Source organism: Siphateles boraxobius, unplaced genomic scaffold (assembly GCF_051911475.1).
Source record: "Siphateles boraxobius isolate OS27281-9 unplaced genomic scaffold, OSU_SipBor_1 6, whole genome shotgun sequence".
In the NCBI taxonomy this organism is placed as follows: Eukaryota; Metazoa; Chordata; class Actinopteri; order Cypriniformes; family Leuciscidae; genus Siphateles; species Siphateles boraxobius.
The window spans coordinates 7,020,586-7,087,500 of NW_027509186.1; the positions used below are offsets into that span (position 1 = coordinate 7,020,586).

Here is a 66,915-nt window from a genome sequence, read left to right on the forward strand (position 1 = left end):
TGTATCCTGGTATACAACAAACTAACGATCAATATAACCTCACCTGTATAATGCCTCCTACCTCACTAATCCTCATTTAATGACTCACACTTTGATGTACATCACCTTCTTCTAGAATGCAGTGTGGATGTGTTATAGCTATTTTAGCATTAATGAAGGTATAATCTTGCTAGACACAAAGATCCATAAATCAACTAAGAGCCACTTTCCCTCTCAGACATGTCCCCTTTCTGTTTGGTCGAGTTCAACCCTTAGGGGAGGATCTTCTCCAGGCCTTATTAGAGACAGTCCACATGTGACCTCCCTCTCTTAGTTCTTTCATCCAGCCGGAACACTGTTCTGGTGATACTGGGGAGCCCCCTCCCCCTCCACAGGGGCCCCAGGGCCCAGCAGGCCTCGATTCCAACCAGACATGGGCTCAGGCAGGAGAGAGATGACTCTCTCACAAAGAACCAAGGACAATCTCAAGAGTTTTGGAACAAAGACTCCAACCAACAACGACTCCAATCACCCATCCTTCCGACTTCCTCACTTCTCCTGGGTGCTCGGCGTGGCCTCAACAGAGTCCCAGGCCTTGTCCAAACCAGCCATGCGTTCCTGGAGAAAGAGAACGCTCAACCAACTTCCACTTGACACTGCCGGAACCATCAACGACTTCAATTTTCAACAACTTCAAGAATTGTTCCCATTACAAATGCAAGTATTCAATTCAATGAAATGTGAAAATGAAATTCTGATGGTTCTTCTCATAGACCCTCTTCCGGTTTCAAATTTCATCCTATCACTAACCTATTTATGCATTCATGTGTGTATGTTGTTTAGTTTATTTATATTCATATAAATATCTATATTTAGTTAATAAAACTTGTACATAATATGTATTTGGTTCTGTTTTGTTTGCAATACAAGTCACTTTACGATCATGGTTTTTGCTACTGGCTCAAAGTACTGTACAGGCGAAGAAATAATTATTCTTCGGTGGCCATGGTGGCCTTTTCTTAGAATAAATTAATAATCAAAAGAGTTCGTTGGAAGAACTGATTAATTGATTGTAATATTAATTCAGCCACATCAAGTTAATCCAATTAACTGACCCAAATATTTATAATTAATAATAACAAGATATTATTGATTATTAATATTTCCAAAAAGCTGAGTTCCTTACATATATGGTGGAGAATGCAGGCATCGTATTAAACATTGTATGCAAGCAGACAGTAATCAATCATATGTTGTCCCATAAGTTTTTATTAACATCTCATACATGCACGTACAAGTTTCTGGGTAAATCAGCAAAACTATAGCTTGAATATGCCTTCCTACGAATGGCAGGAAGTTCACAAATGCTATAATGCATATTTAAATCGTACGATAAGAAACTCCTGATATTAGCGAAGAAAGCCTAATTTCAGATATAAATCGAGCATAAGCCTTCTCTGACAAAGAAATCTCAGATTAGCCGCACGCATAAATGGTACCAGAACAAATTAACCTGATATGGACGAAGAAATCTCCATTTTCAGCATTTTTGAATGTGATCTGAGCGATGTTCCTCAATCACCGATTAAGGCCTTATTATGCGTTACGTCATTGTATTCATATTAAACCGCTGAAGCGCTCATATGAAACAATCGCGTCGAATTCGTATTAGAACAATCAGCTTACTATTAATGTGCCATTGTCTGTGAAAGAACGGTGCTGTTTTGATTTGTTAAAAAGAGTCACTCACACGCAACGTCGTGTCTAAGCGAGAGACTCAGTGCAAACTGTCAGCACAGCTCGATCGCTGCTCCGAACGATCTGTGTTGTTGGTTGGCATTGCGTCCGGAACGCGAGCAGGCGTTCCTATCTAGTTTTTCTGACAACAGCACCAATCTCACAGACCCTCGTGTAAACAAGCGACGGTTGTAGCCAATAGCTCCCTCAATCCTAACTTACAAGTAAAACCCTCTACCTCGAGTGATAGTTTTAGCACCGCCTAAAAACTTAGACACGTTAGAGCGTAAAGTGTAACCTTAAACCAAAGACTATAGATTTTGCATGATTTGAACTGAGTGATTTGAACACGAGTAATGAGAGTCAAAGCTCTTCGAGGCTTTGAATCAAAGGAGTCAACTGCGTCACAAATGATTCTTTGTTTGAAGCGCCCTCGCTGGCGACCCCTGCTGGTCAAAACAGTGGAAGCGTAGCGGAAACTCAAATCAACGGAACACCTTTTACAAACCAATCGCAAAGGTTTTATCAAAAGGTGTAATCAGGTAATGGCAATCCGCGAGCTACCTAATATCGTTTAATATGAGGTGTCTTTCGAGGCACAATATCTTAGTAAACTGTAGGGCTCGTTTTATGAAAGCTTGACTTGAAAGTCAATCAGACCCATTATCAAACGCGTCATTAAATGTGTACGAATGTATAAAGTGATACGAGATCACATAGAGACCAGATACACACTGGTTCACGAACCGTTGAAATTTAAAACAATTTCGAAACAGCTATGACGCGTAACGAAGCCCAGTTTAATAAAATCACGTGACCTTAGCAGTGATACACATTACACACTCCGAATGATTTGAGACGAATGATTCACCGTGGTGTCAGAGCTTCACGAAGCACGTCTCATAAGAGGGTTAAACCACCCTCTTCTCTCTCTCTTTCTCTCTCTCGACCCCTTCCTCTTGGTTTCACTTTCAGATTGAAACCCAGATACTTTGGGTTTTTATTTGTGTTTCTTTTATTTTTACTTAAATCTACCCCTCTTTTATTTTGTGTATTTACACCTGTTGAGCCTGAATCGTCCTATTCAGTTAAGTTGAATTTAATTAAATTGGGAATTTAATTAAATCAATTTGCTTATTCAAGTTCCCCCATAGTTACCAGAGCTATGAGAACACACAATGTTTACATAATTTTATTTTATTTTATTTGAATTTAGTTATTTACTTTGGTTTCAGCCTGAATTCTTATATTCAGCTAAAGAAAAAAAAAGGGCTTAACTAAATTTGAAATTTAATTAAATTACTTGATACGCTTCCCTTTCCTATTAGTTTTCTTAGAGCTATAAGGACGTTCTAACTTTACCTTTACCTTATTTTAGATCACTAGTCACTATCCTCATCTTCTCTCTCTCTATAGGATTACAATATCTAGCGACTGTTGTTTCCATAGTGAGTTACACAGGTCATTAATATCCTACTTCCTGTCTGTGTTTTACCCATCCTCGCTCCTTAGCACCAAGCTAAATACATGAAGTACGGCTAAACACAAACGCACAGTAGGCCCCAGACAGAACTGGAAACACTTCCCATTGTTTCTTCTTCTTCTTTTGGACCTTGAGATGTCTGATGTGTCCCTGGTAGCTTAGTCTAACAGCAGCATAACCCATAAGTGACTCCTGTTTACCTATGTCTCCTAGCTAAACCTAAATAGGTAAAACACTCCTTTCTTCCTCTTCTTTTCTGGTTTCATCCTATTGTTTTATTTTGGTTTTTCTCTATCTGTTACTCTCGTAGCACAACATGTGAGAAGAACCATCAGCATTTTTGAGTAATAGGTTATGACATGTAAGAGCCCAGTCATCAGTCGATGCTGCTTAAAGCAGTCAACTAAGATACTCAAAACTTTTTTTTGTTGTTGTGTGTGCTCACCAACACTTAATTGTAGCTGCTCCACATAGCCATTCTCCCACACAGATAGCTCACCACCTCTGTAGAAACTTGCATTTGCCTTTGCCATTTCTCTCTCGTGTTCCCACAAGTGTGCCAGTAGGCCTCAGACACCCGGCCCTGCCACCAGGACCACCTGAAGACCCGGCAGAGCAGTGTCATGGACATCCTTCAGCCTGAAGCAGGCAACGACCTGCCACGGCAGAGGAAGGAACAGTTAGGCAACAACGAAAGCAGACGTCTGACACCCAGCCTGAGCCACCAAGAGCTGACCAGCATTATCTTCTCCTTGGCCATGCTCCCGCAGGCCTCAAACAGGAGGTAAATGAACTAACGCTGCCAGCCACAGGACTCCACAGAGAACGAACCCTGCTTAACGGGAGAAGGCACAGGACAGATGCAGAAACCCTGACAGCGTGGAGCAACTGAAAGAGATCACCAGTTTTCAAGCGGCTCTGACAGCTGCTGAGCACCTGCCAACAGACGAGAGAGGAACTGGTTGAACTCAAAGAGAGAGACGCTGAAGCCATCGGCTTGCAGCCAGAGCTGAAGTCCCAACACTGACTCAGCGATGCTGCAACATTATAGACCAGCTCGATGTGGTCCAAATAGAACTGAAACAGTCCAACCAACTGCAAATGGACCCCACGAGAAAGATGTACCTTGCTGAACTTCGCATCAGAAGCGTAGGCTTCCCCAGCCCTGCACAAAAGGGGGGGGGGGGGGGGGGGGGAGACAAACCCCTCTGCTTAACTCTCTGGGGTCGAGAAACGCGCCGGCGCGTTTTGCTGTTTTTTTTCCACATGGCAGCAACATAGACTTAAAATACTCCGTCATTTTTGGTCATATAAATAAAATCAATACATGATTATAAACTATAGAGGGTCTTCTTTTTTTGTGTACACTCACATTAACATCAAAACCGTGTGCTTTTGTAAAATGAAGAAAATAAACAGGGTGTGCTTTCTGCCTCTCTGTCTCCGTTAAATTTTTTTCTGGTGCACGTCTCTAAACTTAAACAAAGCTCAGCGAATACTATTCACACAATCATGAGCAAAATATCTTTATAATCATTTAAGTTTGTACTTTTAAAATATATAATTCAAAACTAAAATAAATATTCTCTGTTTATGTAATCTATTAAAAAAGAGAGAGGTGTCAGCCGATCTCATTATCGTTCTCTCAGCTCATTATTCTGCTAATGTGACACGCCCACGGAGAGCGCGCGCTATTCAAACGCAAATGATCTGAAGCAACACATGCAAAGTGTCAACGCCCCTCATAAACGCAACATAAACACAACAAATGTAATCATCAGATTAATGTAGCCTACTATTTCTTCTTGCGAGGCTGTGTGAGGACTAATCCTGGGACATTTACCTCAGAACATGTGCTGGTTTTTTTTCATTACGAGGAGCAACGGATCCATCTGATAAGTAAGTTCTTTATTATTATTGTTCTAATCGTGATATCATAGTGTATGTAAACCGCAAAAAGACTGTTTAAATATGAATCGCGTCTGTGTGTGAATGAATGAACTGAACAGTTTTTACCAAACCCTATTACTATACTGAGATGAGTGAAAATCGACTGAAATATGTTGAAATAACGTTAAAATGTCTTTGTATTAGCAACGTATTAAACTGCAAATTAATATTTATGCCCTAATATAGGCTCATAAAAACAACAAACGATATGCCTATGTTACAGACGAAATATGAAAGACAACATTTTGTTGACTAGTTTTGGATAGATTATTAACTGTTTAATGTAAAATATGCTACTGCCACATCGAATAAGCTTTTGTTCACCAATTTCTGCTCAAATGTTATATATTAGGCTTTGTTTGTTTTGTCAAAAATAGAGTCATCAAGTAGGATGCTATTATAGTGTTTGTTCCAATGTAGGCTTTATTCAAACTAATGAATCCTTAACTTTGAAATATGTATGATAAAATGTATACTTTAGTTTTTACAAAGAAATATGAAATATCCATCTGAGAAGTAAGTTTTTTTATTAGTGTTCTAATTGCGATATCATAGTATATGTAAACCGCAAAAAGACTGTTTAAATATGAATCGCGTCTGTGTGTGAATGAATGAACTGAACAGTTTTTACCAAACCCTATTGCTATACTGAGATGAGTGAAAATCGACTGAAATATGTTGAAATAACGTTAAAATGTCTTTGTATTAGCAACGTATTAAACTGCATATTAATATTTATATGCCCTAATATAGGCTATCATAAAAACAACAAACGATATGCCTATGTTACAGAAGAAATATGAAAGACAACATTTCGTTGACTAGTTTTTGGATGGATTATTAACTGTTTACTGTAGCCTAAACTATAGACTACTGCCACATTGAATAAGCTTTTGTTCACCAATTTCTGCTCAAATGTTAAATATATTAGGCTATGTTTGTTTTGTCAAAAATAAAGTCATCAACTAGGATGCTATTATAGTGTTTGTTCCAATGTAGGCTTTATTCAAACTAATGAATCCTTAACTTTGAAATATGTATGATAAAATGTATACTTTAGTTTTTACAAAGAAATATTAGGCTACACTTGAAATATTGTTATTTTAATTGTTGCTGTAATTGTAACCTTTTTAATAAAATAGCAAATAATATATTTACAAGGTAGATGTAAACAAAATCTTAAAAGGTCAATATAAGCCTTCTCTTCAAATTATTTGTATTGTGTTTTATTAGTGACAAATTTGGGGAGAGGATACATATCCAAAACTTTCTGAAAATACAGTATGAGAATTAACTACACAATTACTAGAAATGTTCACCTTGGATATTATACAATTTGCAAGCAAAAATACAAGTGGAAAAATACTATTTTTTTATAGATGTTTCCAACTGTGAACCAATTTTGTAGTATATATACACATTTCTTTTCTTGTGTCCTTGTATTCTTTCTTGTGGCTCAGTGACACACCTGTGAAAAGCTCATTATGCAGGCTCATTAAGCAGGTCTTTTGTCTTCACAGGTGTGAATCAGACCATTATACATGAGTCACGCCCATTTTGCATATTGCCTTTCCAAACAAAAAGTGTTTTACGAAATTTAAATCAATGTATTGTTTTATGTGAATGATTTGGAAGGATGATTTTCAGATCATTTTGAAGCAAAAATCCTAGGCGAGAACATCCATTAGTCAAAGGTCTTGTGGACACATATTTAGTATGTGTTTTGTGGCCTTATTTCAGAGACTTTAAGTTTTAGTTTTTTCAATAACCATGCATAAACAATATTCTCTCAAAAATACAAACATGTACATACATCTTGCTAACATATTATGGTAGCCCTGTTTGTGCTATATAGAGTGAATTTACACCTTTGCCATTAACATGTTTATAAATAACTGAAAAAAGCACAAATGTTAGAGCATGTCAGAATGCTCCAGGACCCCAAAAACACATAGGACCCCAGAGGGTTAACATGTCATCAGACAATTTCCTTAAAGCTTCTGCAGCCGTGGAAGGAAAAGGATTGATTCAGAAGAATCTTGAAACGACGCCTGTAGTGACACTCAAAGACCTCAACCGAACGGCCAGACAAATCCCTGCATTTACACCAGAGCTTGCTAGACTCTATCTGACCTGGATCACATCCAGCCCAGAGTTGCGACGCTTTCTGGCTCGGCAGCCAGAAAACATCCAGTCTAACTACCAGCAGCTACAAGCCATCACAACAGGATTCTCAGACTTAAGAGTCTGAATGTAGACTGGGCGCGGTCCCAGACACCAACCAGGGTAACCCTGAAAGTCCCTGTGCTACTACCACAGACATCAAGCGAGCTACCTCGGAGCGTGCAACGAACCTGTGATGGAGGAAGACACCAGCTTCAAGAACCTTTTGACTCTGAACTTCAAAACCCAGAAGACACACGACATGACCACAATGCACGACTCTGCTACAAAGTTCCTAGTCAGCATAGGACATAAAACTTTTAAAGTAGATGGAAATGTGTGCTCAAAAGGAAGCTAGAGTTTGCATTAGTAAAATTTGAATTTTACTGATTTAAAGAAAATCTTGAATGCAGGTGTAAGCCTCACGTGCCAACACACTATTCACTGCTTTTTGAAACATACAGACATTGTGCCACCCGTTGAAATATACACTGCTGCACATTAGTTTCCATGACAATGACTTGTTACAGGAAATACAAACAAATAAGGGCATTCGTCACCCTAATGCCAGATAGTAAGCAAACCACCTAAGCTGGGAAAACTAGCATGACCTAGAGCCCCTTCGTAACTACTGTTATCCTAAAAGTGCTTATTTGATCATTCCGATCCAAACGGGACATGATATGCGATACACATTTTGATCACTAGCTGCTGGCTTGTCTAAATGCAGATAAAACGATAGCTGGAATTGACATCTCTACTTAAAATAATAATAATAAAAATAAAAAAAGGGGTCTTTTTTCAGCATTAAAGCGTAAGTCTGTTTGACAAAGGAATCTCATCTCAGCGGCATGCAAACTGTACCGGTATTTATTAGTCTGCTTTGGTTGAAGGAATCCAAATTGCAGTATTGCTTAATCTGTTTCTGACGAAGGAATCTCAGTACAGTGTTATATACACGTAGACTTGGGTGATGCTCCCCTTTCTACAAAGTAAAGACCTTACAAATTATTGTTAGGTTGATGTAAATTCACCTAAATTTTGGCTGCATCTACAAGCAGAGAGCTACCTAGCGATCAAAACTGTTTACTCTCTGAAAAGTCAGTATTTATGGACGAGATGGACGTAACTATATAGGCTTAGACAAGCTTTGACCTACAGCAAATCTATTTCCTTACTCTGTAAACAAATAGAATAAGTTGCGTACAGTAAAGAGAAGAGTTCCATGAGTAAAATTTGCAAATGCCAAACCACATTTGCATTTTACTGAATGTAACATCAAGTTCTTGAAAGACTTAAAGTATAGGCGCCCCCTTTTAACCCGTTTAAACATGCATAACTCATTTAAAATGTGCATACATTCTTCATGGACTGTTGAATTGTTCTGACTTGCACTGGTTCCCATGACAACGACTTGTCACAGGAAGTGCTAACTCGTGACGTCATCTTGTAAACAAACCAGCCTAGGTGGCTAAGCTAACTTAACCTAGCGTCCATCCAGCTTAGGCTAAGCTAAGCTAACCTAGCATCCATCCAGCTTAGGCTAAGCTACATAATAACTTCTACAGTTAGCGGTTAGCATCATTTACTTGAAGCCTTAATTACAGCTTTTATGTATACAGCGCAACGTATTCTAAAATACTTTCTTTAACCCCATTTAGGGTTTCTAATTTTTCTCTTTCCTTACTTTCAATTCTTCTCAGCTGAATTTCACCTTCACTAGTTTAGGCATAGTCCTTGCTGAGCGCTGTAGGCTAAATTTGCAGATGCCCTGTCAATTAAACCCAAGTTTAATTACATGTAAGCTGTGTAGCTAGAGAAGAATTCTTATAGTTATGAGAATTTTCATCAGCATGTTGACTAAACCTTTGGAGGGACACACACGGTGTGGTCTTAAACACGCAACAGCTGTGACCCACTATGGAGTGTTGGTCCAGGCAAATCTAAAGGTTAGTCACTAGTGCTATTGATTACTCTCAATTTCAGATCATTCCCGCTGTTTTGATCACTTACTTAAGCCCTTTTTATTTTTATTTTACTTTGATAATAATAGCAGTCAGCTATTCACTTGTCTATTCTGTCATGTATATGATTTATTTCCATTTCTTCTCTTGTTAAAATGTGGTTCCATTTCCCATAGGGCCCAGAAAGGAACCAGAGACACCTTTATTTGTGATTTTGTTTATTTTCAACAAGTGCACTAATTTTTATGACCCTGCAACACAAGTAACTTCAACGATTACTAGGGCATAACTATAGTCCTGAGGATTGATAATAAGCATAATTTGAATAGGAAAGCTGTCCTTTTTCCTCCTATTCTTCACTTCGTCAAGCCGTAGTGAACAACCAGTTAAGTCCAGAGAAATATTTTAGTCATAAGAACCATCTTAAGTCATTTATTTCATCTCGGCTATGCCCTTTCCAGGAAATACTCTCGGAACCACACAAGTCTTAGCCTCCTAACATCCACAGCTAAGATGATAAGGATACAATACACACTTCACTAGCTAGCTACACATGAAATACCTAGCTTTATGCTACATATCTAGCGAACCCATTAAACCGTGGCTCTGAACTTTCTAGGGTCATGCATTAGTCTCTCACCACAGGTGTGCCAAAATGTTGCAGATCCTCTGCTTAACCTGACCTTAACCGGTTAGGAGAACGAAAAGACTGACAAGCCATCGCGAGGAACACTGTTCCACCCATGGCTGCTGACATCCGACGGCACCGGAGCCAACGGAACTGCACCATGAGAGAAGAGGACAAACGACCCATGACCCAAGCCAGAGTTACAGCCACACCGGGGTGATCAAGATTCTCATCTCCTTACCCCACCTTATGGGTATAAAACAGAAGGTAAACAACCTCACATAATAGATCACAGCGTCCCACAATGAGCGGACCTGTGCCCAAAGCCTTACAGACCAGCTAGACACTGAGGTTCGAAACAGATTCAATGCAGCTGGACTGAGCATGCCCAGGACCAGCACAGAACTGTCACCATGGCAACAACCCAGGTACCAGCCAAGCCCCTTGGAGAAGCCATGGAGGACAGCACCCTCAACCTGCAAACACCACAGGAAGACCAACGGCTGTCAACGACAGCATCCTCTTCCATACCCTTCACACAGGTGTCAATCTGAGGCTCCGCAAGGACAGCTGGACGCACCTGCCTCAGAGTTACTGGAGCCGCTGACACACGCAAAATAGCTCCCTGCACAGGACTCACCCGAGGAGTCCTGTAAGGTACAAGCTTCAGACTCCTTGCCCACCCCAGCTTAGGCAAGCTTGCGTCGGCACCACCAGAAGGACAGAACAACACTTCAATCCTTCAGACCTCTCGTGACTGAGAGGCTAACAACCACCTTCTGACCTCCGGCCACCAGCACCATGTCAGCTTGAAAACCTCTCTATGCTACATAGAGGCCTAACCACTTCCTGCAACCACAAGGAAACACCTGCCCCAAAACTAATGAACTTCAGAATGTCCCAACACCTGCTGCCTCAACACCTGCTGCAGAGACCTGGACTTGGCTACTGTCCACATCACCAGCCGTGGAACGACCACCGCTCCAGAAGACACGAGCAACCAGAGGCCACCATGGCCTTCCAGCCTTCTATGACAAGTGTGTGTCCGATCTCTCTGCACTTCCAACTTCGCTCGTGGTTGTCCTTGAGGGGGGACAACAACGATCGAGAGGGGGGATCTGTAGGGTATGGACCAATCAGACACATACTAATTATTCATTATATACAAAGGTTTATGAAACTCCTCACACAGCCCAAATGAACAAACACAAGGGCAGAAACAGTGTCATGTTACAGGGCATGACAAGGAGATTATACGACCTCCGAGGAATGTGGCCACATACTCAAGAGAGAGACTATGAAACAGAAACCCTCTTTAAAACAGACTTAACTGCATTAATCATAGACTAACTGATCTATAAATGAACATGCATAAAACTGTGAAAGAAACAGTGTAAATGGTTTACTGTCTCGTGTACTATTAGGTATATATTATGGTATGTATCCTGGTATACAACAAACTAACGATCAATGTAACCTCACCTGTATAATGCCTCCTACCTCACTAATCCTCATTTAATGACTCACACTTTGATGTACATCACCTTCTTCTAGAATGCAGTGTGGATGTGTTATAGCTATTTTAGCATTAATGAAGGTATAATCTTGCTAGACACAAAGATCCATAAATCAACTAAGAGCCACTTTCCCTCTCAGACATGTCCCCTTTCTGATTGGTCGAGTTCAACCCTTAGGGGAGGATCTTCTCCAGGCCTTATTAGAGACAGTCCACATGTGACCTCCCTCTCTTAGTTCTTTCATCCAGCCGGAACACTGTTCTGGTGATACTGGGGAGCCCCCTCCCCCTCCACGGGGGCCCCAGGGCCCAGCAGGCCTCGATTCCAACCAGACATGGGCTCAGGCAGGAGAGAGATGACTCTCTCACAAAGAACCAAGGACAATCTCAAGAGTTTTGGAACAAAGACTCCAACCAACAACGACTCCAATCACCCATCCTTCCGACTTCCTCACTTCTCCTGGGTGCTCGGCGTGGCCTCAACAGAGTCCCAGGCCTTGCCCAAACCAGCCATGCGTTCCTGGAGAAAGAGAACGCTCAACCAACTTCCACTTGACACTGCCGGAACCATCAACGACTTCAATTTTCAACAACTTCAAGAATTGTTCCCATTACAAATGCAAGTATTCAATTCAATGAAATGTGAAAATGAAATTCTGATGGTTCTTCTCATAGACCCTCTTCCGGTTTCAAATTTCATCCTATCACTAACCTATTTATGTATTCATGTGTGTATGTTGTTTAGTTTATTTATATTCATATAAATATCTATATTTAGTTAATAAAACTTGTACATAATATGTATTTGGTTCTGTTTTGTTTGCAATACAAGTCACTTTACGATCACGGTTTTTGCTACTGGCTCAAAGTACTGTACAGGCGAAGAAATAATTATTCTTCGGTGGCCATGGAAGATACCCTTTTCTTAGAATAAATTAATAATCAAAAGAGTTCGTTGGAAGAACTGATTAATTGATTGTAATATTAATTCAGCCACATCAAGTTAATCCAATTAACTGACCCAAATATTTATAATTAATAATAACAAGATATTATTGATTATTAATATTTCCAAAAAGCTGAGTTCCTTACAGGAGGTAGGGAAAATCAGGTGGACGGACAGGTGCATGAAGGAAACAACGAGGAGGAACGGCAAACTGATGAAGGACAACCGGAAGAAAGCTTTCAACAAGAAATGGAAGGAGCAGCGAGCATCAGAGAGGAAGGACAACAAGAGAACGATAAAGAACAAACAATGGAGCAGGACACTCAATGGACAGTAATGGACATTTCGGACAGTTTTATAAGTTACCTGGATGACGTGGAGAAAGATGGACATGAAAAGAAGGATCAAAGTGAGACTGAAGGTGAAGAAGATACAACGATGGACAAAGACAGAGAGGGGAAAGGACAATTAAGAAGAAGACTAGTAAAGGTAAAACCAAATATTGGTATCGCAAGAAAAAGGACTATTTTAAAGGTTTTAGATAAAAGTAAAAATAGGTTTGAAGTGTTAAAGGACCTGGAGGGAGAAGATGAAGATTAATGTTTTTTAGGTATTTATTTGTTTTTCTTTTAATGGCTTTTAGTTGTGTTACTTTTAATGCCAGAGGACTTTTAGATGTAAGAAAATTTGAGAAAATGAAAGAAATGTTCAAGAATGAAGATGTGATTTTATTACAAGAGAGTAACTGGAGAGAAGGTTTTATGACTGAAATAAGAAAAAGATGGAACAGAGAGATTTTATATAATAATGGGGATGATAGGCAGGGCAGAGGTGTAGCGGTTTTAATAAAAGAAAACAGAGGTGTAAAAGGTAAAACAATATACAATGATAAAGAAGGGAAATGTATGGCAGTAGAAATGGATTTTGAGGGGAAAGTAGTAGTTGTGGTTAACGTTCATGCGCAAACGGAAGAGAATGAAAAGAAAGAGTTTTTTAGCGTTTTCTATAAAGAAGTTATAATGATGGGTGATTTTTACTGTTTTTAGAAAATTAGAAATGGATGAGAGAATGGTTTTTAAAAGTGACAAAGGAAGAAAAGAGTTGAAGCTTTTAATGGAAGAAAATAATATGATCGATGTATGGAGAGAAAGAAATGAAAAAACGAGAGAATATTCAAGAAGACAATTAGTGGGGAATTTTGTGCAAAACAAGATTTGATTTATATTATGTACAAGGAACATTGAGGATTTTATCAGTAGTATTAAATACGAAGAAACAAGTCTAAGCGATCATAAACCAATTTTTATGCAAATAGACTGGAGTTCTGTGAAAAGAGGGCCGGGAGTATGGGTTTTAAACACAGAGATTTTAAAAAATGAAGATTATATTTTAAATGTTAAAGAGATTATTGAAACTGAAAAGGAGAACAAAATGTATATTGAGGATAAAAGAATATGGTGGGAAAACACAAAATATCTAGTTAAAAAATGTACTATGAAGTACTGCAAGTTAATACAGAAAAGTAAGAGAAATGCGGAGAGAGAATTAAGAGAAAATTTGAAAAAAGAATTAAATGAGAATGAGAAAGATATACAAAAAATAAAAGAATTAGAGGGTAATTTGAAAGAAATGGAAGAGGAGAAATATGAAGGAGCAAGACTAAGAAGTAAGGCAAAATATACGGTGGAGGGCGAAAAATGTACAAAGTTTTTCTTTGATCTAGAAAAAAGTAGAGGGAAAGAGAAAATGATAAAAGAAATTAGAGGAAATGATGGAGTGTTTGTGGAAACAAACGAGGAAATACTAAAGTAAATAAAAGCATACTATGAGAATTTGTTTAGTGCAGAGGGAGTGACAGAAGAAGAGAACAGGAGTTACTGAAACAAATAAAAACAACCGTTGGAGAACTAGACAAAAAAGAGTGTGATGAAGAGATAAGAGACGAAGAGATAAAAAGAGCAATAAGTGAATTAAACAAAAAGAAAAGTCCGGGTATAGATGGTTTGGGGAATGAATTTTATATAGTTTTAAAAGATTTTATAACTAGCATTTTAAAAGAAGTATATTTAGATATTTTTAAGAAAGGAGAACTGAATGAAAGAATGGGAAATGGGTTTAATGAAATTGATATACAAGCGAAAAGGAGAGAAGATAGATTTGAAGAACTACAGACCGATTACGATGTTGAATACCGACTTAAAGATTTTATCGAAAATTTTAGCCAACAGATTGAAGGAAGTAATGCCGAGTATAATTAATACCAACCAAGCGTACGGAGTGAAAAGAAGAGACATAGCAGACACAACATTAAGTATAAAAGATACAATAAGATACATGCATAAAAAGAACAAAAAAGGTACATAATTAGTTTGGATTTTGAGAAAGCGTTTGACAGAGTAGAACACAAATTTTTATTTGACATTTAAAAAAAATTTGGTTTTGGAGGGAATTTTAATGGATTTTAAATGGATTTTAAGGGAATTTAAATGGATAAGAATTTTATACAAAGGAGCAATAACAAAAATTAAATGTAATGGCTTTTTAACACAGTGTTTTAAAGTTACTAGATCCATAAGGCAAGGATGTCCACTTTCAGCTCTTTTATATTCGTTAGTTTCTGAACCACTAGGCCTGGCCATAAAACAAGAAGAGGGAATTAATGGCATAGGTGTTGAGGGAGAAGAAAACAAAATATTTCAATATGCGGATGATACTACAGTGATAGTAAAGGATCTAGAGAGTGTTAAAAAAGCAATGAGAATCGTAGACGTGTTTTGTAAGGGATCAGGAGCAAAAGTAAATGCAGAAAAAACAGTGTATATGAGATTTGAAGGGGCAGAAGATTTAACAAATAGTTTTACTTTTAAGGAAACAAAAGAAATGAAGATTTTAGGGGTTTTAATGGGAATAGATGAAAAGAAGGTAGGAGAAACAATGTGGGAGGAACAATGTGGGAGGAATTATTAGGGGGTATTGAAAGGAGGATGAACTTTTGGAAACTGAGAACTTTAACTTTGAAAGGGAAGGTTTTAATTATGAATGTTTTAATGGTTTCTAAATTAGGGTATGTTTTATATGTGTCATCCATGCCATTGTGGGCAGAAAAAATGTTTTTTAGATTTTTTATGGGAAGGGAAGCCAGCAAGAATTAGATACAACACATTAATAGGAGAAGTGGGGAAGGGAGGTTTGGGCTTAATGGATTTTGAACAAAGAAAGAATAGTTTAAGAGTAAAAATAACACAAAAGTACTTGTATAATGAAGACTATCTAATATTCTGGTGGAAAATGAGCAGTCACAAGACGTCCGGTCAGAGACGTATATCTCTTTAATGGGTAGTAATTTGCAGCCTCAGTTAAACAGTAGTGGTTCTAAATGAAATAGAAATATCTGTAGCGTGATGCGGTGAAGGCAGATATGAGGCTGGATCCAAACGCAGTGCACACGCTTTATTTAAACAAACTATAAACTTAAACAGAGACTCAGAACGTGGAACAAGAAAACTTTACACAGGGAACGACCCACACTCACGTTAATCCTGAAACATACAACAACTCACAAAGACAGGGCAGAAACACAGGGCTTAAATAATCAGGGACAAACGAGCTAACAGGATAACAAGGGGGCGTGGGAAAATCAGAAACACCTGGGAAAACTAATGAACAAGACAGGGAACCAAAGAACATGACAGGACACAAACCCACATCGTGACATAACCCCCCCCTTAAGGGCGGCTCCTGAAGCCCAATAAAACAAACAAAAGTCCAGGAGGGCGGTCTTGGGGGAGGGATGGGGGGCCAGGCCCATGCAGGGGAACGGGACCTAGACCTAGGCAAGGCGGGCCTGGGCCGCAGAGCGTGGGCGGACCAGACTGGACCGAAGGCCAGGGCGGAGCAGGACAAGGCGAAGGCCAGGGCGGAGCAGGACGAGGCGAAGGCCAGGGCGGAGCAGGACGTGATGGCGGCCATGGAGGTGAAGCCCCTGCAGACGACCATGGCGGCGCAGCCCTCATGGTCTCCTCACCGGACCCTTGGCCCCCCCCCAAAAAATACTTGGGGAAATCCACGGGTTCAGGAAAGCCCTCCCGGAGCTTGAAGGGCGCAGGCAGGGCGAGGCGCAGAGGCGGGGCCGGCAGGGCGAGGCGCAGAGGCGGGGCCGGCAGGGCGAGGCGCAGAGGCGGGGCCGGCAGGGCGAGGCATCTGGGAACGCCCTCCGGAGCCTGGCGAGCAAAACGAGTCCTCCTGCGACGGCGCTTCACTGGGCTAGAAACTTTCACTTGGCTGGATTCACTTGACTTGGAACTTGACTCACTTGACTTGGACCTTGACTCACTTGACTCACTTGACTTGGAACTTGACTCACTTGACTTGGAACTCGACTCACTTGACTTGGAACTCGACTCACTTGACTTGGAACTCGACTCACTTGACTTGGAACTCGACTCACTTGACTTGGAACTCGACTCACTTGACTTGGAACTCGACTCACTTGACTTGGAACTCGACTCACTTGACTTGGAACTCGACTCACTTGACTCGGGACTTGACTCACTTGACTCGGTGGCACTTGACTCGGCAGTTGACTCACTTGACTCGGTAGACTCGGTGGCACTTGACTCACTTGGCTCGGCGGCACTTGACTCACTTGGCTCGGCGGCATTTGACTCACTAGACTCGGCGGCACTTGACTCACTTGAATCGGCGGCACTTGACTCACTTGAATCGGCGGCACTTGACTCAATTGATTTGGCGGTACTTGACTCGGCAGTTGATTCACTTGACACGGCACTTGATTCACTTGACTCAGTAGACTCACTTGACTCAGTAGACTCACTTGACTCAGTAGACTCACTTGACTCAGTAGACTCACTTGACTCAGTAGACTCACTTGACTCAGTAGACTCACTTGACTCAGTAGACTCACTTGACTCAATAGACTCACTTGACTCAGTAGACTCACTTGACTCAGTAGACGCACTTGACTCACTGGACGATGCACTTGACTCACTGGACGATGCACTTGACTCACTGGATGATGCACTTGAGTCACTGGACAATGCACTTGAGTCACTGGACGATGCACTTGACTCGGCGCTTGACTCACTGGATTCGGCAGGGCTCAGATGAGGCGCAGGCTCGGCGGGGCAGACGAGAAGTGCGGGCTCGTCGGGGCTCACGTGAAATGCATGCTCGTCGGGGCTCACGTGAAATGCATGCTCGTCGAGGCTCACGTGAAATGCATGCTCGTCGAGGCTCACGTGAAATGCATGCTCGTCGAGGCTCACGTGAAGCGCGGCCTCGGTTGGGCTTACGAGAGGCGACGAGAGCCCGGGAGGTGTCGAGTTGAACAAGCCCGTAATCGAGAGGAGATCATCCAAGGAGCAAGCCTGAGCAATATACCGGTCAAGAGTCCATTCAGTAAGATCCCTCGGCATCCATCGAGCGATCTTATAATCCAGCCCGTTCCAAAACAGGTCCATGAGCTGGATCTCATCTAGCGCTCCCAGATGGCAAATGGACAGAAAATCCTTCGCGTACCTTCATGTATTTACCTCAGATAATCTACCCGATGCAATAAACAAATGCATGCGTCGTAACATCAAAAGATATCAAATTACCGGTTTAACATCAAAATAGTAATACTTGAAATACAACTCGCAAGAGGCAATCAATAACTGAACAAAGATTACTCACTGGTATATGAACGCACTCTGTCAAACCGATCAAAACAAGCAGCATAACTCCATCAAACTTTCTCGTTGTATGCGCTATAGACCACGCCCCAATGACTAAACTGCTTCGTTAATGCACGTCTTCAATCTCTTAACCTAATATTCGTCTAGCCACAAGGGGGCATTAGTGTCTCTTTTATACATCTAGTACAGATTGGAGAGCCTTTTCAACAGCCGCCCCCACATTTGCTCTGTAAATGTGTACCTTAAAAAAGGCAATTGTAATTTGGGCACAATAGTAAGGGTAATCAGTCTGGCAGATTAGGGAGGCTGATTAGACGGGAAATTGGGCGAAGGTAGATTTTGTTCTTTACGTCAACCTCGGCCACCCTGACTCTACCATCTTCTCCAGGGAAAACTTTAGTAACTTGTCCAACTGGCCACAGAGCCTGAGGGAGCGGCTGGTCAACTATCATGACAATAGTTCCAGGTGTTAAGTTTCCTGACTCTCTGTGCCATTTTTGGCGTGACTGGAGTCCTGGTAGGTAATTGCGGATGAAATGTTTCCAGAAGTGGTCTGCCATAATCTGACTATGCCTCCACCGTCTTCTACTCAACATCTCTGATTGTGGATACACCAATTGGGGTAAGGATGAGTCCAGCCGCCCCATAAGCAACATATTAGGAGTGATTGGGTCCAAGTCAGCTACATCAGACGAGGTATAATCGAGGGGTTTAGAATTGAGAATGCCCTCAATCTCAACAAGTACAGTTCGTAGGATTTCCTCGGTCACAATCTGATCTCCTATAGTAGCACAGAGGGCAGTTTTAAGGGATCGAATTTCCCTTTCCCAACAGCCTCCAAATTGTGGAGCACCAGGGGGATTGAACTTGAATCGAATATGTTGGCTGGCTAACTGCTCTTTTAATGTTGGGTGAAGTGCAGAAAAAGCTTTTTGTAACTCTCGATCACCACCCCGAAAATTCGTTCCATGATCTGAGATGATCTCAAATGCCTTCCCCCTACGGGAGATGAATCGTCTGAAGGCCATTAAGAATGAGTCCGTGTCTATGTTGCTGAGGATGTCTAAATACACAGCTTGTGTTGTCAGACACCCAAATATAAGCCCCCATCGTTTCTCATTCCTCCGTCCAATTTTAACGAAGTAGGGTCCAAAGCAATCTACCCCGTTGAGTAGAAGGTAGGTTGCAATAAGCGCAGTCGTGATGGGGGAAGGTCAGCCATCTTCTGAGTGCTTGACTTACCTCTCAACGTTTTACAGCCTAAACAAGATCTTTGAAGTTGCCGAATAACTTCCCTGTCCTTAAAGATCCAGTATTTACGTCGCACTTCTGCGAATACACGTTCTGCTCCTGGATGGTGCAATTTTGCACCATCCATTTTGATGGTTCAAAATCTTGAATGATCAACTTGCTCAGGGGATGTCTAGAGTCAAGAATGATAGGGTGAATTGCAAATTCCTCTAATTGTTCTGTCCTTCTGAGGCGACCACCAACCCTAAGGAGCTGCATATCACTATCATATTCCGGAGCAAGGCACAAGAGACGGCTACTCGTGGGTAAAGGTTTACCTGACTTAAGATGGCTGACTTCAACAGGGAAACTTTGGCTCTGTGCCAGGCGGAGGAGATTTTTGTAAAAAATCAGACTTTGAACTTTTTTGAGACAGTAAAAGCCACAGCAGCCCCTTGTAGATTGTGGCTGTCTTGACGTACTGTACGTAAAACTAGTTCTTCAGGCTGACCCATCAACTTAAGCTGTTGAACTGCAGAGTGAAGGAGTATTGTACGTTCGGACCCATCATCTAGTATGGCGGAAGTTTCCAAGCAATGATCGCCATTTCTCAAGAGCACCTTACAAAGCTTTAACAATACTTGGCGGCTGCCAGTGGGTCGATCTAAGTACAAGGTCTCTGTGGTGGTGTTCACTAGGCAGCTCTCAGAGGGTCCAGGATCAGGGGAATCATTTGTCTTTTTGGTGGGTCGAATATTAACCTCATGTAGGACCAACAAGTGTCTGCAGTTACAGATTTTGCAAAGAGTTCTGAGATTACATTTTGCAGCTTGGTGCCCTCGCCCACAACACCAACAGCGATTGTTTGTTTGAATCCGTTTCACTTTCTTATCTCTGTTCAACTGACTGAAACTAGTACAGCCATTCAAGTAGTGATCATGTCCATCACAATATGGACAGAAGATATTTCTCTCTCTGGACTTAGACTCAGTATCCTTCACTGGCATGGATCTTAAGACAGTGCATTTCTCAGTACCAAGGAATATACTTGTTGGGTTGGTTGGACGTTTTGAATCCTTAATTTGTCCCTTTCTGCTCATGGCTACTGGCTTACTCGTGGGAAGAGAGAACCTGGAATGATCTTCTTGAACCTGCAACTCGAACTCTAGCCAGGCTGAGAAATCCAGTAATGTAGGGATAGATACTCGGTGGGGATAGATAAACCTTCTGAAGCTTGTCTGCAGATCATGTGGTAGCTAACACAATAACCTTGACACGTGGGATCCGCACTCCAATTCAACATAACCCTTCTTGCCCAACTGCTGAAGCATACTAACTAATGAGCGAACTCTTAATGCAAACATCCTGAAAGCTTTCACATCTCCACTGATGATGTTAGGGGCATCCATAAGTTCTGCTATTCTCTGAAGGGCCAGCTGGTGGGGTTGTCCATACTGCTGATTGAGTGCTTCCATAGTATCTGAAAAGGGATACAAGGAATTGCCGTAAGAATCTGCTATGAGCAGAGCTTCTTCCAATTTTAGGTGGTCGACAAGTATCTGAAACTTGAATCTCTCGGTGGCATCAGCTGGTAAAATATTCTCCAACGCGATTCGTAACCGAGAAAACTCTCTTGGGTCTGGCTTTACAAAGTTTGGAATGGTGGGAGCTGGTCCACGGTAAGTGCTCTCTTGGCTGGAAGGGATACTTTGCTCTGTGAGACGATTGACACCTCTGCTATCATCTGTTCTGCTATGGTGTGAGGGTCTCTGAGGGGAAGACCGTCGAGGTGAGATAGACCTGGAATAGGTCTGCTGTGAAGTCATCTCAAGCCTTTTAAGCCTCTGATCTAAGTCGGAAAGGAAGTCATGTCTGGCCTGATCATCTGCACCATCATTCACTTTTTTAGGCAGCTTTGATCGGGGTAAGGGTACAGGCTTAGCTTCTTTGGCACTTTGTGGAGGATGAAGATGAGGCTGTGGGATTGGTGAGGACATACCTGTTAAATGATGACTGGGCTGGTTGCTTCCCACTAGCCGTTTCATCTGTGATTCTAGAGCCTCATTTCTTTTTTCTAACAGTCTCATTTGTGCATTTGTAAAATGCCGCAGTTCCTCATTCTCTTTTTTAAGCTGCTGGAACTCTGCTAAAACTACTGATGACAACTCAGGAGAGGAGATGTTATGCTGCTGTTCATCTTCCCTGATTGAGCTCCATTCTATTGGCTGCCAAGGCTGAGGACTCGGTCTGTGTTCATGGCAGGTAGCAGCTATGTTGAGTGAGGCTGCTCCTGGTGGCTCATAATCTTCACTCAGTTCAGGAGAAGAAGTGTCTGCTCTGTCCCATGACTGTAGCCTTGGGTGATATCTGGTGACCTCAAAGTCTGATAGATAACTAGGTAGACGCACTGATCTCCGGGGTCTGGCAGTGGGCTCAGGAGATCCAGGTCTGATATCAGGATCACTCTGATGCATCTTACTTGTGACAGCTCCTAATCCGGCTCGAAGGACCACTTATAATGAAGACTATCTAATATTCTGGTGGAAAATGAGCAGTCACAAGACGTCCGGTCAGAGACGTATATCTCTTTAATGGGTGGTAATTTGCAGCCTCAGTTAAACAGTAGTGGTTCTAAATGAAATAGAAATAACAATATTTAAGATAACGTTGTTCATATGGTTATATGCACAGAAGAACTAAAGTAAGCACTGCAGTACTAAGTTATCCATACATTGTAACATCTAGAGTCATCAAATTTGGCTAATAGTACCCACTAAATACTACTATTAGTGATATTATGTATGCAATGACTCAATATCTCACAGGTATGCAAATATAAATCACGTAACATAAGGACCGAGTCAAATAACACAGATAAATGGTGTCACGTTCTCTGACACGTGATCTCAATAGAAGCAATCGTACAGAGATGATATAATCATCATATATCCCTATTCTATCATAAATAATCCTATATACATACTCAACTATACTTAGAACTTGAGATTATATGCTCACAGATAAATATTTAACTCTCTTCTACATGTATTTACCTCAGATAATCTCAGCGATGCAATAAACAAATGCATGCGTCGTAACATCAAAAGATATCAAATTACCGGTTTAACATCAAAATAGTAATACTTGAAATACAACTCGCAAGAGGTAATCAATAACTGAACAAAGATTACTCACTGGTATATGAACGCACTCTGTCAAACCGATCAAAACAAGCAGCATAACTCCATCAAACTTTCTCGTTGTATGCGCTATAGACCACGCCCCAATGACTAAACTGCTCTGTTAATGCACGTCTTCAATCTCTTAAACTAATATTCGTTTAGCCGCAAGGGGGCATTAGTGTCTCTCTTATACATCTAGTACAGATTGGAGAGCCTTTTCAACAACTTGAATGAAGAAAACAAAACAGCATGGAAAAAGACAATGGAATATTTTACACTTGGAGATAATGTACTGTTGATGAGAGTAAAGAAATGGATGACAGAGGAGTTGCCAGATTTTTATAAAGAATTGATGAGTGCCTGGGGTAAATTTTTAACTAATGTACATTTTAATCCAAGAGGTAGAGAGAACATTTTAAATCAGCCTTTATTCTTAAACAATGGCATTTTAAATCAAGGAAAGGAGATATTTTTTAAGAAATGGTGGGAGCTGGGAATCACAAGAGTAAGAGATGTTTTATATGAATTTAAAGATGGATTTTTACCAGTGCAGTATATTGTGGACGTAATGGAGGAGGCAAAGGAGGATTTTAGCAGACAAGAGATGATTAATAAATATGAAATAATCAAAAAGGCAATACCTAAAGACTGGATAAAAAGGATTGAAAGTATGGAAGAGGGGACAAATGGAAAGGAAGTGTATGTGAAGTTGAGAGAAAAATTGTATGGTTTAAAAACATGTATGGTGAAGATGCTTTATGGTTTTTTTAGAGATGGTGTTTTTAAAGTTGGGATTTTGGAATATTTTATAAGGCATAAAGTGGTTTTTACTGAGGCTGTTTTAAATAAAATAGAAATGGAACAAAACGCTTTGTGTAAAGTATGCCAAGAAAAGGAAGAGTGGATTTTACATATGTTTTTATATTGTAAAGGACTGGAGGAATTTTTAAAGAAATGTAAATGTTTAATTAAAGAGTTGACTGAGGAGTGGGATGGAAATGGAATGGAATGGAATAGAGTTGTGATGTTTGGTTGGGAAAAGAAGTGTGAAAACAAAAGTTTTATAAATCTGTGTGTAATGTTAATGAAAAGTGCAATATGGGAGAGAAGAACTGTGGCTAAAAAATTGTGTTGGATGTTTGGACTGTGTTTAAAAGAAAAACTGAATTATATATGGAAAGACAGTATTTGTATTTTAAAGGTGAAAATATTGTTCATGCTTGTTATGATGTTTTTACCCCAAAAGTATGTTGTGTTTTAAAAGATTTAATGTGGAAGCTGCCCGGAAGTGAAGGAGTTTTAAAAAATGTGTATGGTAATGGAAGAAATGTGATGTAGAGATGTATGTAGAAGAAAATATGTATTTTTTATTGTATTTATTTTTATTGTATTTTATTGATTGAAATTTCTTAATAAAAAATAAAATAAAATAAAATGCACGCCCGATCTCGTCTGATCTCGGAAGCTAAGCAGGGTCGGGCCTGGTTAGTACTTGGATGGGAGACCGCCTGGGAATACCTGAGTCCCTGGGAATAGAGTCCCTGAGCTTCTTCAAAAAGCCTTAAAAAGTCTCTGAGATTTTTCAGAAAGCATGAAAGAGTTTGAGTTTTTTCAAAAGTTCTTCTTAGTTTTCTTCACTAATGGTCTAACCTTTTAAATAGCCCAATTTTGGCAGCAGTTTTCGCTTACGGCCATACCACCTTAGTAGCGCTAGCGAGCTGAACAGGAAGTCAGTAGATTCAGTGCGGGAAAGTCCAGAAAGTTTGTTTGGAGAAATCCTTTCTTTTATTTTCTTTTATATATTTTTTCTGATTTGGGACTGGAATATAATTGAAGAAATTTATAAGTTGGTGTGGGGTGATTCTGGTGGTGAAGTTACACGCGAGGAGCTACGGGCAAGATGGAGGCAAACAAAGAGAAAGACAAGGGGCCGGTGAGGAGAATGGAAGATGGAAACAAAGAAACAGGTCGAAGTTATGAGAAGAAACTAACAGTGAAGTAGAGATTGTTGGAAATGAAAGAATTACGATGATGGAATTATTGTGGAAAGTAAAAGAAGAGTGTGGTGAAGTCATTGGTTGCAGATACAAAAATCCCAAGGTGTACGAATTGACCATGAAGGCGGAGAAAGGAAAGAAGAAGTTGCTTGATGGAATAAAAACCCTAAGTGGGAGCATACTGGCAAAGAAGATAAATAACTGTGAGACTGTGGTTTCTTTTTTGAACCTACCCACGTACATCACGGACGAGCGGATTATAAAGAAGTTAATAGACTGGGGAGTTACACCGCTGTCTACAGTTAAAAGGAGGATGTGGCCAGGGACTGGAATTGCTGATGGGACGAGGTTCCTGAAAGTCAAGTTTACGGAGAAGGTAAAATCGCTTCCGTACTCGACAAAATTTGAAACAGTGGGTGGAACAGAGCACTTTCAAGTATTGCACGACAGGCAAGTAAAGGTGTGTCGCCTGTGCATACAGCCAGGACACATTGTCAAAGAGTGTCCGAATTTCAAGTGCTATAAGTGCGGTGGACAAGGGCACTATGCACAGGAGTGCAACGAAGGGAACTGTGCTGGAAGGAGAACGACCTGTGTGTGTGTAACAGTGAAGATGACGACGACGGAGAGGAGGCTGGAGACTCTATTGACCTGTATGGTGAAGTGGGAGAGACCCAAATATCAAGTGGTGAGGATGGAGGTGAGGAGTAGAGCAAGCTGGAAGGCGTTCTGGAAGCAGGTGGATCTGGGAAAAGTAGCGGAGAGCGGAATAACGCATGACCTGGGATGGATAACGAAATGTCAACCACCGGTGGTGGGAGGGACAAGAAGGATGAGAGCAAAAGCCAACGTGAAAGAGGATTGAGAAAAGAAGGAGTGTCGGTGGGAGTACAAGAAGGAACAGGAGAAGGAGAAGGGGAAGAAGAGATGATTGTACATGAGGCTATCTTGGTGGACATAATGGACACAACAGGGACAAAAGAAACGGTCTCAAAGGTGCTTAAGAGGAAAAAAGGGGAAGGTGGAGAAGGCAACGCCAAAAAGTAAGACGTTAATCTAATCAAGAGAAATATTTATGTTTATGTTATTATTTTCTATTATTGTCATAATGAATGAAGTATCAAGCATTGCATGCTTGAACTGTAATGGTTTGAGGGATATGGACAAGTTTAAACAAGTGATGAGTGTATTGAATGCACAAGTAGTATGTCTGCAAGAGACGCACTGGACAGATGATATAATGGGCGATATAAAGAGGATTTGGGACAAAGAAATATATGTTAATCATGGCACGCAAAACGCCCGTGGAGTAGCTGTGTTGATTAGAGAAGGGTGGATGTGCAATATAAAACAAATACAAAATGATGGTGAGGGGAGGGTATTAGGGATTGATTTTACACTTCAAAATGATAAATATAGACTAGTTAACGTGTATGCTCCAAATGTGGAAACAGAAAGAAAAGAGGTTTTTATGATGTTGAAGCCTTTATGTATTGGGAATTGTATAATGGTGGGTGATTTTAATGTGAAATGTACTAGATTAGACATGGCTAAAAATATGGTGTTTAAAGAAGATACTTCTAGGAAATGTTCAAAAGGTTTAATGCAGAGTAAAGATATGGTAGATGCCTGGAGGGAGGAAAACCCTTTTAAGAGAGAATTTTCAAGGAGGCAAATGGTGATGGGTGAATTAAAGCAAAGTAGAATAGATCTATGTCTGGTTAAAAGGGACAATTTACAAAATATATAGAGTGTATGTTATAATTTTACAGGTATAAATGACCATGCAGTTATGACAATCAAATTAGGGGGAAACTCAAAAATAAAAGGTGGGGGTACTTGGTGTCTAAATTCTGCCTTATTAAGGGAAGATGCGTACAGAAGAAGAATAGAGAAATGTATTAAAGATGAAATGGAAAACTACTTATACGAAGAAAATATATGTAAATGGTGGGGTATATTAAACAGTAGAGTATTAGATACTCTAAACAGAGGAATCACATGAGAAAATGTAAACTAGACAATATGTATAGGTTATTGGAGGAAGAAGCCGGGAAATTGAAAATAATCCTGAATATACAAAGGAACATTATTGTCAGATAAAAGAAGAAATTGAGGTGTGTGAAAAAGAAAAATGTGAAGGTGAAAAATAAGAAGTAGGGCACAATATGTTTTAGAAGGAGAGAGATGTAGAAAATATTTTATGAATTTAGAGAAGAAAAAACAGTGGAGGAAGTTCATTACGGAGTTGGAAAATGGAAAGCTGGGAAAAGTTACGGATTATGTAGAAATAATAGAAAGGGTAGAAGAGTTTTATAGTAATTTATTTAAGAAAGGGAATGTAAAACAAGAGGATATAGATAAGGTATTAGATCATGTAAATGTAAGTCTTAAGGATGGGGATAGGGAGTTGTGTGAGGGAGACATAACTCTATAAGAGGTAGAAGAGGCAATCAGCAGACAAAGCCAAATAAAAGCCCGGGAGCGGATGGTTTAACACATGAATTTTATCAAACTTTTATGAAAATTTTGGCACCGATATTGGTGAGAAAGTATACGGAGATGAAGGACAAAAAAGAAGTGCCAAAATCTATGTGTATAGGGATGATAACGATTCTGTATAAAAATAAAGGGAGTCCACTCAAATTAGAAAATTATAGGCCTCTAAGTCTTTTAAACACAGAGTATAAAATTTTAACAAAGATTTTAGCAAATAGACTAAAGAAAGTAATAGGGACCATAATAGCACCAAATCAGGCCTATAACATCCCAGGGAGGGATATAACCGACACAGTTTGTACAGTAAGGGATGTTGTGTGCAGGATGGGGGAGGATTGGGAAGGCGGAATAATTTTATGTGTAGATCTAAACAAGGCATTCGATAGAGTGGAACACGACTTTTTAGAACAAGCAATGAGGAGATTTGGGTTCGGGAATAAAATGCTGGGATGGATAAGTCTGTTATACAGTAAAGCGCAAAGTTGTGTGAAAGTAAATGGAGTTTTAACAGACCCTTTTCCGATCGAGAGATCAGTGAGACAAGGATGTCCGATGTCTGCATTGCTATACTCAATCTCGGTTGAACTGTTAGCGATAATGGTACGAGCAGATAAAAAGATAAGGGGCATTAAAATTCCAAACAGTTGTGAGAGTGTGATACACCAGTATGCGGATGACACGACATTTACAATTAGGGATGTAGAGAGTATAAAGAAGATAATGGGGCACATTGAAATGTATGGGAAAGCGTCAGGAGCAAAAATAAATGTAGAAAAGTCTGAAATAATGAGCATAGGAGGGGTAGACTTGAGAGGGTGTGATATACCTTTTAAAACTACATCGGGTTATGTTAATAATTTAGGTGTGCAGATTGGAGAAAATGCTAAGAATGCAGAGGGGATGCCACATGGACAGGCGTTTTAAATAAAATTAAACAAGTACTCCAATTTTGGAAATTAAGGGAAGTTATGTTAAGAGGGAAAGTCATGCTGGTGAACTCTTTGTTGCTTTCCAAATGTAACTCTATTTTAGGTGCTGCTGATTTGCCAAAATGGGTAATGAACGAGGTGACTGAAATAACAAATGATTTTATGTGGGGAGGGAAGGGAGTGAAAATAGCAAGGAAAACATTAATCGCGAGCAAAAAAGGAGGAGGATTAGAATTGATTGATTTAGAAGTTAAAAAGAAGGCAATAAGGGTGAAAAATTGGTGAAAAAGTATTTATGTGGGAAAGAGGAGTATGGATGGAATGGTTATATGAAGGAGGTGTTGGACAAATGTAGTGGGTGTGGGGAAGAAGGGCTTTTTATGGAACTAAAAAAGCCAATGTATGACAAAGTGCCCCTGTTTTACCAGGAAGTGCTTAGTGCATGGGCAGAAGTTTTGGGAAATATACAATTTGAATGTGAGAATATAAATCAAGTTTTAAATCAGCCAATTTTTTTAAATCCAAGAATTAAAATGAAAGAGAGAATGTTTTATGACAAGTTGTATATAAAAGCAGGAGTGAGACAAGTAAAAGATCTAGCATACGAGTACGTAAGAGGGTTTTTACCTAATAGAGCTATATATGATTGTGTTGCGGGATGGAATGATGATATTGAAATGTCAAAAGTGGACTCGATGTGTGAAAACATCAAAATGAGCTTGCCCAGAGCCTGGACAAAGAGAATTGAAAACGAAAATGTTAAACCTGGGGAGTGGGGATTGCCAGTTTTGTATTTTTATGGAGGTGATGGGGAAAAATTACTAGGAGGGGTGTCCACAAATATGATGTATAAGTTCATGTTGAAAAAGGAGATAAAAGTACCAGCATCAGAAATTGTGTGGCAGAAGGTGTTCCCTGGTTTAAATGTCAAAGAAATTTGGAAAAATCTGTGTGTGAAATACAATGGACTTGAGTGTGAAAACTTGGATTTTAAGTTAAGACACAACAGAATTTACACGAAAGTGGTACTCCACCAGATAAATAGGAACATAAATAGGGATTGTGATGTGTGTAAATCTGCTCCAGAGACACTGATGCATATCTTTTTATAGTGCAGGGAACTTGAGGACTTCTGTGGAAAGTTAAAAGCAATATTTAAGGAGAACTGGGGGGAAAAACGTTGGGCAAGATGAGTGGAAAACACTGTTTTTATTTGGAGATTCTGTGGGTAATAAAGATAAGAAAGTGAATCTGTGTAAATAAATATTGAGTCATGCAAGATACGCAGTATGGGCAAGGAGGAACTTAGCTTTTTATGAAGCGAAAAGTGTGGAAATATGTACAATGTTCGAACAGGTGTTGAGGAAAAATGCTTACCTTATGTGGAAGTACTTGGAGAAGGATGATTTTGAAGAATATTTTTAACGGATTGTGACCTGATAAATGTGGATGATGGAAAGAAAATGAACATCAAGTTCTGAGCAATTACCAATGTATTTAATGTAACGTGCTAATTATTGTAATAATTGATGTTTTTGATAATAACATTTTTTTTTTAAAAGGCACGCCCGATCTCGTCTGATCTCGGAAGCTAAGCAGGGTCGGGCCTGTTAGTACTTGGATGGGAGACCGCCTGGGAATACCAGGTGCTGTAAGCTTTTTTTTTTTTTTAAAGTCCCTAACCTTTTAGACCATTAGTGAATAAAACTAAGAAGAACTTTTTAAAAAACTCAAACTCTTTCATGCTTTCTGAAGAATCTCAGAGACATTTTAAGGCTTTTTGAAGAAGCTCAGGGACTCTTTTTTTTATTTTTTAAAAAGCTTACAGTACCTGGTATTCCCAGGCGGTCTCCCATCCAAGTACTAACCAGGCCCGACCCTGCTTAGCTTCCGAGATCAGACGAGATCGGGCGTGCCCAAGGTGGTATGGCCGTAAGCGAAAACTGCTGCCAAAATTGGGCTATTTAAAAGGTTAGACCATTAGTGAAGGAAACTAAGAAGAACTTTTGAAAAAACTCAAACTCTTTCATGCTTTCTGAAGAATCTCAGAGACTTTTTAAGGCTTTTTGAAGAAGCTCAGGGACTCTTTTTATTTCATAAAAAAGCTTACAACACCTAGTATTCCCATGCGGTCTCCCATCCAAGTACTAACCAGGCCTTATTTAAAAGGTTAGACCATTAGTGAAGAAAACTAAGAAGAACTTTTGAAAAAACTCAAACTCTTTCATGCTTTCTGTAGAATCTCAGAGACTTTTTAAGGCTTTTTGAAGAAGCTCAGGGACTCTTTTTTTTTTTTTTTTTAAAGCTTACAGCACCTGGTTTTCCCAGGCGGTCTCCCATCCAAGTACTAACCAGGCCCGACCCTGCTTAGCTTCCGAGATCAGACGAGATCAGGCGTGCCTTTTTTTTTTTTTTTTAAGTTAATTTCATCTTCTTTTATCATTCTCTTAACATTCATTTTTTTTAAATAAACTTTTAGAAAAACATGTAATGTTTCAAAAAAAAAAACTCCACCACACTAATCAAAAACAGGGAAATCAATCTACATATGTCTTATTCATACCAGGGCCGGCCCGTGGCATAGGCAGACTAGGCAAATGCTAGGGACGCCACTCAATAGGGGCGCCAAATGAGTGAACGAGTCATTTTATATACTAATACTATTTTAAAATCATTCATTTAAAATACTACAAAATAAAGCAAAAAAAAAAAAAAAACTCCACAAAAACTTAACTAAGTCCCCCGACTCCGGTCCGGCTTATCAATCTTCCCCCGCCCAGCGAGTGCTTGAAGTGCGTCAGAAACAGAGCGCGCGCGATCAGTTTACTGTTGGTAATTTGTTGTGTAGCGTCGCACCTCGCTGCATCCAATGTAGACAGCATTTCTTTCGTTTGAGGGCACTTAACACACTCAAGTACCCCGTAGAAACGGGCCTGGCAGCTTGCGCCAGGTCTAGACACGGTGAAAGTTACCTGATTGTGACGGATGGCCAAATTTACATGACATCTTTTAGATTAGCATTATATTCTGCAATAGTTACAGTGCCAAACGGAAAAGAAGAGGATAAAAGGGGATAAAGACAGAGGTAATGTAATGAATGAACAGTTTATCTAATTGCATAGTAGTAAGATATATAATTTAATGGCAGTTATTTTTACCTTGAACTTTAAGCTAACAATTGTTCTGAGTTCTTCAGAGGCCCCAGACAGTGTGATTTGTAACCATCACGTCAGTTTTTTTGGATGCATTCACTATCACTTTTATTAATTAATGTTTTACTCTACAGTTGTGCAGTTTTGAGGGGGATATATGGCAATTTTCAAATTTATTTGCCAAAATTATTAATGATAATTATATAGGCTACAGGTTTATTAAAAGTAGCAACGTTTTATGTAAAATTAACATTAAAGAAGACATTTCGCAGTTTCATTCATGGTGAAAACATGAAACGTGCCATAGTTTAGTGGAAGATTGCTGCCATCAACTGCAAAACAAACACTTTTGCTAGCGGCTGTATATACTGAACAAAATTATAAACGCAACAAAACTGTAAAGCTGTAAATCTGCCTTGAAATAATCTATATTGTAAAAAGCGCTATAGAAATAAATGGGACTTGACTTGAATGCTAGGTGTAATGCTCTTGCTATTTGTGTTTAGGCTGTAATGTGTGTGTGTAGGCCTATATATATATATATATATATATATATATATATATATATATATAGGATAAATAATCATGAACACAATGACAGGGCGAAATGGGCTGTGATGCATGGGGCACCAGGTAAAATCTTGCCTAGGGCAACAAATCGGCCAGGGCCGGCCCTGATTCATACTCTAAATAATTTTCAATAACTTTTCTCTTTTCCTTTAAATCAGTCCTCCTTAACTTCTGTTTTTTTAGCACAAGCTTTAAATTGGGAATTTCCTTATATCTGAGCACATGTCCTCCTATACTCTGGTTTTTCGGTTTATTTTTGGTGACATTTTTTCTTTCTTTACTTCTGGATTTTATAGTAGACGCATCCACCAAAGTCAAATGGTCCAAGTCAACATCGAGCCATGGGCTCTCTCCCAGATCCCCACTGCACATTTGCTCAGGTTCTTGCATTGATGCTATACTCAGTTCATGTATCCTTTTTTCATTAATTTCAGGTATATCATTCACCTTCTTCTCATTCCCGTGCTGTTTTTCTTCTCCTTTCTCATTGTTTTGTCCATACCTCTTTCCACAGTCTTTTGGTTCAAAAACATTGTTTTCTTCACTCATTGTCAAGTCAAGTCAAGTCAAATATATTTATATAGCGCTTTTCACAATACAGATTGTATCAAAGCTGCTTCACAGTATCAATCAAAACAACTTAACAATGTTTGTTTATTAATGGAAAAAAAAGACATCGTAGTTTGGTAGAGCTGATCAATGGTATGATTGGTTAATTAATTTGAATATCAAGTCATTGTCTCTTCTAATTCAACCAAAACTTCCTCCTCCTCCATTTCCTTCTGATTTTCCACATTAGTCTCTTTGTTCCCTACATTTTCTTTCTCAATCTCTCTAACATTTTCCAATTCAGTTTCTTTCAACATTTGCCTCCCTACATCCTCTGACTCTGCATTTTGCATTTCAACCTGATCCTCTATTAAACACTCACATCTTACCATCACCTTTCTACAATCCGGGCACTTTAAAGCATTGCAATCCCGCGCAAAATGTCCTTGTTCCTCACACTGGAAACATTTGAACTCCAGACAATCTTTGAACACGTGCGCTGGATTAGTGCACAATCGACAGGTTTTAACCTGACGATCATGCATGATCCGGAAGTATTGTGTTCCGTCCTCCGTTTCAAATTTTGCGCTATATGGGAGGGATATTACCTCTTTAGGGAATTTCACCCTTAGTACCATCTGCAATTTCAGTGCCCGGATACTTTCTTCTCTTGATGTCAGATGCTGGTGCTACTCCCCATTGTGTTAATTTTTCTACAATTTCTGAGTCATCAATATAAACAGGCAAATGTATAAAATAAACCACACGTTCTCTTACTTGTAGTAGTTGTCTTATTCCATACAATTGTCCTTTTATCTTCAGTCCTTCGTCCAAGTTCCCGCAGTCATCTTTGTTTGTCAGTGTTATTTCATATTCCTTCCCATGTCTCGGTCTCACTGCCAGAATCTTTCCTTCTCCAATCCTTTCATTCACCGCTTTTATAATGTCCTCCGCTCCTGCATCTCTCAAATCCGCAATATCCACAATCCCCATCGCCTCTCTAGAATAAACTTTGGTAGAATCCATTCGCCCGTGTCCAGCTCGTCGTCTTTTTTCCGCTCCATTATCCATTAACTTTCGTCCTTCTCCTGCCATGTCCATTTCTTTGCATTTAATCCGTCCATTGTTCAAATCAAATTAACAAAACTCACCAGACAGCAAACTACTGCTGGGAGATGTTTAAACTCAACAAAACAAACTTGAAAAATAAAAAAAACAAGAAAATAACTAACAGAGAGCACATGGGAGAGCCTCTCTCTCCCAACTGCCAACTCATTTCCTGGATCGTACCACTAACAAGATCCGGCGTAACCAAGGTGGTATGGCCGTAAGCGAAAACTGCTGCAAAAATTGTGCTATTTAAAAGGTTAGACCATTAGTGAAGAAAACTAAGAAGAACTTTTGAAAAAACTCAAACTCTTCCATGCTTTCTGAAGAATCTCAGAGACTTTTTAAGGCTTTTTGAAGAATCTCAGGGACTCTTTTATTTTTTCTCATAAAAAAGCTTACAACACCAAGTATTCACATGCGGTCTTCCATCCAAGTACTAACCAGGCCTTATTTAAAAGGCTAGACCATTAGTGAAGAAAACTAAGAAGAACTTTTGAAAAAACTCAAACTCTTTCATGCTTTCTGAAGAATCTCAGAGACTTTACATGCGGTCTCCCATCCAAGTACTAACCAAGCCTTATTTAAAAGGTTAGACCATTAGTGTAGAAAACTAAGAAGAACTTTTGAAAAAACTGAAACTCTTTCATGCTTTCTGAAGAATCTTAGAGACATTTTAAGGCTTTTTGAAGAAGCTCAGGGACTCTTTTTTTTCATAAAAAAGCTTACAACACCTAGTATTCCCATGCGGTATCCCATCCAAGTACTAACCAGGCCTTATTTAAAAGGTAAGACCATTAGTGAAGAAAACTAAGAAGAACTTTTGAAAAAACTCAAACTCTTTCATGCTTTCTGAAGAATCTCAGAGACTTTTTAAGGCTTTTTAAAGAAGCTCAGGGACTCTTTTTTTTAATTTTTTTTTTAAAGCTTACAGCACCTGATATTCCCAGGCGGTCTCCCATCCAAGTACTAACCATGCCCGACCCTGCTTAGCTTCCGAGATCAGACGAGATCGGGCATGCCCAAGGTGGTATGGCCGTAAACGAAAACTGCTGCCAGAATTGGGCTATTTAAAAGGTTAGATCATTAGTGAACAAAACTAAGAATTTTTGAAAAAACTCAAACTCTTTCATGCTGTCATGTTAAGCAGAAACACAGGAAGCAATCGCGAGTATAATACAATATTTATTTTAGCACAAAACACACAAGTCCAGGGTGCAGTGAGCCAGGTGGAGATAGGTGACGCAGGGACTTCGATGGTCAATACCGGTGACGTGCAGACAAACGGTGAGACGATCCAAATCCACACGGAAGACGACGAACAGGAAACACCAGGCAGGAACACGAACCAGAAGACAGGGGAACATCAAACAACGATCTGACAAAGGTGAGAGAACAGCGGTGAGTTTAAGAAGCGTGGTGAGATGAACTGCAGCTGGTGATTGTAATGATGAACAGCTGGAGTGGATCAGGTAATGACATACAGACACGCCCCTTGCACACGTGCACTCATACAACAACATAAACACAAGACTAGAAGGAACCAGCGAATACATCTACCGTGACAGTACCCCTCCTCCTAAGAACGCCTCCTGGCGTTCTCAGACTCCCTTACCTGCCGATTGTAATCATCGATAAGGGAGTGATCCAGGATGTCCCTAGCAGGAACCCAACTTCTCTCCTCCGGACCGTAACCTTCCCAGTCCACCAAGTACTGAAATCCGCGTCCCCTCCGCCTAGAGTCCAGAATACGGTTGACCGAATATGTGGTCTCCCCATCTACGAGCCGCGGTGGGGGAGGAACCGGGACAGGCGGATTAATGTGAGAATGAAAAACGGGCTTGATTTTAGATACATGGAACACGGAATGAACCCTCCTGTACGCAGGAGGTAGTTTGAGGCGGACTGCCACCGGACTAATAATCTTGGTGACAGGAAACGGGCCAATAAATTTGGGAGCAAGTTTATTAGAAACGGTGCGAAGAGGAATGTTCTTAGTTGAGAGCCACACTTTTTGACCAACGACGTATACGGGAGGCTTTGACCGGTGGCGATCGGCCTTGGCCTTGGTGCGCGCCCCCACCTGGAGTAGAGTCTCCCGGGCTCTAGTCCAGGTGCGGTGACACCTCTGGACAAAGGCGTGAGCGGAGGGAACCGCAACCTCGGATTCCAGACTGGGAAAAATTGGTGGCTGGTAACCTACACTACACTCAAACGGAGATAGGCCCGTCGCTGACACTGGCAACGTGTTGTGTGCGTACTCCACCATAGACAGTTGTTGACTCCAAGACGAAGGATTTCTGGAAACCAAACATCGCAACATTCTCTCCAAATCTTGGTTGGCTCTCTCTGTTTGACCATTGCTCTGGGGATGAAACCCAGATGACAGACTAACCGTCGCCCCCAGTAATCTACAAAATTCTCGCCAAAATTTGGACACGAACTGGGGTCCCCGGTCGGAGACCACGTCTATCGGGAGGCCATGTAACCGAAAGACATGATCTACGACCGTAGCCGCTGTCTCCTTAGCTGAAGGTAATTTGGGTAAGGGAATGAAATGTGCTGCCTTCGAGAATCGGTCCACCACAGTTAAAACTACTGTGTTACCCTGGGAGGGTGGGAGGGCGGTAATAAAATCTAGAGCGATATGGGACCAAGGTCTCGAAGGCACCGGCAGCGGTTGAAGTAGCCCATCTGGAGGTCGATTGGAAGACTTACCCGTGGCACAAACAGAGCAAGCCAAAACAAAATCGCGAATGTCACGAGCCATAAGTGGCCACCAGAATCGTTGCTTGACTAGAAATCCAGTGCGATTAATTCCTGGATGACAAGCTACGTTGGAGCTGTGACCCCAGTGGATAACGTCAGACCGTAAGCCCTCCGGCACAAATAATCGGTTCGGTGGACACCCGGGCGGAGGCGTTACCCCTTCCAAGGCCTCTTTGACCTTCGCTTCGACCTCCCATGTGAGTGTTGAAACAAATACGGTTTCGGGTAAAATACACTCGGGAGTGGACGGGCGACCGGAAAAATCAAATATACGAGAAAGTGAGTCGGGTTTGATGTTCTTAGAACCCGGACGATATTGGAGAGAAAAATCAAAACGACCGAAAAAAAGTGCCCACCGAGCCTGCCTGGAGTTCAATCTTTTAGCAGTTCTGATATATTCGAGGTTCTTATGATCAGTCCAGACGATAAAAGGTACCCCCGACCCTTCTAACCAGTGTCGCCACTCCTCCAACGCCAACTTGACTGCCAACAACTCTCTATTACCAATGTCGTAATTACGTTCGGCTGGAGATAAACGATGGGACAAAAACGCGCAAGGATGCATCTTGTCGTCTACAGGTGAACGCTGAGATAACACCGCCCCTACTCCCACCTCTGATGCGTCGACCTCCACCACGAACTGACGTGATGAATCAGGGGTAATTAGAATGGGGGCTGAAACAAAGCGGCCTTTGAGTTTCTTGAACACAGTCTCGGCTGTGTCGGACCACCTGAACGCAGTTCTGGGGGAGGTCAAGGCAGTCAGAGGCGCGACCAGCTGGCTGAAGTTGCGAATGAATCGCCGGTAGAAATTGGCGAACCCCAGAAACCTCTGCAGGGCCTTGCGGGAATCTGGACTTGGCCAATCCACCACAGCCTTAATCTTCTCAGGGTCCATCCGCATCCCCTCAGACGACACGATGTATCCTAAAAAAGGAACAGACTGTGCATGAAAATCGCATTTCTCCGCCTTGACAAAAAGCCCATTCTCTAGCAACCTCTGAAGCACTCGTCGGACGTGCTGCACATGCTCCTGGAGAGATGCAGAAAAAATCAATATGTCATCCAGGTAGACATATATGAATTGATCGATCATATCTCGCAACACGTCATTGACCAGTGCCTGGAAAACTGCTGGGGAGTTGGACAGCCCAAACGGCATGACCAAATATTCAAAGTGCCCCCTAGGGGTGTTAAACGCAGTCTTCCACTCATCACCCTCCCTGATGCGGACCAAATGATAAGCGTTACGTAAGTCCAATTTGGTGAAGATGGATGCTCCCTGCAACCTCTCGAAGGCTGAAGACATCAACGGCAAAGGATAAGTATTCTTTACCGTGATGTTATTCAGCCCTCGGTAATCAATGCAAGGTCGCAGAGAACCATCCTTTTTCCCCACAAAAAAAAACCCCGCCCCCGCTGGAGAAGAGGAAGGGCGAATGAACTTGGTTGCTAGAGAATCAGAAATATATTTCTCCATAGCCTCTCTTTCAGGAATCGAAAGCGAATATAACTTGCCCTTAGGCGGAGACTTACCTGGGAGTAAATCTATTGCACAGTCGTAGGGACGATGCGGAGGGAGAGAAGCAGCACGAGACTTACTGAACACTTCCTTCAGGTCCAGATACTCCGCGGGCACGTTAGACAAATCCCCTGCTTCCTCCTGAAACACAGAAACAGGTACAGACGAACAAGCAGAGACGAGACAAGACCTATGACATTCCTGACTCCACTCCAGCACAGATCTATGTATCCAGTCCACTCGGGGGTTGTGTTGAATGAGCCATGGGTGTCCTAGAACAACGGGTGCCAGGGGTGAATCCAGAATAAAAAATGAAATAGTTTCCGAGTGATTGCCAGAGGTGATGAGAGTGATTTCTTCAGTGGATAATGAGATGGTGGGAAGTTCTTGTCCGTTGAGTGCATGAACTGCAATCTGCTGTGGGAGGGGTTTGATGGGAATCTGAAATCTGCGTGCAAAATTATGGTCCATGAAATTTCCTTCGGCCCCCGAATCCAACAGTGCTTGACAATCGTGCTGGTGGACTGACCATCTTAGTCTTACCGAGAGGAGGGTGGAGGTAGATCTTGTCGTGGATGAGGTCTTCCTGGCGGAGATCCCACCCGATAGTAGCCTCATGTTTACTATCGGGCTGGGCCTTTTACCGGACAGTTGTAGGCGTAGTGTCCGGCTCCTCCGCAGTACAGGCAAAGGCCCTGGGACCTCCGCCTCTCCCTCTCCTCCCGGGAAAGCCGAGCTCGACCCACCTGCATGGGCTCGTGATCGTAGACGGGGCTGACCACGTCCCTGCCGCTGGATCGTAGCCCGTTGGCTGCCTCAAGTGTGCGGGTGGGCGTGGCTCGACGCTCGACTCTGGACAGCCGAGCGTCCACCCGCAGGGCCAGATCAATGAGTCCGTTGAGGGTAGTGGGAAGATCCAGGGCGTAGATCTCCTTCTGGACGTGGTCAGCCAGCCCATGCAGGAACATGTCCCACTGCGCCTCCTCGTTCCATCCACACTCTGCCGCCAAGGTCCGGAACTCGATGGAAAACTCGGACACTGATCTTCTTCCCTGCCGTAGCTCGACCAATGTTCTGGCCGCCTCTCTTCCAGTGACCGCACGGTCAAAAACCAGTCTCATCTCGGCGGCGAGGGTCTGGAACGAGGCACAGCATGGATTTTGGTTTTCCCACACCGCCGTTCCCCAGAGTGCCGCTCTCCCAGTCAATAGCGTGAGCACAAACGCCACTTTGGCTTGCTCGGTCTGAAAAGTGTGAGGTTGCAGGGCAAAGTGCATAGAACATCGAGTCAAAAAGGCTCTACAAAATGACGGTTCACCTGAGTATGCCTCTGGGGTGGGTAGCCGGGGTTCTGACTGGGAGGGGCTTCCTGATGATGCGGGAGGAACGGCCGGTGTGGGTGGCGCAGTGGGAGGTCGTAGGCGCTGGATCTGCTGGGTGAGCTCGGACACCTGCGTCACCAGGGCTTGAACTGCACGGCCCGTATCTCCAATCTCCTTCTCTTGCGAGTCCATTCTACGGATGCTGTGATGGATGAACTCTTCGAGTGAGGATGACGAGGCGCTCGCTGCTTCCATACCATGGTCAGATCGTTCTGTCATGTTAAGCAGAAACACAGGAAGCAATCGCGAGTATAATACAATATTTATTTTAGCACAAAACACACAAGTCCAGGGTGCAGTGAGCCAGGTGGAGATAGGTGACGCAGGGACTTCGATGGTCAATACCGGTGACGTGCAGACAAACGGTGAGACGATCCAAATCCACACGGAAGACGACGAACAGGAAACACCAGGCAGGAACACGAACCAGAAGACAGGGGAACATCAAACAACGATCTGACAAAGGTGAGAGAACAGCGGTGAGTTTAAGAAGCGTGGTGAGATGAACTGCAGCTGGTGATTGTAATGATGAACAGCTGGAGTGGATCAGGTAATGACATACAGACACGCCCCTTGCACACGTGCACTCATACAACAACATAAACACAAGACTAGAAGGAACCAGCGAATACATCTACCGTGACACATGCTTTCTGTAGAATCTCAGAGAATTTTTAAGGCTATTTGAAGAAGCTCAGCGACTCTTTATTTTTCTTATTTTTTTAACAAGCTTACAGCACCTGGTATTCACAGGCGGTCTCCCATCCAAGTACTAACCAGGCCCGACCCTGCTTACCTTCCAAGATCAGACGAGATCGGGCGTGCTTTTTTTTTTTTTTTTTTTTTTTTTATTATCAAAAGGTACAAAATTAATATTTACATAACTCATATTTCATACCTAATATTCTCAAACTTATTTCATATTAGATCCTTTTAGCATTTACAGCATATACTTTGAATTTAAGCCATATTACATCACTCCAAAAAAAAACACCAAAGATACAAAAATAAAAAAAATAAAAAAATAATAATAATTAATTAATTAACCAACTTAGCCACATTTCTTCTCAGAATTTTAAACTTAACCCTTCTTTTGTACTTATAAATCCACTTTCTTCTACAAATGCTCTTTCAAATTCATCATTGCTTAGGTATTTCCACATTGTAAACACATTCTTTCTAACAACACTCTTGAAAACATCAATCACATCCACTTTCTTTCTTTCAAAGTATGCCATATTCCTCCTCAGCCATATTGCATACCTTGCATTACTCAAAATTAAATTCCATAAATTCACCTTCTTATCCTTATAATTTGTATTTTCACCAAATAAAAACAGTTTTTTCCACTTATCCCCTACTACCTCTTTTCCCATTCCATCTTCTATCAGTTTTTTCATTTTTGCATGTAACTCCTCAAGCTCCTTGCACTCAAAGAAAATACGCATCAGAGTTTCTGGCTCTGTCTCGCACATGTCACACTCTCTACTCACATTTTTGTTTATTTGATGAATAACCACCTTTGTGTATATTCTATTGTGTCTCAGTTTGAAGTCCAAGTTCTCACAGTCCAATCCGTTATATTTTACATTTAAGTTTCTCCATATTGTCTTTTCTTTCAAGCCAGGAAAAACTCTTGGCCACACCGCCTCTGATGCAGGCATTTTGATTTCCTTTTTCACCATTATTTTGTATATCGTTTTCACATTTATTTCCCGCAAAAACTTTTTTTCCTCATTTTCCACAATATACATTTCAGGGATTCCCCAATATCCCACTTTGGCAGTTTCTCTTTCAATCCCTTCTACCCACTTTTCAGGCAGGCTTTTTTTAATGTTTTCACATTCACCATCCACTTTTGCTTCCTCAATTTCATCATCCCACCCCACCACACAATCATATATTGCCCTATTTGGTAAGAAACCTTTCACATATTCGTATGCCAAGTCTTTTACTTTCCTTACCCCCGCTCTCATGAATAGCCTGTTGTAGAGCATTTTCCCTCCCCTCCTTATTCTTGGGTTCAGGAATATTGGCTGATTGTGTACTTGGTTTATGTTTTCACATTCATAGTTTACATTCACCACAAACTCAGCCCATGCAATAAACCCTTCTTGATAAAATAAAGGCAGCTTTTCTATCATTGGCTTTTTTAACACCATGAACAACCCTTCTTCACCACAACCTACACCTTCATTTAAATATTTTCTCATATACCCCTTCCATCCATATTCTATTTTGCCATATAAATACTTTTTTATTGTTTTAACTCTTATTGCATTCCTTTTTACATTTAAATCTATCAACCTCAAACCCCCCTCGATGTAATCTGCAATTAATGTTTTTGATGATATTTTCACTCCTTTCCCACCCCACACAAAAGTATTCACAGCCTCTTTTATTCCATTTAACGCCCAGTCAGGTAAATCAATTGCTCCCATCACATAATTACATTTAGTTAACAATAAATAATTAACCACTACCACCTTGCCTCTTAGCCTTAATTCTCTTAGTCTCCAAAACTGTAATACTTGTTTGATTTTATTTAGCACTCCCGACCATGTTGCATCTCTTGCCTCTTTTACATCCTCTCCTATATTTACATAAAGTTTTTATAAAGTCTTTCGTTATTTTAAATGGAACATCAGCCCCTTCAACCATCACTCCTCCTATACTCATTATCTCTGATTTTTCCACATTTATTTTTGCACCTGACGCTTTCCCATATTTTTCTATCTGTTTCCTTATTTTGTTTATCCTCTCTATGTCCCTAACCGTAAACGTAGTGTCATCTGCATATTGATGTATTACACTCAATCCCCCATTTGGTATTTGGATACCTTTTATCTCTTCATCTTTTTTGATAAGTATCGCCAGCGGCTCGGCTGTTATTGAGTACAATAATGCTGACAGCGGACAGCCTTGCCTAACTGACCTCTCTAACGGAAAGGGGTCAGTTAATATCCCATTAACTTTTACACAACTTTTAGCATTCTCATATATTAATTTTATCCACTTTTGCATCCTATCCCCAAAACCAAATTTCGCCATTGCCTGTTCTATAAAGCTATGTTCCACCCTGTCAAAAGCTTTATTTAAGTCTATCGATAAAATCAATCCCCCTTTTCGATCTTTCCCCATCCCTTCTACTACATCCCTAATTGTGCAAATTGTGTCTGTGATGTCTCTTCCCTTTATACTATAAGCTTGGCTTGGTGATACTAATGTCCCAACAACCTCTTTTATCCTATTTGCCAATACTTTTGTCAGAATTTTATAATCAGTATTTAAGAGAGTTAACGGTCTATAATTTTCTAGCTTCATTGGACTCCCTTTATTTTTATATAATATTGTGATTACTCCTAGCCCCATAGACTCCGGCATTTCCCTTCCCTCTTCCATACTTCTATAAACCTTCCACAGTATTGGAGCTACATTCTCTATAAAGGCCTTATAAAATTCATGCGTTAATCCATCCGAGCCTGGGCTTTTTTTTTTTTTGTCTGTTTTATAGCTTCTTTTATTTCTTCGATGCCTATATCTCTTTCACATTCATTTTTTTCCCCTTCACTTAGCCTCACACTCACAGTATTTAAAACTTCCTCTACACATTCCTGTTTTACCCCTTGTTTCTTAAATAGTCCCCTGTAAAACTGTTCTACTTCACTTATTATCTCCACATAATCAGTAATCTTGTCACCTTTTTCGTTTTCCAGTTCTGTTATATGCTTTTTCCTCTGTTTTTTCTTTTCTAAGTTCAAAAAGAACTTTGTGCTTCTTTCTCCCTCTAACGCATACTGCGCTCTACTCCTTATCATTGCACCCTTACTTTTCTCATTTTCAGATTCTTCTATCTCTGCTTTTATCCGCACAAACCTCTCTTTATCTTGCTCTGGATTTCTTTCTATTTTTTCTGCTTCCCTCTCCAGTTCATTTTTCATTGCCTCAACTTTACTCCTTCTCATAAAATCCCTTTGTTTTGCATATCTAATACTCCTTTTTTTATTTTCTCTTTCATTTTTTCCCACCACTCACATATGTCTTCTTCAAATAATGAGTTTTGCATTTCATAATTTATGCATTTTCGAATGTTTTCTTTATACGCCTCTTCTTTTAGCAAGTCAGCATTCAAACACCAGATTCCCCCTCCCCTCTCTTCCCTGATTACACCCATCTTTACCATCATCATAGCATGGTCACTCAACCCTACAAACTTATATTTAACATTTTTAACATATTTTAACATTTCCCTTTTGGTTAAACAAAAATCTTTACGGCTTTGCTTCAAAACCCCCATCACCATTTGTCTTCTGGAGAATTCTTTTTTGTAGGGATTCTCTTCCCTCCAAACATCAACCATGTCCTCATTATTCATCCACTCCGTTAAAAATTTTCTGGAAACATCAGACTTAAAGTTTGCGCTGCATGAAGCGTCCAGTCTTGTGCACCATACATTAAAGTCCCCAACAACTATACAATTTCCTTTGCACAACGGCTTAATTTCTTTGAATAGTTCTTTTCTTTCATTTTCTGTATTTGGCGCATATATATTTATCAGCCTGAAGAGCTCATTTTGAAACACAAATTCAGTCACTAAAATTCTCCAATTACCATCCTTATATACTCCCTTCGCACTATTAACCCTCCCTTCTTTTATCAGGGTTGCCACACCACGTGCTTTTGCATTACCATGATTGACAAAAACATCACCTTGCCATCTCTTTTTTATCTTTTCCATTATGTCATCAGACCAGTGTGTCTCTTGTAGACAGAGTATATCACCTTTAAGTACTCTCTTCACACTCTCCAACTTATTTCCATCTCGTAGTCCATTGCTGTTCAGACAAGCAATGTTCATAATTCCCCACATAGCAAAAAATATGGCTTTTAAAACATTAACACTCATTTTGATCCATCCAAGCACTTACTTTCTGCATTTTGCTCCACCCTTTCTTTCTTCTTTCTTTTCTTCTGCACTCTTTGCCCTTCACTTGTGTCCATTTCCTCCTCATCGGCTTTAGCAAGACTCTCTGGCACCTCATTCTTTCCTCCACCTCCTTCCGTCCGCGTTTTTTCTCCTTGCCTTTTCGTTTTATCACCCTCCTGGCTCTCGCCTTCGCCTTTTGCTGTCTCCCCTTCTCCATCTTCACACTCCACGTCATTCGTTGCCATCTCCTTACCAGGTACCTCTTCCCTCTCTTTCTTTTTTCTCTCTCTCTCTCTCCGCCTCTGCCCTGGAGCCTCCTCCTCTTGACTGCTCACGCTCTCGGTCGCTCTCCACTCCCCAGTTCTCCCTTTTCCACTCCATGAGCCTGTTCTCTCTTCTTCTCCAATCGCTGCACCTTCCTCTCCTTCGCTCTCCACCTCCTCGTCCACCTCGTACAGATCTGACTCCTCATCCATCTCCGCCGGCGTTTCACACACACACAGCCCAGGTTGCATATTACACATACTGCAATTCACCTCCTTGCACTCTCTTGCGTAATGTCCCTGCTTGTCGCATTTGTAACATCTGAAGCCAGGGCAGTCTCTGACAATGTGCCCTGGCTGAATACACAAACGGCAGACTTTAACCTGCCTGTCGTGTATTACCCTAAAATGCTCCACCCCTCCTAATGTCTCAAACTTTGTGGAATACGGCAGTGACTTTACCTCCTCATTGAACTTTACTTTTAAAAACCTTGTCCCGTCGGCGATTTCAGTTCCCGGCCACATTCTCCTCTTCACTCTTGAGACTGCTTTGACTCCCCATTCCGAAAGCTTGCTCAGAATCTCCTCATCCTGAATGTATGTTGGCAGACCCAGGAACGAGACCACCATCTCCAAACAGTCCACCTCTTTCGCCATCACTCTACTTTTCTTTATCCTCAATCCGTCAAGTAACTTTTCCTTTCCTTTTTCCTCTTCCATTGTCAACTCGTATTCTTTTGGTGTTTTGTATCTACACCCAATCACCACTCCGCATTCTTCTCTCACTTTCTTCAACAACTCCATCATTGTTATTCTTTCTTCTCCTTCTATTTGCACTAGCACTGTGAGCTTCTTTTCATAATTCCTTCCTCTTTGATCCAGTTCTTCATTTTTTTCTCTCAAGCTCTTTCTTTGCAGGCCTCTTCCCACCTCCATTTTGTCATCCAGCGCTGTCACCATCTCCGTACTTAAAGTATTTATCCCCAAACAGCAAGCGCTGTTTGGGGAGTAAATAGCTCCACTGCACACAAGTTCCCCTTTTTGAAAAGGTTATAATCAAATCACGGCTTCAGTTTATAGTTCTCAAACTCACAGTTCTCTTTGTTTGCTCTCACTCTCCTAGCTGTACCACTTCCTGCTTCCACTAGGGCGTGCCCAAGGTGGTATAGCCGTAAGCGAAAACAGCTGCCAAAATTAGCCTATTTAAAAGGTTAGACTATTAGTGAAGAAAACTAAGAAGAACTTTTGAAAAAACTCAAACTCTTCCATGCTTTCTGAAGAATCTCAGAGACTTTTTAAGGCTTTTTGAAGAAGCTCAGGGACTCATTTTTTTTTTTCATAAAAAAGCTTACAACACCAAGTATTCCCATGCGGTCTTCCATCCAAGTACTAACCAGGCCTTATTTAAAAGGTTAGACCATTAGTGAAGAAAACTAAGAAGAACTTTTTAAAAAACTCAAACTCTTTGATGCTTTCTGAAGAATCTTAGAGACTTTTTAAGGCTTTTTGAAGAAGCTCAGGGACTCTTTTTTTTCATAAAAAAGATTACAACACCTAGTATTCCCATGCGGTCTCCCATCCAAGTACTAACCAGGCCTTATTTAAAAGGTAAGACCATTAGTGAAGAAAACTAAGAAGAACTTTTGAAAAAACTCAAATTCTTTCATGCTTTCTGAAGAATCTCAGAGACTTTTTAAGGCTTTTTAAAGAAGCTCAGGGACTCTTTTTTTTTTTAATTTTTTTTTAAAGCTTACAGCACCTGATATTCCCAGGCGGTCTCCCATCCAAGTACTAACCATGCCCGACCCTGCTTAGCTTCCGAGATCAGACGAGATCGGGCGTGCCCAAGGTGGTATGGCCGTAAGCGAAAACTGCTGCCAGAATTGGGCTATTTAAAAGGTTAGACCATTAGTGAAGAAAACTAAGAACTTTTGAAAAAACTCAAACTCTTTCATGCTTTCTGAAGAATCTCAGAGACTTTTTAAGGCTATTTGAAGAAGCTCAGCGACTCTTTTTTTTTCTTTTTTTTTTAAAAAGCTTACAGCACCTGGTATTCCCAGGCGGTCTCCCATCCAAGTACTAACCAGGCCCGACCCTGCTTACCTTCCAAGATCAGACGAGATCGGGCGTGCTTTTTTATTTTTTTATTTTTTATTTTAAAAAACTAAAGTTTTACATTTAAAAACTATACAAAGTACATTTATGCATAAAACATGCAATTAACATCTTAACAAAATGTTACATGTTAATTAGTTTCATTTTACATTTACATCTTCCCTTGCCATTCCCATAACATTCATTTTTATATTTTACTTAAAAAAAAAAAAAAAAAAAGAAAAACAGTAATTTTTCCAAAAATTCACATTCACACTAAAGAAACACAAAAAAAATCAGTTTTCATATATCTTAATTTCAATTTCCCATATCCTTCACAATATAGCATATCCTTCACAATATAGCACATTTTAAATTTCCTAATATTTATCTTCCATAGACAAGCGCTTCACATTTTTTTCTAAATCAGACCTTCTTAACCTCTGTTTTTTTAGCACAAGCTTTAAATTAGGAATTTTCTCATATCTTAGCACATGTCCTACCATACTCTGGTTTTTCAGTTTATTTTTAACATTTCCCTTTTCTTTGCTTCTGGGTTTTATAGTTGACACATCCAGCACCTTTACCTGGTCAATGTCAACATCTTTCACATTCAATTCATATGTCATTCCTTCACTCATTTCAGGTTTACCAGTCACCTTTTCCATATCCCCAAGCTGTTTTCCTTCTCCTTTCTCATTGTTTTGTCCACACCCCTTTCCACAGTCTTTTGGTTCAAAACCATTGTTTTCTTCCCTCATTGTCTCCTTCAATTCAACCACACTACTCTTAATATTTCCTGTTTCTGTCTCTTCAATGACATTCCCACTCTCGCTTTCTGTAGCACAATTACATTTCATGAGCACATTTTTGCAATCCATACATCTTTCAGCCACACAATTTTTTGCAAAATGTCCTTGCTCAGAGCATACAAAGCAGGTGAATTTTGGACAATCCTTAAAAACATGCCCAGGCTGCATACACATTCTGCAGAGTTTTACCTGTCCATCATGTATCACCCTGAAGTGCTGCAAGCCATCCGCTGTTTCAAATGTAGTACTGTACGGAAATGAAGTTATCTCTTTTGGAAACCTGACTTTAACATACCTTGTGCTGTCTGCTATTGATGTCCCAGGATATAGCCTCCTCTTCAGTTTTGCTATGGGTGTAACACCCCATGCTTTCAGTTTGTCCTCAATTATTTTATCCTCAACATAAGCAGGCAGGTGAAGAAAAGAAACGGTGTATTCCTTTGCCTCTAACCTCCTTACCTCGCAGAGTTGTGCTTTGATTTCCAAACCGTCCATCAATATATGTGACCAGTCACGGAAACTAGGGACACAAGTCGGTTCTGGGGCATTTTGAGTTATTCATAGATTCTGAGAGTGTAATATCCAAGCTTTCCAACGATGTGTAACATGTGGAAATCTGATAATATTTGGAGAAGTTGTGGCCATTTTAAAGTAGGCACTTAAAAAAGCTCAAAGAGGAGAAAACGAGCTCTAAAGATTGTGCAGTTCTCACCTGTCTCTGCTGCTGGGGGTGACAATAGGGCTCATTTACATCTCATTTAGATAAGCCATACCCCCTGTAAAGCTCCTCCATGTGCTTTACAGCTTTTTTTACACTTCGAATGAGTGCACTTCTGCCGCACTAGGCGAAAAACAATTGTGCTGCCCCTCTATTTGCAACGTACCAGCAACAACACACAAAGACCAATAATGCCATATAGCCTGCATATAACGCGAAACCAGCAACAACACATAAAGACCAATATGCCATATACATATAACGCAAAACCAGCAACAACACACAAAGACCAATAATGCCATATAGCCTGCATATAACACGAAACCAGCAACAACACATAAAGACCAATATGCCATATACATATAATGCAAAACCAGCAACAACACACAAAGACCAATATGCCATATAGCCTGCATATAACGCAAAACCAGCAACAACACACAAAGGCCAATATGCCATATACATACAGTATAACGCAAAACCAGCAACAACACACAAAGACCAATATGCCATATACATATAACGCAAAACCAGCAACAACAAACAAAGACCAATAAGCCATAGGCCTACATATAGCGCAAATAGTACGCAACGCTCGTGTGCCCAAAATGTCAACAATATTAAAGTTTATGTAGGAGGCAAATGCCTGCTGGCATTTTTCTTTAAGCAGTCATTTCTGCAATTTTCCAAATAATCACATTTCACCTCCTCAAATTACTGTTGCAAATCTCTTTACACCACTTTCTTATGTGCGTATACACACACAAATGAAATGTCCGCAAGCACATTATATCATCAGCAGGTTCAGCATCTTAAATAACGACTAAAGAGCAAATGAAGCTTAACTTACATTTCAGAAACACGCACGGCAGGCCTTCATCACTGCATCCTCTATTTCGATTCTCCGTCACATATGAAACAGCCAGCAACCGCTGTCAGCGAGCCGAGCCGCCGTATTGAAGCACTGAGGGCGAGCGCGCTGCGCCCATACCTCCGGTTCAGTTTCCCGAGCCCACGAAGTGCGGCGAAAACATTTTCGGTGTAACTGCCAGACGGTTCATCTCGTCTGCGACAATCTTTGCGGCATCCATCTTCATTGAATTTTGATATCAGAGAGAGCCGGCCAGAGCACAGCATAATAAGTAGCCATGTGGTTGACTTGGAGGGCGGGGGCAAAAGCGTCGGGTTATTCAGTATGGAAATACACACAGACAATGACACGCCACGCCCCTACTGCATGCTAGAATCTCCGAAAACAAGCCGATTTCAACCTCAAAATGTAAGCTTTTAAATATACCAATACTGCTATCTCAAACATGGAGAGGCTTCTTCGTGATTTCAATTAACAGATTCTCCAAAAAATTGAAAATCACCAATTTTGAAAAAAAAACTCTTCTTTCTCATTTTGCTCGAAAGTTGTGCTGCCGACTTGTGTCCCTGGTTTCTGTGACTGGTCACATATCACAGACATCCACACCAGTCATTGTCAGTTCATATTCCAAGCCATGCCTAGGCCTCACTGCCAGTAATTTTCCAAAGCCGACTTTCTCCGTCACTCCTTTGGTAATATCCTCAACTTTAATATCTATATTGTCCATTAAATCCATCACCACTGTTGCTTCTTTTAGATAATCTGTGCTGTTCCTGCTGCTTTGTTGTCCTCCAAACTCCTTATGTAATCCGTAGCCTTCACGTAATCCTTTGTCCATAGCATGTGGATCCAAAATTTTCCGTGTTCCTCTTACCATTCCTGGGTCTTTACCATGAGATCTGTCCATTTTCCGACAAAAAAATGTTCTCCAAGCAGATAAACTGCTTGGAGTTTAGGAAACAAAAATATCCAATACACAAAACAAAATATTCCAAACAAAAAAATTGGAGACCATGGGAGAGCCTCTCTCTCCCAACTGCCACCTCACACTTCCTAGATCAGACGAGATCGGGCGTGATCAAGGTGGTATGGCCGTAAGCGAAAATAGCTGCCAAAATTGGGCTATTTAAAAGGTTAGACCATTAGTGAAGAAAACTAAGAAGAACTTTTGAAAAAACTCAAACTCTTTGATGCTTTCTGAAGAATCTCAGAGACTTTTTAAGGCTTTTTGAAGAAGCTCAGGGACTCTTTTTTTTTTTCATAAAAAAGCTTACAACACCTAGTATTCCCATGCGGCCTCCCATCCAAGTACTAACCAGCCCTTATTCAAAAGGTTAGACCATTAGTGAAGAAAACTAAGAAGAACTTTTTTTTTTTTTTTTTTTTAAAGCTTACAGCACCTGGTATTCCCAGGCAGTCTCCCATCCAAGTACTAACCAGGCCCGACCCTGCTTAGCTTCCGAGATCAGACGAGATCGGGCGTGCACAAAGTGGTGTGGCCGTAAGCGAAAACTGCTACCAAAATTGGGCTATTTAAAAGATTAGACCATTAGTGAAGAAAACTAAGAAGAACTTTTGAAAAAACTCAAACTCTTTCATGCTTACTGAAGAATCTCAGAGACTTTTTAAGGCTTTTTGAAGAAGCTCAGGGACTCTTTTTTTTTCATAAAAAAGCTTACAACACCAAGTATTCCCATGCGGTCTTCCATACAAGTACTAACCAGGCCTTATTTAAAAGGTTAGGCCATTAGTGAAGAAAACTAAGAAGAACTTTTGAAAAAACTCAAACTCTTTCATGCTTTCTGAAGAATTTCAGAGACTTTACATGCGGTCTCCCATCCAAGTACTAACCAAGCCTTATTTAAAAGGTTAGACCATTAGTGTAGAAAACTAAGAAGAACTTTGGAAAAAACTCAAACTCTTACATTCTTTCTGAAGAATCTCAGAGACTTTTTAAGGCTTTTTGGAGAATCTCAGGGACTCTTTTATTTATTTTTTTTTCATAAAAAAGCTTACAACACCAAGTATTCCCATACGGTCTTCCATCCAAGTACTAAACAGGCCTTATTTAAAAGGTTAGACCAGTAGTGAAACAAAAACTAAGAAGAACTTTTGAAAAAACTCAAACTCTTTGATGCTTTCTGAAGAATCTCAGAGACTTTTCAAGGCTTTTTGAAGAAGCTCAGGGACTCTTTTTTTTCATAAAAAAGCTTACAACACCTAGTATTCCCATGCTGTCTCCCATCCAAGTACTAACCAGCCCTTATTCAAAAGGTTAGACCATTAGTGAAAAAAAAATAAGAAGAACTTTTGAAGAAACTTTTTATTTTTTTTATTTTTTTTAAAGCTTACAGCACCTGGTATTCCCAGGCGGTCTCCCATCCAAGTACTCACCAGGCCCGACCCTGCTTAGCTTCCGAGATCAGACGAGGTCAGGCGTGCCCAAAGTGGTGTGGCCGTAAGCGAAAACTGCTACCAAAATTGGGCTATTTAAAAGATTAGACCATTAGTGAAGAAAACTAAGAAGAACTTTTGAAAAAACTCAAACTCTTTCATGCTTACTGAAGAATCTCAGAGACTTTTTAAGGCTTTTTGAAGAAGCTCAGGGACTCTTTTTTTTTTCATAAAAAAGCTTACAACATTAAGTATTCCCATGCGGTCTTCCATCCAAGTACTAACCAGGCCTTATTTAAAAGGTCAGACCATTGGTGAAGAAAACTAAGAAGAACTTTTGAAAAAACTCAAACTCTTTCATGCTTTCTGAAGAATCTCAGAGACTTTACATGCAGTCTACCATCCAAGTACTAACCAAGCCTTATTTAAAAGGTTAGACCATTAGTGTAGAAAACTAAGAAGAACTTTGGAAAAAACTCAAACTCTTTCATGCTTTCTGAAGAATCTCAGAGACTTTTTAAGGCTTTTTGAAGAAGCTCAGGGACTCTTTTTTTTTCATAAAAAAGATTACAACACCTAGTATTCCCATGCGGTCTCCCATCCAAGTACTAACCAGGCCTTATTTAAAAGGTTAGACCATTAGTGAAGAAAACTAAGAAGAACTTTTGAAAAAACTCAAACTCTTTCATGCTTTCTGAAGAATCTCAGAGACTTTTTAAGGCTTTTTGAAGAAGTTCAGGGACTGTTTTTTTATTTTTTTATTTTTTTAAAGCTTACAGCACCTGGTATTCCCAGGCGGTCTCCCATTCAAGTACTAACCAGGCCCGAACCTGCTTAGCTTCCGAGATCAGACGAGATCGGGCGTGCCCAAAGTGGTATGGCCGTAAGCAAAAACTGCTGCCAAAATTGGGCTATTAAAAAGGTTAGACCATTAGTGAAGAAAACTAAGAAGAACTTTTGAAAAAACTCAAACTCTTTCATGCGTTCTGAAGAAGGAGTGCCCTTCCGGTCTGAGCGAACGCTGGCGTGTTCTGACAGCCGCTGCTCTCTCGCTATCTCGCTATCCTTTTGTTTTCGTGACAAACTGTGGACTAATTATGGACTACTCAAGCGTGTTTTTTTTTTTCAACGCTGATTTTAAACGCTGAATTACGGTGCTGTTTAAAAAATTGTCTCTGCATCCCTTCAGTCAAGCTGCTACCTGCCAAACGCGAGCTTTCGCCACCGAAGCAAACAGGCTACTTCAACTGTTTTCCGTGAGTAAGCTTCTACTTTCTCTCGGACTATTGGTTGCCATATGCTAGTCAGGTTGATATGGTCTTAGAAAGGGCTGTATCTTCCACATACTTGCACTGTGTAGTAGTTCAGCTGCCCGGTGTGCTGGCTAACGTGGTTTAAAATCTGGCTGGGTATGCGCGACTCTAGGATGATCATCCTCTTTTTATTGCACGTAACTTTTTTATCTGCTTCTTTTTATTTTTGCGCGCTGTCTCAAGAAACTTTGCTGCCTTTTTGCCGGTGGGGTTTTTATGACATGACTTTTTATTCGTCGTTGGATCTGCACCATCTGAACCCTAAAGTTCGGTCATCGCTGCCCACTAATCTTTACAATCACTGCGCTGCTCTTGGTATCGCCCGCCGGCCTCGTTACATACATCGGGGCTCCCACAAACATTGTACTGGGCTCTCTACTTCAGCTCACTCAGTTGACTCAGTTGACGGATGTATTATTCCCGTCGTCTGGTCTTCCTCTCGTCGGCTGTCTACAAAATCTCGCAGAGAAGGCGGAAATATTAACTCTGCAAATCACCGTTCTCTGGAATATGCCCCACTTGGGGCCCTATCACCAGCTAAAACTTCCTCTGCATCAGCTCAGCCTTCAGTGAAAATGGCTCTAGTAAATGCTAGATCACTATCAAATAAAACATTCATTATGAACAACTTCTTCTCATCTTATGCCTTGGATTTTCTGTTTGTGACTGAAACCTGGTTGAAATCTGACGATGTTTCGTCTCTGGGCGAATTATCTCCTCCTGACTGTTCCTTTTACAGCACTCCCAGGCCAAATGGATCTGGTGGTGGTCTAGCTACAATCTTCAAGAAGTCATTTAAATGTCAACTACTGCCCGTAGATACTTTTTCCAGTTTTGAAGCACAACTATTGCACATCGACCTAAATGGTCCTCTAATTTGCATCCTGATTTATAGACCACCGAAAGTCAACACAACGTTTATCCATGAGCTCTCAGACTTCCTGTCAAATCAAGTGTCACGCTGTGATAGACTGTTGGTTCTGGGGGATTTCAATATCCATGTTTGCTGCCCCTCTAAACCTATGGTTAAAAATTTTATGAACCTCATTGACTCACTCAGTTTCGCACAGTGTGTCTCTTCTCCTACTCACAACCTGGGCCACACACTAGATCTTATTTTGACTCGTGGTCTCTCTATGCATTCATGTGAAGTATTTGATGCTGGTATTTCTGATCACTATTCTGTTTTATTTGAACCTGCAGTTCCATATGTACAGCCCGTCCTCTTTCAGCCTGTGTGCTGCTCCCGTGTTTTTCATGCCACTACTGCACTAGAATTCTCAACCACCTTTTCTAATTGTGAGGTCTCTTTGTCACCTGATATGAACACTGATGAGTTGGTTCTCGTCTTCAACTCTGCCTGCTCTACTGCATTGGATATTGTTGCCCCTTTGAAGCCTAGAAGGCAAAAACCTAAATCAAACTCTCAACCTTGGTTAAATGACTCTACCCGTGTGCTCAGACGGGAATGCAGAAGGGCTGAGCGCAGGTGGAAAAAGGACGGGCTACAGGTCTCTTATCAAATTTTAAAAGATTGTCTTGCCACCTATCAAAAGTCGGTCAGTGATGAAAAGTCTCAATATCTTTCAAATTTAATTGCTATGAATGCAAACAGGCCACAAGTTCTTTTTAAAACTATAAACTCAGTTCTTAATCCAGCCACCTGCTCAGCTCCTGTTGGCAATCTCGAGACCTGTATAGAATTCTTAGGTTTCTTTGTACAGAAGATACTAGATATCAGATCTCGCCTCTCTCCTTCTGACACGGCTGTTTCTCCCCTTATCTCTCCTTCTAGTAATTTTACTAGTTTTAAACCAGTGTCTCAGTCTCAATTAAGTGCATTAATTTCCAAAATGAAAGTGACATACTGTCAATCTGATGTACTGCCTGGCCGTTTGCTTAGAGAGGTATTAGACACTATTAGCCCTGCGCTTTTAACTATTATAAACAGTTCTCTGTCCACTGGGGTTTTCCCTGAGTCTTTTAAGCATGCTTCTGTGCAGCCCTTGCTAAAAAGATCTAACCTTGATCCATCTGTTCTTAGTAACTACCGGCCAATTTCTAAACTCCCATTCATTTCAAAGGTTTTAGAGAAAGCAGTGCTCTCACAGTTTACTTCTTACTTAGATGCCTTTAACATTTTGGATAAGTTACAATCTGGTTTTAGAGCACTTCACAGTACAGAGTCAGCCTTGCTTAAAGTTACAAATGATCTATTGTTGTCTACTGATTCAGGGTCATCTGTCATTCTGTTACTGCTAGATCTGAGTGCAGCTTTTGACACGATTGACCATGACATCCTCTTGAAACGACTTCAATATACAGTAGGGGTTCAAGGCACGGCATTACAATGGTTCAACTCTTATTTAAAGGGTAGGACGTTTTCAGTAAATATCGGGTCGTTTACCTCACCTACTGCACCCGTCACTTATGGTGTTCCCCAGGGTTCTATTCTTGGCCCTTTGTTGTTTTCACTCTACATGCTTCCCCTGGGCTCCATTCTCCAGAAACATGGCATAAACTATCACTGCTACGCCGATGACCTACAACTTTACCTTCCAATCAAACTTGAAAATGATTTCTCTATACAACTCCTTTTATCATGTCTTGATGAAGTGAAAATTTGGATGGCGAACAATTTCCTGCAACTAAACACTGACAAAACTGAGGTGCTTCTGCTAGGCCCCACTGCACTCAATACTACTCTGACAAGTAGGTTAGGCTCCCTCAGTGATAGCTTACAACCCTATGTAAAAAATCTAGGGGTCTATTTTGACCCTTCACTACAATTCGACAAACAGGTGAACACGGTTGTAAAGAGTAGCTTCTTCCACCTCAGATCTGTTGCGAAGGTAAAACATTTTCTTTCTCAAAAAGATCTTGAAATTGTCATCCATGCACTAATCTCTTCTAGACTGGACTATTGTAATTCTCTATATGTCGGTCTTCCACAAAGCACTCTATCTCGGCTTCAGATGGTCCAAAATGCGGCAGCCAGACTGCTGACAGGAACAAAAAAACGGGAGCATATTACTCCTGTTCTTGTTTCATTGCACTGGCTCCCTGTCAAGTTTAGAGTTGATTTTAAGGTCCTTCTTTTTGTATATAAGGCTCTCCAAAAATCAACCCCGGATTATCTCTATGAACTTATCCAGCCACATACAACCTCTAGGTCATTAAGATCCTGTAACCAGCTTCTTTTATCAGTTCCTCGTTCACGTTGCAAATCAAAAGGCGACAGAGCTTTCGCGGTTGCTGCACCTAAACTTTGGAACAGCTTACCCTTTAATATCAGGGCCTCTCCATCGCTCAATGCTTTTAAATCTAGCCTAAAGACTCATTTTTATACTCTTGCATTTGAGTGACGCTGTGTATGGTACACTGTGTAAATGTACGTAGAAATGTTCTTTTATTCGTTTATTATTATTAATAGTTTTCTTTATTAATTTTTAATTTTTATTTTTGACCGTCTGTAAAGCACTTTGGATCAACTAATGTTGTGTTTATGTTGTGCTCTATAAATAAATTGACTTGACTTGACTTGACTTGAAGAATCTCAGAGACTTCTTAAGGCTTTTTGAAGAAGCTCATGGACTCTTTTTTTTTTTTTTTTCAGAAAAAAGCTTACAACACCAAGTATTCCCATGCAGTCTTCCATCCAAGTACTAACCAGGCCTTATTTAAAAGGTTAGACCATTAGTGTAGAAAACTAAGAAGAACTTTTGAAAAAACTCAAACTCTTTCATGCTTTCTGAAGAATCTCAGAGACTTTACATGCGGTCTCCCATCCAAGTACTAACCAAGCCTTATTTAAAAGGTTAGACCATTAGTGTAGAAAACTAAGAAGAAATTTGGAAAAAACTCAAACTCTTACATGCTTTCTGAAGAATCTCAGAGACTTTTTAAGGCTTTTTGAAGAAGCTCAGGGACTCTTTTTTTTTTCATAAAAAATATTACAACACCTAGTATTCCCATGCAGTCTCCCATCCAAGTACTAACCAGGCCTTATTTAAAAGGTTAGACCATTAGTGAAGAAAACTTAAGAAGAACTTTCGAAAAAAATCAAACTCTTTCATGCTTTCTGAAGAATGAAAAAGAATCTCAGAGACTTTACGTGCAGTCTACCATCCAAGTACTAACCAAGCCTTATTTAAAAGGTTAGACCATTAGTGTAGAAAACTAAGAAGAACTTTGGAAAAAACTCAAAACTCTTTCATGCTTTCTGAAGAATCTCAGAGACTTTTTAAGGCTTTTTGAAGAAGCTCAGGGACTCTTTTTTTCATAAAAAAGATTACAACACCTAGTATTCCCAGGCAGTCTCCCATCCAAGTAGTAACCAGGCCCGACCCTGCTTAGCTTCCGAGATCAGACGAGATCGGGCGTGCCTCTTTTTTTTTTTTTTTTTTATTGGAAAATTTCAATCAATAAATTACAATAAAATCAATAGAAATTAAAATACATACAAACTTATTCACTTCCAGGCAACCTCCACATTAGATCCTTTAAAACATCATAAACTTTTGGGGTAAAAACACCATAAAAAACATCCAACTTATTTTCACATTTAAAATACTCATACAATCCTTCAATATACAATTCAGTTTTCCTTTTAAAAACGATCCAAACATCCAACACGATTTTTTCCTTTTTTGCTACAATTCTTCTTTCCCATATTGCACTTTTCATTAGCATCACACACAGATTAATAAAACTTTTGTTTTTACCCTTTTCTTCCATCCCAAACATCACCACTCTGTTCCATTCTACAGTCTTCTCATTGGATTCCCCTCTCAACATTTCAATCAATCTTTTACCCTTTTCGTTAAAATCTTCCAATTCTCTACAATTTAAAAACAAGTGTAAAAAACTTTCATCTTCCACATTACACACTTTACATGTTTCACTTAGTTCCATGTGGATTTTTTTTAAAATAATGTCAGTAAAAATTGCTCTGTGTCTGATTAAATATTCAAAACTCTCCAATTTCACGTCTATCATTGTACCTTTCATGTTATTCCATATATCCTCTTCTTTTAGATCTTTGTATTTCTGTACCCAGTACTCATTGGCTTTTGGTTTTCTGAAAACCCCCTCTCTAAAAAAACAGTAAAACATTTTCACAGTACATTCATTAAAAGCATATAGTTTTCCCCTCAACGTTACATGCACTTCTTTCCCTTGTTTCTCTTCTTCCATATCTTCTATTCTTTTTATCCACTCTTTGGGTATTGCTTCTTTCATTATTTCATACTTATTTTGCAGTTCTTGTTCATTAAAATCCTCTTTTGCCACTTCCATTGTATCTATTATATACTGTAATGGTAAAAATCCCTCTTTAAATTCATATAAAATATCTCTAACTCTTGTGATCCCAACATCCCACCATTTCTTTAAAAAAATCACATTCCCCTGATTTAAAATGCCGCTGTTTAAGAATAAAGGCTGGTTTAAAATGCTCTCTCTACCTTGAGGATTAAAATTAACAATAGTTAAAAATTTCCCCCATGCACTCATCAATTCTCTGTAAAAATTTGGCATTCCTTTCACCATCCAATTCTTAGTTTTCATCCATAAAATATTATCTCCCAAATTAAAATTCCCACATTTATTTAAAAAATATTCCATCGTCTTTTTCCACGTTGTTTTACTTTTCTCATCCAGATACTTTTTTTATTATTTTAACTCTTAAGCTATTTTTTCTTTGTTCCACATCTATCAATCCCATCCCTCCCTTTCCAACTTCTCCTATTATAGTATGCAATTCTTGGAGGTTTTCCATCCCATATAAAATCCAGAAAACATTTCTTCAGCCTTTTTTCCACCCACATCGGCATAGAAGTCACATATAAAACATACCACAACTTTGCTACCATTAAAACATTTACAATTAAAACCTTCCCCTTTAAACTTAAAGTCCTCAATTTCCAAAATTTTAACCTTCTTTCAATTCCTCCTAGTATTTCTTCCCACATTACTTCTTCAACATATTTTTCGTCTTTCCCTATTACAACACCTAAGATCTTTATTTCCTTTGATTCTTTAAACTTAAAATCATTTGCTAAAACACTCGCCCCTTCCAAATCTCATATATACTGTTTTCTCTTCATTTATCTTGCTCCCTGATCCCCTACAAAACGTCTGTACCACTTCCATTGCTTTTTTAACACTCTTTATATCTTTAACCATTATCGTTGTATCGTCTGCGTATTGAAATATTTTTTCATTATCCCCACTCTCTTCAATGTCTATCCCTCTTACTTCTTTATCTCTTTTAACAGCTAATCCCAAAGGTTCTGCAACTAGTGAATATAAAAGTGCTGATAGTGGACATCCTTGTCTTATTGACCTAGTTAATTTAAAACATTCTGTTAAAAACCCATTAAATTTTACTCTTGTTGTTGCTCCTTTATATAAAATTTTAATCCATTTGATAAAACTTTCCCCAAAACCATACTCACTGAAAATCTCAAATAAATACTTATGTTCTACTCTGTCAAAGGCCTTTTCAAAATCCACACTAATAACATATCCATCCTTGTTTCTTTCTTTCATATACCTTACTCTATCTATTACACTTATTGTTGTGTCTGCTATATCCTTCCCTTTCACTCCATATACTTGATTTGTTTTGATTATGGTTGGCATTGCCTCTTTCAATCTGTTGGCTAAAACTTTTGTTAAAATTTTCAAATCTGTATTCAACATTGTGATGGGTCTATAATTTTTTTAATCTGCTTTTTCTCCTTTTCTTTTATATATCAACTTAATTAATCCCATCCCCATTCTCTGATTCTCTTAAAAATCTCTTCATATACTTCTTTTAAAATATCTGTTAAAAAATCCTTAAAAGTTATATAAAATTCATTCCCTAAACCGTCAATACCTGGGCTTTTCCTTTTATTCAGTTCAATTATTGCTCTTTTTATCTCTTCTTCTCTTATCTCTAGGTCACACTCTTTTTTGTCATCCTCTCCTACTTTGGTCTTTATTTGTTTCAATAATTCTAGTTTTTCTTCCTCCTTTACTCCTTCTGCTTTAAATAGCTTTCCATAATATGCTTTTATTGCTTTTAGTATCTCTTCATTTGTTTCCACCATCTCTCCATCTTCCCTTTGTATTCTTTTAATTGTTTGTGACATTCCCCTTCTTCTTTCCAAATAAAAAAAAAACTTAGTACATTTCTCTCCCTCCACTATATACTTTGCTTTACTTCTTAATCGTGCACCATTATATTTATTCTCTTCTATTTCTTTCAGTTTTCCCTCTATTTCTTTTATTTTTTGTATATCTTTTTCATTCATGTTCAATTCCTTTTCTAGTTGTTCTCGTACTTCTCTTTCCTTACCCTTTTTACTTCTCTGAATTATCCCACAATATTTTATGCTAAAATTTTTGATTAAATACTTCACATTTTCCCACCAAATCCTTTTGTCTTCTCTATACATTCCGTTTTCTTTTTCCTTTGTTATAATTTCTTGTACACTTAAAACATAGTCTTCGTTCTTTAAAATCCCTGTGTTTAAAACCCATACTCCCGGCCCTCTTTTCACTGTATCCCAATCAATTTGCATAAAAATAGGCTTGTGATCACTTAAACTCGTTTCTTCATATCTTATTTTTTCTAAAAAGCTTTCCATATTCCGTGTACATAAAATAAAATCAATTCTCGTTTTACAAATAAAATTCCCCACAAATTGTCTTCTTGAAAATTCTTTTCGCTTTTCATTTCTTTCCCTACATACATCAATCAATTCATTTTCTTCCATCAGCCCTTTTAACTCTTTTCTTCCTGTATCTGTCTTAAAAACCATTCCTTCAGCCATTTCCAGTTTACTAAAAACAACATTAAAATCCCCCATAATAACAATTTCCTTATATTTCCTTAAAAGTTCCCTTAAGCCATTAAAATATTCCCTCTTCTTAATCTCTTCCGATGGTGCATGCACATTTACCACAAGTATTTTGTTCTCTTCATATTCCATTTCAAAACCTATACATTTCCCCACTTTATCTTTATATACTACTTTACATTTTATATCTCTATTTTCTCTTATTAGTACTGCAACTCCTCTTCCAAATCTATCATCCCCGTTGTTGTATAAAATCTCTCCATTCCATTTTTTTCTTATTTCACTTATATGCAAGTCTTTCCAGTTCGTTTCTTATAACATTATCACATCTTCTCTTTTACACATTTCCTTCACTTTTTCAAATTTCTTCATGTCCATTAAACCTCTAGCATTAAAAGTAACAATTCTTAACAGCATAAAACATATAAGAATGTTGATAAGATCCATCATCTTAGACCATCTCCTTCAAGTCCTTTAGCACATCAAACTTATACCCAGTCTCAATAAAGTCTTTTACTTTTTTCCTAGCAGTGTCTAAGTTTGGTGTTACCTTTATTGGCCTTCTTCTTTTCGTTGATGTCACTTGTTTGTCCTCCTTTTTTTCCATTCCAACCGCTTCTTCGTCAAGTTCTATTGTCTCCATGTCATTTTGCAAACTGTCCGTCAAATCCAATTGTGTCCGTACAAATCCATCCTTTTGTATATCCATCAGTCCATTACTCTCTTGATCGTCTTGTTCCACATCTTCCAAAGCACTTTGCACATTTTCCTTTAAAACCATCTGAGTCCAAGATCCCCCATCCTGTTGAGATTGTTTATTTTGATCATTATGTTCCTCTTCATGCTGTTCAGTGTCCTTGGTTGCTGTTGTTTCACTCTCTTGTATTGCCTCCTCTTCCCACTGCACATTGTCTCGTTCATGCATCTGCTCGTCCACTTGCTGTTCGGCCTCCTCCTCCTCATTTCCCATCCAACACTCACACTTATATAAAACCAAATCACAATCCGGGCACCTTACTGCATTGCAGTCCCTCGCAAAGTGCCCCCTCTCCTCACACTTAAAACACTTGAACTCCGGGCAATCCTTCACCACATGATCCGGGCTCATGCACAGCCGACAGGTTTTCACCTGGTGGCTGTGCATCACCCGGAAATATTGTGGGCCCTCTGCCGTTTCCATTCTTGTACTGTAAGGGAGGGAGGCAACTTCTTTTGGAAAACGCGTTCTGACGAACCTTGTCCCATCCTCAATGTTGGTGCCCGGATACACTCGTCTTTTTATTTTAGATATTGGGAAAACTCCCCATCCTTCCAATTTGTCAACAATCTCTTCATCAGCAATGTAAACGGGCAGATGCATGAAGGAGACAACATAGTCTCGGTTTTGCAGTCTCTTTACCTCGAAGTTAACTCCATTAATTGTCAATCCATCTATTAAAAGCTCTGTGTCGTATTCATGTTCCAGCGTCACCTCGTACTCCTTAGTTTGTTTGGGTCTGACCGCTAGTATCCTTCCTTCACCAATCCGCTCCGTCACTGCTTTGATAATGTCTACTGCCCTCACATCTTTCATTTGTCCCACTTCCACTGTTACTGTCGCTTCCTTCAAGTACACTCTTTTAACATTCTCTTTCCTTCTTTCATTATCCTTTTCTTTACCATCTCGTTGTCTTTTAGCCAGTCCGTTGTCATTTCCCTGCCGTATTTCCTCCGCAATTGCCATGTCTGTCACCGTGGATCCATCCATTATAAACAAAAAAAAGAACACAAAAAGAAAACTCTGAAGTTCCTCCCCCAACAGCACAAGCTGCTGGGAGGAAGAATTTAAACAAACAAACAAAAAACTAACCACTGATGAAAATAAAGACTTATTTTAACGCAAAAACAAAAAAACACAAAGTTTGGTGAGCCTCTCTCACCCACTGCAGCCAAACACTTCCTGGAACGTGCTACTCGCTAGCGCCCCCAAGGTGGTATGGCCGTAAGCGTAAACTGCTGCCAAAATTGGGCTATTTAAAAGGTTAGACTATCAGTGAAGAAAATAAGAAGAACTTTTTAAAAAACTCAAACTCTTTCATGCTTTCTGAAGAATCTCAGAGACTTTTTAAGGCTTTTTTTAGAAGCTCAGGGACTCTTTTTTTCATAAAAAAGCTTACAACACCTAGTATTCCCATGCGGTCTCCCATCCAAGTACTAACCAGGCCTTGTTTAAAAGGTCAGACCATTGGTGAAGAAAACTAAGAAGAACTTTTGAAAAAACTTAAACTCTTTCATGCTTTCTGAAGAATCTCAGAGACTTTACATGCAGTCTCCCATCCAAGTACTAACCAAGCCTTATTTAAAAGGTTAGACCATTAGTGTAGAAAACTAAGAAGAACTTTTGAAAAAACTCAAACTCTTTCATGCTTTCTGAAGAATCTCAGAGACTTTACATGCGGTCTCCCATCCAAGTACTAACCAAGCCTTATTTAAAAGGTTAGACCATTAGTGTAGAAAACTAAGAAGAACTTTGGAAAAAACTCAAACTCTTCCATGCTTTCTGAAGAATCTCAGAGACTTTTTAAGGCTTTTTGAAGAAGCTCAGGGACTCTTTTTTTTCATAAAAAAGATTACAACACCAAGTATTCCCATGCGGTCTTCCATCCAAGTACTAACCAGGCCTTATTTAAAAGGTTAGACCATTAGTGAAGAAAACTAACAAGAACTTTTGAAAAAACTCAAACTCTTTCATGCTTTCTGAAGAATCTCAGAGACTTTACATGCGGTCTCCCATCCAAGTACTAACCAAGCCTTATTTAAAAGGTTAGACCATTAGTGTAGAAAACTAAGAAGAACTTTGGAAAAAACTCAAACTCTTAAATGCTTTCTGAAGAATCTCAGAGACTTTTTTTAAAAAAAGTTTAAAAAAAAGAGTCCTTGAGCTTCTTCAAAAAGCCTTAAAAAGTCTCTGAGATTCTTCAGAAAGCATGAAAGAGTTTGAGTTTTTTCAAAAGTTCTTCTTAGTTTTCATCACTAATGGTCTAACCTTTTAAATAAGGCTTGGTTAGTACTTGGATGGGAGACCGCATGTAAAGTCTCTGAGATTCTTCAGAAAGCATGAAAGAGTTTGAGTTTTTTCAAAAGTTCTTCTTAGTTTTCTTCACTAATGGTCTAACCTTTCAAATAAGGCCTGGTTAGTACTTGGATGGAAGACCGCATGGGAATACTTGGTGTTGTAAGCTTTTTTAAGAAAAAAAAAAGAGAGTCCCTGAGCTTCTTCAAAAAACCTTAAAAGTCTCTGAGATTCTTCAGAAAGCATGGAAGAGTTTGAGTTTTTTCAAAAGTTCTTCTTAGTTTTCATCACTAATGGTCTAACCTTTTAAATAAGACCTGGTTAGTACTTGGATGGGAGACCGCATGGGAATACTAGGTGTTGTAAGCTTTTTTATGAAAAAAAAGAGTCCCTGAGCTTCTTCAAAAAGCCTTAAAAAGTCTCTGAGATTCTTCAGAAAGCATGAAAGAGTTTGAGTTTTTTCAAAAGTTCTTCTTAGTTTTCTTCACTAATGGTCTAACCTTTTAAATAGCCCAATTCTGGCAGCAGTTTTCACTTACGGCCATACCACCTTGTGCACGCCCGATCTCGTCTGATCCTGGAAGCTAAGCAGGGTCAGGCCTGGTTAGTACTTGGATGGGAGACCGCCTGGGAATACCAGGTGCTGTAAGCTTTAAAAAAAATAAAAAAATAAAAAAGAGTCCCTGAACTTCTTCAAAAATCCTTAAAAAGTCTCTGAGATTCTTCAGAAAGCATGAAAGAGTTTGAGTTTTTTCAAAAGTTCTTCTTAGTTTTCTTCACTAATGGTCTAACCTTTTGAATAAGGCCTGGTTAGTACTTGGATGGGAGACCGCATGGGAATACTAGGTGTTGTAAGCTTTTTTATGAAAAAAAAGAGTCCCTGAGCTTCTTCAAAAAGCCTTAAAAAGTATCTGAGATTCTTCAGAAAGCATGAAACAGTTTGAGTTTTTTCAAAAGTTCTTCTTAGTTCCCTTTCAATGGGACTCGAGCTGCGCTTGAGACGCGGTGGGAACGCTCTGCGTGATTACGTCATGAAGCACGTGTAAAATCAGTCCAATGGAAGCCCACTACGACATAGGTGACGTCATAGACCAGGAAACCATAAAGCAGCCCTGAAATCAGACCGCGACAGCTTCTGTACCTTCAGCAAGCGCTCTCTGTATATCTGTCCTTGTCTATTTATTGTTGTCTGTCAAGCCCAATATATCTATCATTATTATGGCGAGCAAGCAAGATTATAGACGGTGTGTTGTTCCCTGCCCTCGTTATATTACGGGTGGGGACACACATCAGTTTTGCGTTGCTTGTTTGGGAGTGGAGCATGCCCAGTCAGTCCTCGAGGGGGCTGATTGTGAGCATTGTATGAGTCTATCTATGAAGACGCTCCGCTCTCGCTTATCGTTCTTTGAGGAGAATGGTTTGGTTCGCGCTCCCCGCGCGGGTCCCGCTGTTGTCTAGACACGGCGGCGACTCGCATTTTGGGGTTCGCAAACGGATCTGACAGCGTGGGTGGGGATGGGCCCCGCCCTATCTCAGCTTTCACCTGCAGATCCAGTGTGCTGAGATTTCCAGTTCCGAGGAATTGGTATCGTTACATTTACATTTACATTTAGTCATTTAGCAGACGCTTTTATCCAAAGCGACTTACATTTGAGGATTAAACCAAGCGAGTCATCATGGAGAGGCAAAAACAACGCAAGAAGTGCTCAGAATACAAAGTTCAAACATCGCTCAGAGTAGCATAAACCAGACAAGCGAAGATTTCAAGAAAAAGTTTTTCTTTCTTTTTTTTTTCTATGTTAAGTGCTCACGGAAGAGATGAGTTTTCAGTTGTCTTTTGAATGCTGTCAGGGATTCTGCATTCCGAACGAGGGTGGGTAGGTCATTCCACCAGCATGGAACCCGTGAATGAGAATGTTCTGGACAGTGATTTTGTGCCTCGCTGTGAAGGCACCACGAGCCGTCGCTCCTTGGCCGATCGTAGGCTTCTGGTAGGGATGTAGACCCGTAGGAGCGAGTGAAAGTAGGAGGGAGCTGAGCCGGTGGACAATCTGTAAGCAAGTGTCAGCGCCTTGAACTTGATTCGAGCAGCGAGTGGTAGCCAATGCAGGGAGATGAACAGCGGAGTGACGTGGGCCCTTTTGGGCTCGTTGAAGACAAGACGAGCAGCAGCATTCTGGATCATTTGTAAGGGTTTAGTTGCACATGATGGGAGACCAGCTAGAAGAGCATTGCAGTAATCAAGCCTAGAAATAACCAGGGCCTGGACAAGAAGTTGTGTTGCATGCTCAGTTAGGAAAGGCCTGATCTTCCTGATGTTGTGCATTGCAAACCTGCATGATCGAGCTGTCTTTGAAATGTGGTCTGTGAAGGTTAGCTGATCATCAAAGATTACTCCAAGATTTCTGACTGACCTTGATGGGGTGATTGAGGATGAGTCTAGCTGGATAGTGAAGTTGTGCTTTAGAGACGAATTGGCAGGGAGAACGAGAAGCTCAGTCTTTGCCAGATTGATCTGCAGGTGATGTTCCTTCATCCATGCCGAGATGTCCGCCAGACAGCTAGAGATATGTGCAGCTACTGTGGGATCGTCTGGTTGAAATGAGAGGTAGAGCTGGGTGTCATCAGCATAGCAATGGTAGGAGAAACCATGTGCCTGTATGATGGGTCCCAGTGATGTGGTGTAAATGGAGAAGAGGAGGGGTCCAAGGACTGACCCCTGGGGAACCCCTGTGGTCAGTCGATGTGCTTTGGATACCTCGCCTCTCCATGCGACCCTGAATGACCTACCTGTGAGATAGGACTCAAACCAGTGGAGGGAAGATCCAGTGATGCCCAGTGATGAGAGGGTGGACAGAAGGATCTGATGATTCACAGTGTCGAAGGCAGCAGACAGGTCTAGGAGAATGAGAACTGATGATTTGGAAGCAGCTTTGGCGATCCGCAGGGCTTCTGTGACTGAAAGTAATGCGGTCTCAGTCGAATGCCCTTTCTTGAAGCCAGATTGGTTAACATCCAGCTGGTTATTCAGAGACAGGAAAGATAATACTTGGTTGAAAGCAACTCGTTCAAGTGTCTTTGCAATGAAAGGTAGGAGAGAGACAGGTCTGTAATTCTCTAGAAGGTTTTTTAAGCAGTGGGGTTACCCGAGCCTGCTTAAATGCTGTAGGAAAAATGCCAGTATGGAGGGATGAGTTGATGATGTGTGTGAGTGCTGGTAGAAGTGTGGGAGAGATGGCTTGAAGAATGTGTGAGGGGATGGGGTCTAGAGGGCAGGTGGTAGGATGACTGCAGAGGAGAAGTTTAGATACTTCTTCCTCGGTTAGAGGAGAGAAGGAGGAGAGAAGGTTATTGGCTGTGGGAGAGGTTGGACTAGGTTCCTGTGTGTGTGGAGGAGAGAACTGACTGCTAATGGTTGTTGTTTTGTTAGTGAAGAAGTTAGCAAAATCATCAGCAGTTAGCGAGGAGGTGGGTGGTGGTGGAGGTGGACAGAGGAGAGAGTTGAATGTCTCGAAAAGTGTTCTTGTGTTAGAGGCGGTGTTGATCTTGTTATGGAAATATGAAGATTTTGTGGCGTGAACATCAGCAGAAAAGGAAGAGAGCAGAGATTGGTACATACTCAGGTCAGATTTATCTTTTGATTTGCGCCATTTCCTCTCCATTGCCCTGAG

General features: G+C 40.3%; 6 non-coding genes and 1 pseudogene across 6 annotated transcripts; 1 reads left to right on the top strand and 6 right to left on the bottom strand.

The window, feature by feature from the left end:
• Positions 1-29,718: 29,718 nt before the first annotated feature.
• LOC143716688 (5S ribosomal RNA) lies at positions 29,719-29,837 on the bottom strand. The gene has a single exon (XR_013196151.1). It is a non-coding gene; the product is annotated as a 5S ribosomal RNA (ribosomal RNA).
• Positions 29,838-34,202: 4,365 nt separating this feature from the next.
• On the bottom strand, positions 34,203-34,321 carry LOC143716770 (5S ribosomal RNA). The gene has a single exon (XR_013196231.1). It is a non-coding gene; the product is annotated as a 5S ribosomal RNA (ribosomal RNA).
• An 11,566-nt stretch (positions 34,322-45,887) lies between these two features.
• LOC143716757 (5S ribosomal RNA) lies at positions 45,888-46,006 on the bottom strand. Its single transcript, XR_013196218.1, has one exon. It is a non-coding gene; the product is annotated as a 5S ribosomal RNA (ribosomal RNA).
• A 4,017-nt stretch (positions 46,007-50,023) lies between these two features.
• LOC143716766 (5S ribosomal RNA) lies at positions 50,024-50,142 on the bottom strand. Its single transcript, XR_013196227.1, has one exon. It is a non-coding gene; the product is annotated as a 5S ribosomal RNA (ribosomal RNA).
• Positions 50,143-50,980: 838 nt separating this feature from the next.
• Positions 50,981-51,099, bottom strand: LOC143716778 (5S ribosomal RNA). Its single transcript, XR_013196239.1, has one exon. It is a non-coding gene; the product is annotated as a 5S ribosomal RNA (ribosomal RNA).
• Positions 51,100-51,799: 700 nt separating this feature from the next.
• Positions 51,800-51,918, bottom strand: LOC143716762 (5S ribosomal RNA). The gene has a single exon (XR_013196223.1). It is a non-coding gene; the product is annotated as a 5S ribosomal RNA (ribosomal RNA).
• Positions 51,919-63,777: 11,859 nt separating this feature from the next.
• LOC143716780 (5S ribosomal RNA) lies at positions 63,778-63,896 on the top strand (annotated as a pseudogene).
• Positions 63,897-66,915: the final 3,019 nt, after the last annotated feature.